Here is a 72089-nt window from a genome sequence, read left to right on the forward strand (position 1 = left end):
ATGGCGATTCGTAGCACCTTTTTCCTGCACAGCCTCCCGTATCGTTACACCTGGAGATCACCACAACAACGGAATCGCAAATCGACCACGTTCTGATTGATGGACGGCACTTCTCCGACATTATCGACGTCAGGACCTATCGTGGCGCTAATATCGACTCTGATCACTACCTGGTGACGGTTAAACGGCGCCCAAAACTCTCCGTTATTACCAAGGTACAGTACCGGCGGACGCCCCGGTACGATCTAGAGCGACTGAAGAAACCGGATGTCGCCACCGCATACGCGCAGAATCTCGAGGCAGCGTTGCCTGACGAGGGTGTGCTCGATGTGGCCCCTCTAGAGGACTGCTGGAGTACAGTCAAAGCAGCCATCAACAACGCAGCCGAGAGCACTATCGGGTACGTAGAACGGAGTCGACGAAACGATTGGTTCAACGAGGAGTGCAGAGCGGTTCTGGAGGAGAAGGATGCAGCGCGGGCGGTAATGCTGGGCCCAAGTTGGCCATCTGTCTGCACCAGTTAGTAGTCAAGATCTGGGAAACCGAACAGCTACTGGAGGAGTGGAAGGAAGGGATAATCTGTCCCATCCACAAGAAAGGCGGCAAGTTAATGTGTGAGAACTTTCGAGCGATCACCATTTTGAATGCCGCCTAAAAGGGCTATACTGCTATCCCAGATCATCTTCCGTCGTCTTTCACCTAAAGTAAAAGAGTTCGTGGGAAGTTACCAAGCCGGTTTCATCGACGGCCGGTCCACAACGGACCAGATCTTCACCGTACGGCAAATCCTCCAGAAATGCCGTGAATACCAGGTCCAAACGCACCACCTGTTCATCGACTTCAAAGCGGCATACGACAGTATCGACCGCACAGAGCTATGGAAAATTATGGACGAGAACAGCTTTCCCGGGAAGCTTACCAGACTGATAAGAGCAACGATGGACGGTGTGCAGAACAGCGTAAGGATTTCGGGTGAACTATCCAGTTCATTCGAATCTCGGCGGGGACTACGACATGATGATGGACTTTCCTGCCTACTATTCAACATCGCCCTGTAAGGTGTTATGCGACGAGCCGGGCTCAACAGCCGGGGTACGATCTTCACGAAATCCGGCCAATTTGTCTGTTTTGCGGATTACATGGATATCATTGCTAGAACATTTGGAACGGTGGCAGAACTGTACACCCGCCTGAAACGCGAAGCAGCAAAGGTCGGACTGGTGGTGAACGCGGCTAGGACAAAGTACATGCTGGTAGGTGGGACTGAGCGAGACAGGACATGCCATGGCAGCAATGTTACGATAGACGGGGATACTTTCGAGGTGGTAGAAGAATTCGTCTACCTTGGTTCCTTGCTTACGGCTGACAATAACGTGAGCCGTGAAATACGAAGGCGCATCATCAGTGGAAGCCGTGCCTACTATGGGCTCCAGAAGAAACTGCGGTCAAAAAAGATTCACCCCCGCACCAAATGTACCATGTACAAGACGTTAATAAGACTGGTGGTTCTCTACGGACACGAGACATGGACGAGGAGGACCTGCAAGCACTCGTATTTTTCGAGCGACGCGTGCTAAGGGCGACTTTCGGTGGCGTGCAGGAGAACGGTGTGTGGCGGAGAAGGATGAACCACGAGCTCGCTGCACTTTACGGCGAACCCAGCATCCAGAAAGTGGCCAAAGCCGGAAGGATACGATGGACAGGGCATGTTACAAGAATTCCGGACAACAACCCTGCAAAGTTGATGTTTGCTTACCATCCGGTTGGTACAAGAAGGCGTGGAGCGCAGAGAGCATGATGGGCGGACCAGGTGGAGCGTGATCTGGCAAGTGTTGGGCGTGACCGAGGTTGGAGACCTGCAGCTGCAAATCGAGTATTATGGCGGCAAATTATGGATTCAGTATTATCATGAATTTGATGTTAACTAAATAAATGAATGAAATGAAGGGAGATTCATTTACGCCTCTCTTTTTGCTCGCCCTCCTTTACACTCTTTTGAAGGGCGAAAAATACTGACAACTAGTTTGAAATTAAATCTTATAAGGTAGAATTACGTGTTTTGATCTGTAATTCTACTTCAAATGAGTGTAATTAGTGTTATCCACAGTTCAAAATTGTTACATCGTGTTCGCTGTAACAAAATGATTTCTATTGCTTTCAACACAACTCTCCATTGGATTGTAAAATTACAGGTTGTCTGCAATATGGAGCTTGCCTTCAAATTTACGTCAAGTGTAGTTTTCAGAATATTTTTCTGTGTACCTTTTTATTCCGGTCTGCAAAGCTTATCATTTGACAGAATGCTATTACCGATTGTCCCTATGTCGTTGAGCACCACGCTTATTATTCTTTTAACTTCAATAGCAGCCCAACGTACGTTATCGTCGCTCCGACGCAGAAACAATGACACTCTGTGCTACATGCTGTGTTAGTTGGTTCAACATTATGAGCATGGCGCTTCTAATACAAATTAAGCAAGCCATATAAATGTAAATGTAAGGCGTAAAATGAAAAGTGATATTGCTGTCAAATTAAGGCATATAGGTTTTTGCAAGACTATTTTTTGAACGTCTATTAAGAACTCATACAATTGTAATCTTACGCCTTTTGAATTTCGAGTTATCCTTATTCTTCGACAAAACTCTTCACAAGAGATATAATGCTCAATGCAATGCATCTAAATTGAAGTTGATGGACTATTTACGCCTAGAAAATGAAATTTACGTTTTCGGATAAAATGTACAATAAAATTTTCTTTTCAATTAGAAAGTTTCATGTTTATCCGATGCATTTTCTATAATGTATGGGACATTTTCAATAATTAATTGGTTCATTCTTTATGGAGCGCTTTTTGATTTTCTAGGGAACGTTTCTAGTTTCTGCTGGGTACAATAAATAGGCTACCGTATCAAGACGGGCTTGGTGGTCTAGTGACTACAGCTTCTGATTCGTATGCAGAAGGTCATGGGTTCAATCCCTGGCCCGTCCCTTTCATCCTACTTTGTATCTTTCTATCCACTTTCTCTCTGTCTCTCTCTTCTCTACATATACAACTCTTGTATATTTATATGTTCATAGCCATCGTTTGAATCAGAAACGAATTGCAAAAATTCGTTTCCCTTCCTTCCAACTTCTACAGCACAGCGTATATAACGCCTACAAGTTATGCAACCAAAGCTAACTGTGCCGCTTGTCCTTCATATTCACCACACAAGGGCTTGTTCACAAATGTCATAACGCTGGAGGGGGTGGGTGGGTGTCCTTCATGGTGTTACAGCTCGAACAAAATAAAATTTTTCCCATATAAACAGTGTTGCGAAGGGGTGGGTGGGTGTTGAAAGCGACCAATTTTAGCGTTATGACATTTGTGAATGAACCCCAATCTATCACCTTACGAACACTATAAATATCCCCTATCCATGGATCGCATCACCGACCCAACGGTGACTCCCAGATCACCCATCCTTTCCGTCTAACAAATACCCCAGTCCGTGTTGCAACCAGCACACTCTAACGTTCCTTTCCCCTCCCAACTGACTGTAAGGACGTGGCAGGCGCCGTTATTGATCAAAAATGTATGAGCTGCTTAAATTGCACTTTGAGAATAAGTGAAGTGTCCGAGCCCTTATTCATTTGAATCTCAGTGCAATTTGTACCAGCTCAGATCAATTACGGAGGAGCAACCATTGACCATTGGCGAAATCACAAACTAGTTGTTGAAAAACCAGATTGCTCTTGACTTCCTGAAGAACTTTGCCGAAGACGGCACTTTTCTATCTGCCCTGGATCTCGAGATAGCGGAGTTTGAAACTTTACTTGATAACTAGCGCCACCTAGCGGCGAAATCACAAACTAATTGTTGAATCACCAGATTGTTTTTGACCTACTGAACAACTTTGTCAACGACAGCATTGTTCCAAATATAGTAGATCTCGAGATATCGCATGTGATAACTTATGAGTGCTTCTACTGACGAGTGAAGATAGCAACCATCTACATAGCGCCTTTATCGGCCAAATTGCCAACTAATTGGATGATAGTTGGCATTGTGTGGTAGATCTATTCTAGTACTACAACTTTGCCAAAGAAAGTATGGTGCTATCTTGTAATACGCCTGAGATATTCGCACACACCCCCTATTAGGCGAAATCTCATAAACTCTGTGACTCCCACAACACGGACTGCCGTGTAATAGGAATCCGTGTAATAGGTGACCGTGTAGACGAAAGCCGTGTAGTAGGAGTCTAGACTGTAGTCAGATTTTATCGTTGATCGTGATCGGTACAATAAATGGGCTACCGTATCATTTCTTTGTTTGTAAGTATTCTCAGGTATCATGAATGTACCATTAGTGATGACTTTCTGTAGGAAGTACACAATGTATTTGATTTCCTTTTCAATCATGCAAACATGACCTCAGAGACGTCATGTTCATGTAACATTATTTAACGAAGGTACCGTGATTTCGGGTGAAATTGATCGACACGAGATCCAGTTTTATTTGCCAAAAATTATGCTTTAAACTTAAATTTAGATGGGAAAAACACCATCATCTGGCTCAAGGGTTATTGAATGATGAGTTAAAGAATTTTACAGCAAATTTATTAAATATTTCTATGAAAATTTAACATTTTCTCAAACAATGTGTTTTGCGATTGTGTAAGACACCTTCAAACTTCCATTGCCATAAAGTATCGCACATACAATAAACATTCGAATCATTTTTTCTAGCTCTAAAGTCAACGTTAAACCCGATTTAGTGATCAAAATGTATATAAACATTAACATTTATGCAGAAAAGTGATTTTTTTTCGAAACTAAAAGCAATAATTATCAAAACTTTAAACTTGAATAATAAAACATTTAGTGAACTTGTAAGAGTTTTGCGATTCTTTTCGCATTCTGGGATCTCAAATTCAATTGGAAAAAATAAGTTGAGCTCTTACAGAGCCACTTCACTGACTGATCAATTTCACCCCGAAAGCAAAATTATTGACTACATTATTTATTACACTAAAATGATTCGCTGTAAAAGTTTCAACCTCTTTGGCTGATGAACTCCATGGTAGTACTTGTTTTGAAGCATTGAGTTTGATATTATCGTAAACTGTTTAAAAATTGAATGCCAAAAACTGTGAAAAGTGATCAATTTCACCCGAAATCACGGTAATGTAGTAAAAAGATGACAAAATAAACTTCTTTAAGAAAAACATATGGAAAAGTAAAAAAATCTGGTCAGTGGTAACTTAAATCTAAAATGTCTGGTAACTTTATGAAACAGGGAAAGGTTGGAGTAGTTCCAAGAAAAACACGTCCGAATAGTGCGAGGTTTTTTTTCGGGGCCGAATTCAATTTGCTAATAAATATAGCTATACGTTGCCAATTTAATTATAACTAAATCTAATGGCCTCCACTCCAAGCGACCGAACCCAGACAAACGCCGCCCGAACGGAAGCATTCGGTCAGTTCGCAGAAATGTCTGCGTTGTGTTGGCTAGTTCGATTGGTGGGTTATCCCCTCCCGTCATCGTCGTCACAGGCGATTAAGAGTGCATAACACAAATCCGCCCTTTATGACTACATACATCTATGCTGTTGCTTGGCCCTGGCCTCTCAGTATAGCCGGAATGTGAAAGCACTTTGCTACATGGTGATCCCCGTGCACAAAACAACAGTGTGGCGCACAGTGCAAATCAGCAATCATAGTAATTATCTTTTAATTCTATTAAATCTAGATTTTCCGCACTTGGCTGCGTCGTCGTCGTCATCGGCCTCAGTCGACTCATGCTCGTTTGAGGCCACCGCGATCCGCGGCGGCATCTGCAACGCAGGCAAAAATGCTATTAAGGCCATGATCACGGCGGCATCTGGCGCTTCTTCCTCGCCGCCGTCATGGGAGCTCTTTACCGGGAATGATTGTTTTATCAGAAAATTATACATTCTTTCAAACGGGCGATATGGGGCGACCTCTTCGCGAGCTATAGCAGACCCCCGAAGGAAGATTGATTATCAAGACCGTCATCCGTCCGTCCGTCCATCCACGCCGGTTCGAGTATGTGCGACCATAGATGATGTTCATGACACCCTTTGGTCGTTGGCACGGTCCGGACCGCTCCAGCCTTATCCAATGAGTACAAAGTGCATATTTCTTTAGTAAAAGCGTGAAATGGCCCATCGTCTTGGAACAAACGGGGGTCTGGGTCTGTTTCACGACCAGCAGCAGCGCCCAGTAGAGAGGGTGTCATAATCAGATATTAATCCTATAGAGTTCATTAATTTACTTGTTCTCCTTCTGACACTTTTGAAGGCGTGCAACTAGAACCGGCTAGAACAGAGTGTACAAGTACATATTGCTTACAAACACGAGGAAGTGTTGCGCTGCGGTGGATGGATGGAAGAAGCTTAGATACGAAAAACCAACAACAGAGAGCTGGGTGTTAAACTAAAAGGGGGAACACACTGCCTGGCTGCTCTGGTCGTGCCGATGATATGAATTAATTAAGAACTGAATGTCATTAAACCAGGCGGAGTTCGTGGGGAAGACGGTTTTGGAGAATTCAGTGCAAAGAACTTGTAAGCATGGGCAACAACAGCAGCGCGACCATTACTAGCCAGCGCAGCGGGTCGTCCCGGTCATCGGCCTCTTTGGAGAATCATGGTTGGAGTATTTGTGCACGCTACTCAGTGGGTTCAGTGAAGCTTAATTGTCTTGTTTTACAGTTTTAACAGCTTGTTTGACGTTGAGACTGGACTGGATGAGGATTCGTACAAAACATCGAATGAAGTTTTCTGCATGGAACGGGGGTACGTTTGGAATTTATTTCAATTAAAGGTTACCTACGAATGCTACTTGATATCTCCCCAAAACTACTTCAAAATTCAAAAAAAAAAATGGTTTGCCACTTCTATTTTCGGCGGTACATTAAACGTGCATAAATGTCCATTCACACTGCTTCAGAACACTGGTTTACTGAAACTTTCACGCCTCCCAATAGCTTCCAATCATTGATTTTCCCCCATTCGTAGAAACTTAGTTCCCACCGAATCTTCCACTGCGCCCTTCCCAAGACGTGTGATTGTTTCAAGTCACGCATGTTGTTTTCTAATCAGTCATTCTACACTGTTTTCTCGGAACATGCCATTAACAACTTGTTCTTGCTCTAGAACTCATCATCATCAGCAGCATCTGCCTTCGATTAGAGCAACCGAGCGCCGCCGCCGCCGCCGCCGCTCCGCAACCCTTCAGCCACCAGTCATCAGTTGGTCGGTGACAAGCTCCAAGTTGTAGCCAATCTCTTCCAGAGTGTGCAGTGCAGTCAACGTCAAGTTTACCAAACTAATTTCCCATTTATACAGCGTGTGCGAATGGGTTAATGATCCCATCGTTCGTGACATGTTTTTGAAGAGCTGTTAAAGAACACTTCCCACTGTTGTTGCCACGTGGGGGGGACTTGGGTTGATTTGATTCTTTGGAAGGTTTGATGGATGCAAAGTTGTTGCAATCTAAACTATACCGGTTGTGACAGTAATTAGGGGATAGATACACGTTGGATAAATGTGCAACTTGTGCTGAACAAATCAGTTCTTTGCAACTCATTGCACAAATAACTTTTCTTTCTCTTTATTAACGAAATTTTTATCCCGGGTCCATCTCGGGACCCACGCTTTACTTCCCTTCTGAAGAAAAAACTCACACTTCTTGAGTTTGTCGAAAGTGGGATTCGATCCCAGGTCCTCGGCTTGTCGGTCAAGTGATCTAACCATCACACCAGGTCCGCTCCACACAAATAACTATTATATTCATAACGAATAGTGGGGCTGTTCATAAACCACGTAGACCAAAATTTGGTCATCTCAGACCCCCCCTTCCCCCTCGTAGACTTTTGTCCATATAAAAATTTTGAAATTTGTATGGAGCGTAGACTTTGGCTAGAACACCCCCCCCCCCAAGTTTACGTGGTTAATGAACGGCCCCAGTACAGAGCTTCAAATTTCACATATCGTTACTTATCTGATGTTTAATCAGAGTTTCTGGAAAAAAGTAAAGTTTGTTCCATATTACCTCTACTGTTTCAACTGTGTACTTTGTGTTACAAAAATAGTTTCCAAAATCGAGAAGGATCATTTTTGGCACAAAATTAAAACAATTACTATTAAACATTTTTCTAGGATCCTGAAAATAAAAAAGTGAAGTAAATAAAATAATCTTCCGATCGAGTTTCATGAAAATTTCCGGAAATTATTTCTACTCACAAATTTTTCAAGATTTAGTTGGAATAATACTGCTGCAACTTTATTTATTACTATTATCTTTATTGAAGAGTTTTTTAGCCCAAGGCGGCAGTATGAAAATTATGATGTCAGTACTGAATGGCAGAAAAAAATGCGCATTGCCTGTTTTTCATACAAAATACTCATGTTTGCTTTTGTTTGTGCATTATTAGTAACTTAAAATTTGATCTATGAAAAGAAAAAAATATGTTCGTAGGAATTCAAAAAATATGAAGTGGAAAAAGTTTTCCACAAAATTTTCCACCGTTGAAAAAGTTTATAAAGAAAAACCGGAAAAACTATGCCCGAACTCGCGGTAAATTTCCAAAAACATATTTTTGAGAAGGTAATTTTATAAACTTTGATCGCTGAAATTTTTGGAATGTATTTTTTTTTGTATTGAGTTATAGCCAATTTTGTGAAAATGACCATGTAAGCCTATATTATATGGTCATTTTTCACAAAATTTTCCACAACTCAGAAACGAAAATTAAGGACATTTTTTAACAAAATTGGCCATAAATCAAAAACGAAAAAAAAGTGTATCTCAAAAAATTTCAGCGATTAAAGCTTATAAAATAACCTTCTCAAAAATATTTTTTAGAAAATTTTCCACGAGTTCAGATATAGTTTTTCCGGCTTTTTATTATGAATTTTCTCAACGGTGGAAAATTTCGTGGAAAACTTTCTCCAGTTCATATTTTTTTTTCATTCCTAAGAAAATTTGCTTTTATTTTCTAAAGAAAACTTTGTTTCTACGATGCTTCGTTCTTGAGTTATGATTTTTCAAAGTAAGTAGTATCAGGGGAAAACAAAAAAAAACACCTGAGTTGTTCCGGAAAATAGGCGACCCTGAATTTTTCTCAATTTTATTTTGTTCATATATCCATGAGCCCTACATCTGGAAAAAAACTTCATGATAATCTGAGACCCTTCGGCCCAAACCCGTACGGTAATAAAAAAATCCCCTATACATACAGGGTGTTAGGTTCCTGAGTGCAAACTTTTTAAAGGGTATTAGAGGACCATAAATGGAGCAAAAAAATCGACAATGATTTTTCATAAGGGCCGAACTGACTTGATCGATTTCTCTTCGTCGACTCTCTCTTCCGCTAATAACTTGATCAAAACAAACAAAATCATTATTCTTTTTGTTTCTATTGCAACATGTAGTCGTCTTCTTCGCATTTCAACCAAAAAATCTTTGGAAAACTCAATACATATTCTGTAATAACACAAAGAGAGGATCGATTCAGAGAACTCGAAAATGTCAGTTAGGCCCAAATGAAAAATCAGTGTCGAAATGTTCTACGCATATGGTCAAATCTTAACCGTTACGTAGTTATTGAACTTCCCATGTTTTTGACTCTTATTGCCTTAACTTGCTATATCATGAAAATGATTAAACTTATCGAAGTTTTTTGACCTATATTCGAAAGATTCTTGAACTTTCTATCAAATGACATCTTTGAATCGATTGGTTTAGTTAAATAACTAAGTTTTCTAAAGCAAATAGCTCAAAAGTAGTGTGTTTTAATTTATTTTTGTCAATTTTCTTTGAAAAATGCGTAATAATTTAAAATTCTTTCTTGAGCAAAGTTGTGGCCCCTATTCCACTCTACAATTCGTTCTTTGACATCAAACTTCTATCTCTTATCGTTTTGTTGCAATTTCGATTTTAACATCGCATTTCAGATCATAAATTTGCAACTGTCATGGAAAGCACTTTTTTGCGCATTGTGCAGCACATTTAAGTCAAAATTCCAAGAAAATGATAAGAGTTAGACGTTTGGTGTCAAAGAACGAATTGTAGAGTGTAACAGGGGCCACAACTTTGTTTAAGAAAGAATTTTAATTTATTATGCATGTTTCAAAGATAATTGACAAAAACCCAGATTAATCCACCTAGTGGTGATAGTGCCTTTCTCGTCGAACATGTACTCATGATCTTTCCTTGGTTGGGATACGACTGGGATGATTTTGCTTCACAATGTTGGCTTCAGCCTTTTGGGGGAATCGGAAATACTAGTTAATGATTTTTTCCGACGTTTCGGTCCGTATGGGGACTTTTCAAGGGTTCAATCGGTCAAGGTTTCCTAGTCAAGATGGCCTTGATTAACTTTAAAATGTCACACGGAAGTTTTGGTATTTATTGAGTCCGTTCGGTTTGAAACCGTCGTGATGCGGACAATCTCCTACCTATCGGGCGGTCTAGAATTCGGTTTTTGGAATCTTCGACTATTGCTTTGTTTAGCTAGTTTCTGTGCATGGGCCATCATTCCGAAGCATGATATTTCCGTCGACGTAATGCGAACTGTTCCTGAATCCTGAGAATACCTTATTTAGAAAAGCAATAATTTTAATAAAATTGGGAAACTTAATAATTGAACATATTCCGACGTTACGTTAAACGTAAGACAGAGCTGAAAAATATCAGAGTTTTCAGTTGACTGCTTGAGCACCTTCACTATCACTGAAGTCCAATCAACATCAAGACGATTATTACAAGCTAGGATATAACGTCTTTCACAATCACAGATGACTTTATGGTCTTCGACATAGTTTATTTCTTCACACTTTAGGCTATATTTTATTATCATAGGTTTCAAAATTCATGTAAAATTTGACAAAAAATTCAAGCAAGTGAAATTGCCCATCTAAATCCCATAAAAAAAATTCCCTGTAGTTTTAGACGCAAAAGAGGATTGAAAAAGCTTTAATGCGATAATTTTCATTTTCTCATATAACGTTGACCTATCCTACTGTATATTTTTACACCTCAGTGATTTGATGAGATTGCTTTAGTACAGAAAAAAAAGACATATCATTTGTAACATATTTCTATTATATTCATCGTTACAAAAAAATAATCGCCAAATGCTACACACCAAATTTTTTGAAACGCTTCCAGCACAAAAAAAATCAGCAAAATAAATTGCTGAATTTCAGCAAAATTTTTGCTGAAATTCAGCACAACGTTGCTGATCAACTGTCAAAATTGCTGGATGGTTCAACAAGTTGAAAAATAATTGCTGATATTCAGTAAATTCATAATGCTGAATGAAATCAGCACAAAAAAAAATCAGCGAAATTTGCTGAATACCAGCAAACAAAATTTGCAGTGTAATCAGGTTGCGTTTCACAAGCCGCTGCTGGCTTGATGTTGGTAGTGAGTAGACGTCAAACGAGCAAAAACGAATAATATTTGATTCAACCGTTGAAAACAAGGACGATGGAGAGCAGTCCTGCAAAATATCAGTGTCAGGGTGAAAACACTCAAATACAGAAAATTGAATGGAAATTTAGCCCGGTCAGCTCTCGCTTTCAGCACGCTGCATGTGAGTGTGAGTACCTATTTCATTTCGCTCCCGTGTTGCTGACAGGAAAGCAACATTGACAGGAAAAACAAAACGAAGAAAATGAAAAAAAGCAAAATATCGCTATCATAAAGGCCTGTCGAAAAATTGCAGCACTGATACTCGCTCTCCAATGGAGAGTGAGTAGAGTAAGACGTCTGTATGTATGTGGCCTTAGTTCAGTCAAGATTTTGTTCTCTTACACATATTTATCGCTTGCATTGACTTTGTTCATTTTTGTAGTTCCTGCGAAGCACCCTAGGAAGCACCCAATGCTGGTTTTACATCACTATCGGTAGCCTCTAATGTGGTCTGAGCCTATTTTCTTGCTAATCGTTCCTCATGGTTTAAAAAAGACCGCGGTTTGATGTGTCGCATGCTTCCGGCTGGACACCCTAGATCGGTCCCGGAACACTATCGGTAGCCTTTATAAAGATCTTCGTTGTGGTCTGAGCCTATTTTCTGGCTAATCGTTCATCACGTTATTCAAAAAGTCGCTGTTTAATGTGCCGCAGGCATGGGTTTTAATCTCTACTACATTTGACCACTTCCAGCGGGATACCCGGAACCGGTTCCGGAACTCTATCGGTTGTTCCAAACATGATCTGAAACTATTTTCTTTTATTAACCGTTTATCAGGTTGCCTGAAGAGCTTGCGATTTGATGCGTTGCATGTAAGGTTTTGGTTAACTTTTGTACTTGGCTACTTCCGGCGTGACATCTGGAACCGGTTCTGCAACACTACCGGTTCCGATATGGTCTAAGAATGTTTTCCTGCCTACTGTTCATCAGGCTATCGAAAAAGCCGCTGTTTGATGTCGCATGTATGGGTTTGGTTCACTTTCATATTTGACCACTTCCGGCGGAACACCCAGAACCGGTTCCGGCATACTACCGGTTCAGATATTGTCTGAAAATGTTTTCCTGCCTACTGTTTATCAGGTTATCGAAAAATCCGCTGTTTGATGTGTCGCATGCATGGGTTTGGTTCACTTTCATATTTGGCCACTTCCGGCGGGTCACTAGGAACCGGTTCCGGAACACTACCGGTTCATATATGGTCCGAGAATATTTTCCTACCTACTGTTCATCAGGCTATCGAAAAAGCCGCTGTTTGATGTATCGCATGCATGGGTTTGGTTCACTTTCATATTTAGCCACTTCCGGCGGAACACCCAGAACCGGTTCCAGAATACTACCGGTTCAAATATGGTCTGAGAATGTTTTCCTGCCTACTGTTTATCAGGTTATCGAAAAATCCGCTGTTTGATTTGTCGCTTGTATGGGTTTGGTTCACTTTCATATTTGGCCACTTCCGGCGGGTCACCCGGAACCGGTTCCGCAACACTACCGGTTCACATATGGTCCGAGACTATTTTCCTGTTTACCGTTCATCATGTTTTCGAAAGTGCCGCGGTTTGATGTGTCGCATGATTGGGTTTGTATCGTTTTCATATCTGGCCCCTTCCTGGGGTACCGATCCGGAACACCTAAATGGCCATAACTCCGGAACGGCTGGACCGATTTGAACCATTTTCAATAGGAAACAATGGGACCAGATTCCGCGTCGAATGAACCATGGGTCATTAAAATCGGTTGAGGTTTACTGCCAAAAAGTGATGTGAGTTTTTTTTGTACACACACATACACACACACATACATACACACACACACACATACATACACACACACAGACATCACCTCAATTCGTCGAGCTGAGTTGATTGGTATATGTGACTCGACCCTCCGGGCCTTCTATCAAAAAGTCATTTTTGGAGTGAACATATAGCCTTTCCAGTACACTTAGTGTACGAGAAAGGCAAAACCAATAAAAGACACTATTTTTAGCTATTTTGCTCTAGAAAACTTAGTTATTTTACTAAACCAATCGATTCAAAGATGCCGTTTGATAGAAAATTCAATAATCTTTCGAATAAGGGTAAAAAACTTCGATAAGTTTGACCATTTTCAAGTTATTGCCAGTTACGGCATTAAGAGTAAAAAACATGGGAAGTTCAATAACTACGTAACGGTTGCGTAGAACAATTTTTTTCACCATTTACGGTTCTCTATCACCCTTTAAAAAGTTTGCACTCAGGAACCTAACACCCTGTATAATTTGTTATCTCTTCGGGCACTATGAACTGTTTACCTCCTCAACCAACAATAAACTAATCACTACAGATTCAGAGGTAGATGCACCAGTGTTGCAGTTTCACATACATGCTAAATCATCACAACACTTCCAATATTATTATTTCATCCAGAAGTTGACATAATAACAGAAATTTCAGGAATAAGGTGTTACAAATACATCTTTGGGAGCAAGCTTAAGAGGCTCCAATCGACGTTTAAGAAATTTTGCTATGAGCCAGTGATTTCCATTTGTTGTTACCCGCATAATTCCATGAAAAATTGAAATTCAGCCAAAAACCATAGCCGAAATTCTCAAGTTTAAGACAGAAATTACTTCAAAGGAAACCAAACATCATCGTTTTTAAAAAAACCCAAAATCAATTCTCGGCTTTGAATTCAAGCAATTATCTTAAAAATTTAATGGTTCACTGTACTGACTATGTGTATCGCACAAAACACGAACTGCAAAACACGAAAACTGCAGAATCGGCACCTGCTGTTACAGCACTTACTTTTGCCTTCCTTCATTGAATTGACTAAACGTTGCATTTTTTAAGGCGAAACTGGAAGAATTTCCTCACTTTTTGGTTTTTGATTTTTTATTAAATAACGAAGCAATATTTTCAAAATCGGTTTTCGTACACATGTAGAATATGGATCAAGGTATCTTCTGATTTTTTTTGTAGTGGAAAATGTTTTTCGTTTTTACAGAAACCATTTTTGAACAAAATTTCACAAAAAAAATGGTTTCTGAAAAAATGGAAATTATTTTCCACCTCAAAAAATTCAGAAGATACCTTGATCCATACCCTACATGTGATTTTTCCGGAATTTTCTTTCGGGGTTCCTTTTGAGTTTTTCTTTTGTTCGGAATTACTCCAAGGATTCGTACTGGCATTTTATCTACATCTCTTCAAAAATTACTGCAACGATTTTTTTAGCGATAGCCCCAGGATTCCCAGGATTTCTGTCGGGAGTTCTTTCAGGGTTTCGTCGAAATTCCTTCAAGGGATTGCTACTAGAATACTTACTAAAGTTTTATCTTCAAAGCAGCTTTCGGTGCTTTTTTTGGTTTAATCCCTCTAAGGATTCCTATAAGAATCCTGTCAAGATTCCTCTCGAAATTTTTCCAAAGATGCCTTCTGGGATTCTTCCAGAGGTCGCTCGCATTTTTTTTCAGAATATTGTTTCTGGTAATGCACCCAAGTGTTCCTCCTGGTATTCTGCCAGGGTGCTTCCGGTGTAAAAAAAAAATCCTATGTTCTGAAGAAAACTTGTTTTTTCAAATCAATTTCTCATATGGTACATCTGGAAATTTTTAACAGCCATTACTCAAAAAAACACAAAAAGTACATACACTCCCGATCAAAAGTTAGGGGTCACCCCCTCAAAAACATGTCATTTTTCAGGCCCATATCTCCACCAATTTGCGTCCGAGTTGAAAACCCTGTCTCATTAAAAAAAAAAGGCTGATAAAAATTTAATTTTGACTTTCTGTCTCCTCCCCCTTCACACATTTTTGGCTGGATTCTGCATTTTGAGGGGACAGATAAAAAAATATTTATCAAAATATCGGGTCTTGGCAAACATTTTTTAACAAATACGAAGAGTTTTAATTATTTTCCAGATTAAATGATTTATTACTTTTATCCCCTCCCCTCGACCAGCCTAAGTCAAAGAAACTTTAAACATACGTTTTTCCAGCATTTTCGATAAATACACCCAGTTTTGTTTTGCACGGGTCGTTATTTTGCTATAACTCAGTCAATTTTGAACCGATTCTAATGAAATTTTGTTCACGGATAGTGCCTACATGTGTACAAAATTTCATGAGAATTGGTTAAAAATTGACTGAGTTATAGTAAAAATCAGACCCGTGCAAAAAAAAAGAATCGGGTGCAATGATGAAAATATAGTATATTCGCAGTTGTTCCAAGACAACGATGACAGAACATCAAAAAGTGTTACAGTTGGTGATACCAAAAGTGATCCCCGCTATCAGAGTATCTTCTTTGTATTCCTTCGTAAACCATGCGTCTCGAGGAGAGAACAAAGACAGGCCTGGCATTTTAAGCAGAACCAAGGGAAGAGAAGAAAAACTGCAGAGTGGTTCAGATATTAGTTCGGCTTCCAAACACTGACTGCAACAGCAGATCATGAAAAATGCATGATTTTCATAAATAGTATTTTAAATCCATTAAAAACATACTTCACGTATTTCTGAAACAACTTTTATATAGAATTTGCGATGTCAGTACTTTTTTTTAAAGAGTTTGTGAAACCTGAAGTATATTTCATGAAGTTTCTTGAAGGGTTGTCTTGGACTATGTCAAAATACTCTTCATATTCGGCCATTCCCTAGAAAAACGATACAGTGCAACTCCGATTGTCCTGAAACTTGCTGGGTTCGTAGTTCTTCGAAAATAATTAAACCCGTATTTTTTTATTTCGTCATTAGGGTAACCAATTTCCGGATAGGGTGGTCCTAAAAATGAAATTTCTTTAAAACTAAATGTTTTCAAAAAATCATAACTCTTGAACCAGTCGACCGATTTTTAACTTCTATTTTTGTTTAAAAGCTTTTCAATTGTTGTTTTAAAGAAAAATAAGTTGAAGGGGTCAAATTGTGTTTTGCTAAAACAAAAACACGAGAATCTCTCAAAAAAGCAAGACATAGTTTGATGAGAATTTACAATAACAGGCAATTTCAGAGCAGCTACACGCGAAAAAATCCGTTCTGATAAACGTGAACAAACAAATGCAAATATGAGAACAAACAAATATACACCGTGAATTGGAACTAGTTCCAGCTGTCAATATGGGCATTCTAGAAACCGTGATATCTAGTTCACGGTGTACATTTCTTATTGTTGTTATCGTTGCTATGCATAGTTCCCGTTTGTTCCCGTTGCCGAGTCTGAGAGTTCACGTATATCTGAACGGATTTTTTTGCGTGTAGTATTAAAATATGTGACTCTCTAACATTGTGCCAGTAACTCATTCAGAGATTTCTTACAGAACTCATCCTAGAATTACTCTGGGACTCATTTGGAGATTTTTTGTGATTCTTCCAGGTTTTTTGCCGGATGTGCTCCTGGGGTTTTCTTCGGAATGAGGTCAATAACTCCCCCAGGTTTTTTTTTTTCATAGATTCATCAAAAGTCAGATATTCCTTACAGATTGATTTCTCAAAGAGTGAGTGATATATAATTGGTACGAACATACGTCTACATCAAGCTTGGAAACTTTGATGACCCACATTATGGTGAAACTAGAAGCATTTCCTATTTTCTTTTGTTTTTTTTTTTCATTAAATAACGAAGAAATATGTTTAAAATCGGCCTTCGTACACATATAGATAGAGCATGCATCGAGGTATCTTAAGATTTTTTTTTCCTGGTGGAAAATGTATTCCATTTTTGCAGAAACTATTTTTTTTTTGCAAAATTTGGTTTTGAAATGGTTTTTGCCACAAAAAAAAGGAAAAACAGTTTCCACCAGGAAAAAAAACAAGAGGATACCTTGATCCATGCTCTACCTATGTATGAAACCCGATTTTGCAAATAAATATTGCTACGTTATTTAATAATAAAAAAATGAAAATCCAGAAAATGAGGAAATGCATCCAGTTTCACCTTAAGGGGTTATAAATACAGTATGACCCATAAAAAAATGCGAAAGTTTTCAAAGTCATCGTTCCCCTACTTCGAACTGATTAACCTTGCATGTATCTATTGGATAGTATAGTAGAGCCACTTATCTGATAATGGCAAAAGAACATAGACTGATTTCATGCACATACCTTTGGAAATATAACGTTGAACATATGGATGTCGAAATCGTCCACGCACCAGAGGCCGTTTTTTAAGGATATAATTTTCTTTCAATTGCTTTCAATCACATTCAATCAAATTTTATTTTCAAAATAGTACTTCTATGGCTGGATAAGGTCTTCAGGAGTTCGTTGGTTCGTCGGACAAGAACAAAAAAAATATTAACTTATAAATTAAGAGACATTTTCTGAAAATTGAATTATTTGACAAATGATAATTTTTAGAAAATATTATGTTTTAATCATTAAATTGTTTTTAAGTACTTAGTATTTGTACCCATCATAAAGGTAGGTTTATATGCCTTCATCGACAAAAAATTGTTTTGAAAAATGTTCAAACAGTGTTAAGTTTTTTATTAATTTATCTTAAATACGGTTTTTAATGTGTAGCACCTTTTTTAGTTTTTGTTTCCTAAACATTTGAAATTATTTTTAAAATATTGCTCAAACATGGGCGTATTAAAGAGTACATATTTCTTCATGGTTTTCATGTGTTTAAAAGTTTTAATCTTAGTTCATTTTGCTCTGAAAATTAGAGGAAAACTTGATTTTATTTAGAAATTGTTAACAATTATAAGGTATCCCATATACGTAACCAATGAATATTTTGACAAAAAATTTAAAGATCCTGTATGACAATGACCTCCTTATTGTATCCTAATCCAAAAAAGTTTGATTCATTATTTAATTATTTAATTATTTAATTTATTATTATTTATTATTTAATTAAAAATCATCAAATACCGCAAAAAAATGGAATTTCGCATTTTTTATGGGTCATACTGTACATATTGAGGTAGTGAAAAAAAATATCCAAGCAGTAGAAGCAAAGACATAGGGTTTTGTGCCTCGCTCCCTTATGACTGCGTATCAGTTCTCAACTGATTTCAACCAAATGTTTTAGAGTGTTCGCTATTTATGTGTTGTGTCCTTGAACGATCAATATTTTTCATTAAAAATTATATCAGTGTTATGATAATTTTTATTAATTTTTTTGGCTGAAAAAAAGTGTCTTTTTTGAAGAAAAATCATTCCCGTTTGCAAAATTTTTTTTTTTTTGTAATTTTGATCGTTCAAGGACACCACAAGGTCTTCTAGTAATGTTTTTGTTTTGTGTTTGCGATATCAGTTGAGCCGTTGGACTATATTCATAGTTACGGCAAGCCTCTGCAAAGAAAAACACACGGTATCTACAAAATCTGTATTATATGACTCGTCTATAAACTACATGCAGGATTAAAAAAGAGGATCTAATCAGCCTGGCTAAAAAATACGATCTATTTCATGTAACCAGCGTGTGAAAAATTTCCCAAGTTTCCCCTACAGATCGGCTGCATGCGTGCTGTGTACATTTTTTACGCGTTTATGACAGCAATAATTATGAGCGCTAATGATGGTGCTGGAAATTGTTCACTCTCTGGAGGATACATTAAACGGGTGATTTTAGGGAGATTGATTTACATCTGCGAGTGCGCCTGGCTGGGTAAAACGTTTCGGTAGGGCGGGTGTCCATGGGAAAATTCTGAGTGCACGATTTCCCTCTCGCTGTGGATATGAGAATTTGTGCATCCGCCGCGACTAGTTGAAACAAAGTTGCAGCTTCCAGTGGAATCCGCACTAAATTTGCATCCGACAAACCCCTAGGACCAGACCACCGGACCGGACCAGACTCTTATTTATTCAGTAACACACGAAGTGCCCATTTCTTGCAACCAGTCATGCCATTCTGCCCCATAGCCAAGGGTGTGACCAGCGGAGAGTCGTCCGTCCTGTGATCTTTATTTAAAGAGAGTTCCCCCATCACTTCACTCCCTACCCCCCAACCCCAGCCCAACTTGATTGTTTATGCCATCGTAGACAATCGACTGTTTATTTCAGTGCGCCTCAGTCCTCCGTCCGGGAGAAGGCGGAGACATGGTAATAATACCCTCTCAAAGTGCAAATACCGATGAACTTACTCTCTTCTTGAGCAATGGGGTAGTGTTGTTCTGCCCCAGACGGACCGCGCGAAAGCAAATACGCAAATCCTAGACTGCATCGCCGCTGATGCTGCTGCTGCTGCGCGTGATGGTGGTCGAGCAGAGGACTCTAAAACGGTCACCCAGAGCCTGCAGCTTTAGAGCTCTTTCGGACCGACGACCCGACCGACCGACCAGCGTGCAAACATTGTATGAAGAGAGCGCTGAAAAGTGCACTGGCAAACAGGTACTTTTACGTAGCCGCTTCTACCCGTAGCTGCATCCCCGATGCGATGTATCGTCCATCAAGTGGTGGAGCTTTTGCACTAAGTCTGCTAAACGATCCAGAGCAAATTGCATGTCACTGCATAATTTTGTTTAATTAGCACAAAACGGTGTGGACCGGCGCGTGTGAGGATGATTCCTACTTTGCCTTTGGATTATAGTGACACTTTGACCAGCAGATACCGGCCACTCTGTGAGTCCTTTCGGCTTCACCATGTGGTTTGAAAGTTTTTCAATAAAAAGCGAGATAAATTTAAAAAAAAATCCTTATTGAGGATTAAAATTACTTTATACTGATAACTATACCACAGTATTAGAAGCAATAAGCACATCTTGTAACCGACTTTTCGAACCTTCTAAGCAGAATTCCCTCTTCGAATAAAGGTAATCAGTTTTGTACCTTTTAATTCTGCCCTTTTTATGCTTATCCTTTGACAGATACGCGTATTTCGACGTATTAAATATTTGTTGATACCCGGACTGCACCGAGATCCCCAATTTCAGGAGGCTTCAAATGAACCCTCCTTTGGCATTAGGGTAATTTTTTACCCAAACCTGGCACTACGTCAGCGAGCTGCTACCAACGAGATGCAAAGAAAGGTTAAAAATTGGTTCAAAGACTAATTCGAATAAAGTACTTTTATGAGTGCACAAATGTGGTCAGCATAAATAATTATTAAACATTTTCAATACTTCCCAGATCTGCGATATCTGGGGGGGATCCCGTCGTTGTTATGTTGTTAAGTGTGAAGCACATAGTTGGCAATATAAAGCATAATTTTTACCATTTCTATTAAAACAATTGTAGATGTGTATATGTATACTACTTTTGAATAGTTAATTTTGAATTGGTGCGAAATAATACATTGGAAGTTGAAACCCATTTCATTTTAGATTTGTGAAAGATTTGTGTTTTATCGCTCTTAGTTTTGTTGTGTACAGTAGTTTTTTGGCTTTATCACGGTCAAACAAAATTTTAATAAATGAAACCGTCAATTTGGCGAAACGAGTAATAAATGTATTTTTTTATTCAAAATCGATCAACTGCAAAATTTATGAACCGTAGTTAACATTTTCTATCTGCTCTAGTGAACTGGACTATTTTATATTGATTTGAAATTCATTTCGGAATGCTTTAGAACAAATACGACAAAACGAAATAAAAATCGTGATAAAATTGAAATGAAAAACATTAATTGGGGCTAGTAGTGATTAAAACGACTAGTGATAAAATCGAAACGCCACTGTACTATCTTTTGAACCCTGCAAAGGCCCCAAATCTGGTCAGCCTATCGTGCTCTCTGTACTTCTTGTGCCAACAGGAACAGTTGCGAACACCAACTTTGCAGGGTTATTTTCCGGCATTCTTGCAACATGCCCTGCTCATCGTATTATTCCGGATTTGACCACCTTCTGGATGCTGGGTTCGCCGTAAAGTGCAGTAAGCTTATGGTTCATCCTTCTCCGCCACACACCCTACTCCTGCACACCGCCGAAGATCGTCCTTAGCACGCGTCGCTCAAAAACTCCGAGTGCTTGGAGGTCCTCCTCGAGCATGGTCCATGTTTCGTGTCCGTAGAGGACCTCTGGTCTTATCAGCGTCTTGTACATGGTGCACTTAGTGCGTGGGTGAATCTTTTTATACCGCAGCTTCTTCTGGAGCCCGTAGTAGGCCCGACTTCCGCTGATGATGCGCCTCCGAATTTCACGACTCATGTTGTTGTCAGCCGTCAGTAAGGATCCGAGGTAGATGAATTCCTCCACCACCTCGGAAGTATCTCCGTCTATCGTAACATTACTACCCAGACGAATCCGGTCGTGTTCGGTTCCGCCTACCAGCATGTACTTTGTTCTTGAGACATTCACCATCAGTCCGACCTTTGCTGCTTCACGTTTCAGGCGGGTGTGCAGCTCTACCACCATTCCAAATGTTCTGGCGATAATGTCCATGTCGTCTGCAAAGCACACAAATTGATCGGATTTTGTGAAAATCGTTCCCCGGCTGTTGAGCCCGGCTCGTCGCATCACACCTTCTAGAGCGATGTTGAAGAGTAGACATGAGAGTACGTCACCTTGTCGCAGTCCCCGGCGAGATTCGAATGAACTGAATAGTTCACCCGAAAACCTTACGCAGTTTTGCACACCGTCCATCGTTGCTTTAATCAGTCTAGTCAGCTTCTCAGGAAAGTCGTTTTCGTCCATGACTTTCCATAGCTCTGTGCGGTTGATAATGTCGTATGCCGCTTTGAAGTCGTGAACAGGTGATGCGTTAGGACCTGGTATTCATTGCATTTCTGGATGATTTACCGTACGGTGAAGATCTGGTCCATTGTCGACCGACCGTCGATGAAGCCGGCTTGATAACTTCCCACGAACTCATTCGTTTTAGGTAACAGACGACGGGGTCTCCAGTTAGCCTAGTGGTTAAGGCTATGAATCGCCAATCCGGAGACGGCGGGTTCGATTCCCGTTCCAGTCGGGAAAATTTTCTCGACTCCTTGGGCATATTGTATCATTGTGCTTGCCACACAATATACAAATTCATGCAATGGCAGGCAAAGAAAGCCCTTCAATTAATAACTGTTGAAGTGCGCAACGTTGAAGCGAGGCACCCAAAGTTCCAGTGCAGACGTAAAGCCAGAAAAAGAAGAAGAACGACGGAAGATGATCTGGGATAGCACTTTGTAGGCAGCATTCAAAATAGTGATTGCTCTGAAGTTCTCACATTCCAAATGGTCGCCTTTTTTTGTGAATGGCACAGATTACCTCTTCCTTCCACTCCTCCGGTAGCTGTTCGGTTTCCCAGATCCTGACTATCAGCCGGTGCAGACAGGTATCCAACTTTTCTGGGACTATCTTGATGAGTTCAGCTGCGATACCATTCTTACCAGCTGCTTTGTTGGTTTTGAGCTGATGAATGGCATCCGTAACTTCCCTCAGCGTGGGTGTTGGTTCATTTCCGTCCTCCGCTGCACTGGTGTCGTCGTTTCCTCCGTTGCCGTGGGCTCCCGTGCCTACATTCTTCACGCCGTTAAGGTGCTGATCGAAGTGCTGCTTCCACCTTTCGATCACCTCACGTCCGTCCGTCAAGAGGCCTCCGTCCATATCCCTGCATATTTCGGTTCGTGACACGAAGCCGTTGCGGGTTGCGTTCAGCTTCTGGTAGAACTTTCGTGTTTCTTGGGAACGGCACAGCAGTTCCATTTCTTCGCACTCCGTTTCTTCCAGGCGGCGCTTTTTCTCCCGAAAGAGGCGGGTCTGCTGTTTTCGCTTCTGTTGGGTTGCTGCAACATTGCCGCCCACGCTGCGTTCTTCTTCTCCTTCAAAAGAAGAGTACTTTTGTGTTTTTTTTTTTTTCAGAGTTTATCCTTAGGTGTTCCTCTTTGAATATAGGTATCCCGTTTGTTTTTTTTACTGGAGGTTTGGCCATAGTTTCTCTCCGGATTTTAGAGCCTCAGAGTCCTGGGGTTTCTTCAATAGTTCTTCCTGAGATTCTTTCCGGTGTTGCTCGTGGGGTTGCTTCGGGATTTCTTCCGATGTTTATTCCATACTTGAGGATTCGACTGTTTGTATTTATGTTTGGAGGTTATGGTTTTAAGTCTCGAGAGGAATAACTCAAAAACGGATTATTAAGTTTTCATCCGACGTTTCGGTCACATTTATTGTGACTTTCTCAAGGCATTAATTATGCTCGGTTTTATCGTAACATAGGCCCACATCCCTAAAAGTATCACATAAATCTCGGAAACGGGAGTAATTTGAAAAATCCCAAGGAGCGGACCTGGTCGGATGGTTACAGCACATGCCCGCATCACGCTGAGGATTTGGGTACGAGTCTCACTTCAAACTCACAGAACGTGGGTTCTCTTTTCGAAAAATAAGTAAAGCCATTTTTCTCAAGATGAACGCGAGATAAAAATGTTGTTAATAAGTATAAAACATATTTAGGAGAAATCTAAAGAGGGATTATTGTAATTATTTCATGGGGAGCTTCTAGAAGAACTCTTGGACGCGCTCTCGTAAAGATTACGGGATGCCGAAAAAATATCCTTGAAAAGAAGGATTAACGAAAAAAAAATCCGATAGGAACTTTGAGAAAATCCAGGAAATACCCCTGTAAAAACTTTGGGAAAAATTCATAAAAATATCAGTGAGAATCCTTCCAGAAATCACGGAAGGAATCGCAAGAGAAATCTTATGAAAAAAAAAAAAAACTCTTAAATAAATAACTTGAGGAACAAACGAGAAGAAATTCATGCCGGAATTTCAAGATTAAATCTAGAATAAATCACGGCAATACCTTTGGGAAATTAACCGTTGGAAACTTATGTAGGAAACTCTCAATAAATAAGGACTGCTCATTTAAGAAAGTGGACATCTGTTTACCAATAGTTTAGAGTTATAACTAAACAAAAAAATGAGAATTTTCGCTCAGTGTGTGAAAACATTGTTCACGATGGCAACACACTCAAAAAAAAAAACGGAAAAAAGTGAGAAATTTCGAGCGATGGGTCAGATTAGCTTAGTGACTAGCTTTTAATTCTGCACAAATGGTGTTCCAAAAAGTTGTCGTTTCGAGAATTGGCATACTAGTACACTTCCGGGACCGCAATTTTTCAACGCTGAGCAGGGGACAGATGTTCCGGATGATGTAGGGTACATCAGAACCGAAAAAATTTGGGAAAAAGTGTTTGTGTGACAAGCTAATCTTTCATGCGGCTGAAAGAGTTTTTCGTATTTCACAACGAGAACAATCAACGGTAAAAATAACAGAAAGGAATGCATCAAAAAACGACTTCTACCTATCTACCGAAAACATACGCATCCTCCATTGCATTATTTTGGCCAGATCTGGCATCCGCTAATTACGCTTCTTGTACACTAGAGATGCTCAAGACGGAAAAAGTCGATTTTGTCGAAAAATGGCAAAAACCACCAAACTTCCCTGAACTGCGTCCTGTGGAAAGATACTGGACAATAATTACGTGGCATCTCAAGAAAGATGACAGAGAAGCAATTTGGTCTGCGGCACAACGAAATGTTATAGAGAAAGTTGTGCAGAATCTAATGGGAGATATCAAGAGGAAAGTCCGAGCGTTCTTCAGAAATGCGAAATAAATGTTCAAACTCATGTGAATTCGGTCACATGGATGTTGATTGTCATGAAAAATAAACTTATGAATTTTTTCGAAAATAAATATTTTCTATTGAAAAACAGGTGTCTACTTTCTTTAATGAACAGTCCTTACTGGGAAAAATCCAGCGAAAAAGCCGACAGAAACCCCAAGACGAACACCGTAAGAACTCGGAAAGAAATTCCGAGAACGCCAAGATAAATCATAGAAGGGAACTCCAAGAGAAATTTCGCAAAAACTGCTGGAAAAAATCTCTCGAAAAACTGATGCAGGAAACCATGGAGAAAGTATGATATTATTTCCATGAAAAAATCACAGAACTAACTCTGGGGGAAATTCGGCTTATTCACATTGGCAGACAAACAATGTCTTTTAATTATTAATTTTAGTAGTGCAAAAAACACAAAGGTGAAGAAAGGAAGAGCAAGTTTCAAAGGGTAAGTAAAGAGATAAACTCCAAGAAGAATTTTAATGGGAATGGGAAGAAAAAACTGATATGAGGAAACCAGGATGAATTGGGCAGACAACTGATTCGAAGCAATCTAACAATGGTGTGCCTGAACGTTAACCAAGCGTATACTTTGAAGTTTACCCTTCCACTAACAACACCCAAATTTCCATGACACCTAGGCCTGAGAGATCGTAGAGTTGTCTACATTTTTCATAGGTGTCCAAAACCAACCATCATTTCCCATTCCTCAGCAGTCGCAAGGACGTGGCCAGGACAGTGCTCGACCATTGGAGGGTTGCGTCAGTCTTGTCTAAGAGTCAGAGATTAGTCCCAAATCTTTGTGCTTTGGTTCGGACGGGAAGGAGGCAACCCTCATAACAGCGGTCTAGGACTGTACCACCTACGAATTTGTGCGACTCGCTTAATGCTAATGCTAATGCTAACTCAAGAAAAGATCCCTTTCAGTATTACCGCACACATTCTTGTGAAGATGTTTCAGATTACCTGTTCAAAACACAAAACCATCCCTGTTGGGCCACCCATTAAGTACGTCATGGTCCTAGGGAGGAAGAAGGGGTTGTTAAAGTATGACAAGCAATGTATTATGTACAGTATGGCCCATAAAAAAATGCGACAGTTTTCAAAGTCATCGTTCCCCTACTTCGAACTGATTAACCTCGCATGTATCTATTGGATAGTATAGTAGAGCCACTAATCTTATAATGGCAAAGGAACATAGACTGATTCCATGCAAGTACCTTCGGAAATATAACGTTGAACATATGGATGTCGAAATCGTCCACGCGCCAGAGGCCGTTTTTTAAGGATATAATTTTCTTTCAATTGCTTTCAATCACATTCAATCAAATTTTATTTTCAAAATAGTACTTTTATGGCTGGATAAGGTCTTCAGGAGTTGGTTGGTTCGTCGGACAAGCACGAAAAAAATATTAACTTATAAATTAAGAGACATTTTGTGAAAATTGAATTATTTGACAAATGATAATTTTTAGAAAATATCATGTTTTAAACATGAAATTGTTTTTAAGTACATAGTACTTGTACCTATCATAAAGGTAGGTATATATGCCTTCATCGACAAAAAAATGTTTTGAAAAATGTTCTAACAGTGTTAAGTTTTTTATTAATTTATCTTAAATACGGTTTTTAATATGTAGCACATTTTTTAGTTTTTGTTTCCTAAACATTTGAAATTATTTTTAAAATATTTTTCAAACATGGGCGTATTAAAGAGTACATATTTCTTCATGGTTTCCATGTGTTTAAAAGTTTTTATCTTAGTTCATTTTGCTATGAAAATTATAGGGAAACTTGATTTTATTTAGAAATTGTTAACAATTATAAGGTACCCCATATACGTAACCAATGAATATTTTGACAAAAATTTTATAGATCCTGTATGACAATGACCTCCTTATTGTATCCTAATCCAAAAAAGTTTTTATTCATTGGGATTATTTAATTAAAAATAATCAAATACTGCAAAAAAATGGAATGTCGCATTTTTTTATGGGTCATACTGTAAGGAAAAACCCGCACGGAGGAGGCAGGCGAGGGGGTCGAAAATTCCCAATTTTAGCGTGACGTACTCAATGGATGCTCCCTTGGATGCTCCCTTAACCGATCGTAATGACCACTTTTTCTACTGTTTTATAATCATCCTAATGTTTGCTTCATCAAACATATGTATGTCGAATACAAAACAAACCTGAATTGATCAGATAACATTCCAGATCAAAATTCCTAGGAACTCTACACTGTGCTTAAACCAAACAAACCATGTTTATTTAGTTTTACAAAACTTCGCTTTCTACGAGATGGGGGCGTACCCCCATCAAACCACGCCACAACAGAGTGGGTACCACTCTTCCTGTTGTTGAACCATGATTTGATTAGTTATCTGATGAACCATTTTCATCGTTTTCTTCCTTCTCTTCTTCTCCTTTCCAGGTGAGTCAGCGTAGTCCAGTTCTACCAGATCATAAGACAAAAGCATGCTCCCCCCGCGATAACTGACAACTATCGAAATTGGCGGCTTCGCGACCAACAACGAAAGTGAAACTATTTCAATCCTAGTCCCCGGTGGGGGTCGGTCAATTTTGGTAGGTATAAGGTATCGCGTGCACGCGTGCTTTGATAGATGTGTTTAGTCAAATTTGTAGCGGTCATCATCATGATCGTCAACGGCTTGGGGTAGGTTCCAGCTGTTCCAACAAGTCAACTGATGGTTGCCTAGGTTGCCCTAGAAAGTGAAAGCCTTATCCAAACAACACCGAAGGCATACGCCTTTTGGCGCTCTGGGAGAACTAGATCATCAATCAGTGCGCGTGATTGTCAAATGGTGTTTTCAACGAGTTGGTGGCATTTATGTACAATTTGACCTCTTTGTTTCTAGTTTGTTAACTTGTTAGAGAACTCCGCCAAATGGTTGTTATAGCCGATCACGAAAACCACTTTTCATATAAAAACTTTACCTAATTGTATATCATTGAGTTTTTAACGTTGCCTCCACAATTCATTTCTCAAAAGAAAAATCAAAATCACCTGGATGACAGGTATTTTAGAAATTTAAGTTTGATGTTAGGTTGAGTTTGAATGTTGCTTGCCAGCAACATGGGCATAAGAAGTACGATTCGTTTGAAGGAAAATCGAACCGTTACCTACTTCACTACTGGAGGCTAGGTTGTTTGCCTGTAGAAAGGCTCTTCTTCTTTTTATACTTCTTCTTGGCGTAACGTCCCAACTGAGAGAGTGTTCTATGAGCACTTCCACAGTTATTAACTGAGAATGTCCTTTGTCTATGACCATTTTGCATGTGCATATCGTATGTACCGGCAGGCACGAATATACTCTATGCCCAAGGAGGTCAGGGAAATTTCCTTTACGAAAAAATCCTAGATCTGCTAGGAATCAAACCCGTCGAGACTAAGCATGTTCGGTCATGGTGTTTAACTGAAGATGCAGAGTTAGGTACGGGTACGATTGACGTTCCCATTCATCTGTGGGGCACGTGATTTCACAACTCTTTTACAGGCTGAACAAACCCAAGCTAGACTTGTTTTACCCCCGCAATGCAATGTGGAGCATTGGTATTGCCTTGTCAGATAGTAGGATTTCTATTTGAACTCTGCCGTGATTAAGAAAGAATCCCTAGCTAGTGTGTAGACGACTCCCAATAAACTTTAGTACATACGCCACTATAGACCCTTTACAGAGACATATTAGATTTGCAGCAAGATTCTTGGTATGCAATGTATAATAACTAACTAACTGGTGCTATATATAAAAACCCGAAGAAAAAATCTTCAGTGGAAGTAGAATGTATCATTAAAATCCATGGAATGGACAGCGAGAGAGTCGCATTGTAGACTATTGTACAGTTTGTAAAAGAATATCAATCAGCAGGTGGGCTTTCTTATATTTTACAACCTACTACTAAAACTTCAGGACAAAACACAAGGTAACAACCTGTTATTCCTTGTATATGGTTCCAATTACTACTGGTCTCCGCAGGCTCACCTTGCCAAGCCATTCCGATAAGAAAATAAAACGAAACCCCCGTCTTGAGAGTCATAGATCACTCGCCCGAAAGCAAACGCGACAGCCGCCCGGTTCCCGTCCAAGATGGGGCCCACTCTCGGGGTGTTACGCTTTGTTTTATTTTTCTGGTAGCACACATGCTGGGGCTCCTACCGCGCCGGCTGCTATCCACTCCACCACCGACCGGAACTGTGCAACCACACCGGTCCAACCGACGACTGAGTCATGAATCAACCCATGGCTCCTTTCAGCTTTCAGGGACCGCCAGCCAATTGCGGAGGGATTTCGTAAAACAAAAACCTCTGGCCCGGTCAGGCCCTTCTCAGCGGTGGTGTCGCGACTGGGTCCCGTCTTTCGTTGTCGTCCTCGCTATTTATGGCTAGGAGACAATAGGAAACCTCATATGGCACCCGAACGTGGCCAGGTTGGTGAGGTATGGTTCGCGTAACCCTACCAGCCGCATACTTATGTCGACTGCTGCGGTGGGTTTATGATGGGAAAATATATATTTGCGACAAATAAAAATAATAACGCCGGAGATTACAAGATGTGGAAATGGAAAGGAATGCGGCATGTATGGCGCTGGTTTTGGCGCTGGACCGCCGAGCTTGTAAATTCCGAAGATGTCGTGGGAGATCAAATCAAAAAGTCGGTTCGAATGAAATGAAAAGTTTGTGTTTGTTTCCAAGGAGTAATAGATTTTCTAATAAAACTGAATGCTCCTGGCTTACTGTTTTTTATGTTTTAAGACAGCTAGGCTTTCGAACACATAGCCGAATAACATTTGGGCTGAAGCATATTTGAGTCATTCTTCTGAACATAGGCTAGTATTTATAGGAATTCTGTAACATCCCGGGTAGAGGTGAATGGCAAACCAAAAACAAAACAATAACAAATTTTATTGTCATAACTTATTTTGTCATTCATGAGTTCTTCATGAAGAGCTTAAGGTGAAACATCAAGAAAGCCCATTGAAATTTCCCATACAAACTTTAGAGGCACAAATCTGACGAATGAAGAATCGTACCAAGTCGCACTTGATTATCCTGAGTTTGTTCACTTGCAAAAAGAGGCAGCTTTTCCAAATCGACCGCATTTGTTTACGAATTTTTAAGATTTGTGCTCTTGAAAACGTGAGTAGGGGTCCAAGTCGACCATTGTGGCAGCCATATTGGTACTCTCTGAAGTTCTCCTTAAAACAACATGTGAATAGCATAATATGATATCATATCAAAATATACAATTCGCTTGTTATTTATCAAATTTGGAAGAAAACCTACTGAATGTCTTTTTTGCTATCATAACAAATTTTGCAATTGGTGAGATATTGTTGACCTCTGACGAGTTTGATGAACCATCGCAGTTCGGCACTTATCAAGAACAACTTAATGACAAAATTAGAATTTTGGTTAGAAACTTTTGATAGTTTTTTTTAGTTGACAGACGAATAACTAATTTTGATATTGTTCTGTATTCAATAACACAATAATGGTATATTTTTCAATACTCAACCTTATTTATTTTTTGTTCTTGGTTTGCCATTGTAATGTCAAAATTTGACATTCTTCAGTTATTTCATAGAACAACGTCAGTTATTATTTTTGCCCTTTTGTCACTTATTTCAAACAAACCAATGGCAAATTTTACCATTTAGTAATTCTTTTTGAATGGTAAAACTTGCAATTGTTTTGTAATTCTTTTCGAGTCGAGTCAAGTACAAGACACTGAAGACGACCTTACAGTTGAGGTCGAAATACGTATGACGTATCTGTCAAAGGATGCAAATTCTTAGTGGAATTCAAAGGAACCGTACTTAACCCAATTTTTATTTACAGATATTCCCCTAACAAGCCCAGGTTAATCATCAATTCTTTTCTGCCCGGGATGTCTTTCGTCCTTCTGTTTTAACTGGCATTTATGATAAGACCAAACAAATTACCTATAATTTCTCTAAAAGTGGTCAATGTTATACATTTAAAGAATATTTTCCAATTTGGAGCTTGAGTTCCCTGATAAAAAATATTATAGAAATACGATAAATTTTATTGTTACAACACCATTTCTTTGACAATCATTCAACATTAAACGTATTGTAATTTACATGGCACACTCACCGTCACCCCTATTGTTCTATACCATTCGGCAAATGGTAAATGGCACTTTTATAATAAAAAATGGTGGTTGTTATGTAGGTATCTTATCCATAAAATTTTGAGAAAATTTTCATACATTTTTCCGCGAAAAACAATAGAATGTATTGTGTTTTTATGAGATATTTTTAGGGCAATTTAAAAAAAAAAACAATATATTCTAATGTTTTCCATTGTTCTTACAATACAAATACAATTAATTGAATGGCGTCAAATGAATCGTTGTTACAATAAAAATACAATAATATTTGTTGTTATTTGTAAGCAGTTTTCGCTTTTGAAAATCTATAGAATTTATATTTCCCGCTAACATTTATATCCAGCATTTACGAGCATTACGGGCTCCAGGATGATATGCGCATTTTATGATAAGTATCAAACACTCTGATTTCTGTCTAGTATGTATTGCTTGGCAGCTGTTGATAAGATCTATAATAAATCTTTTCAAATAACTGCCAAATATCACAAGTCAGACCTCAGGTCATATGATCCATACTATAAATCGTTCACAATTCATGTGGCCATTAGCACCTGTAAATGCTTGAGAAAAATGTTACCGAGAAATATGAATTCTATGGTTTTTCAAAAGCCATTCAAAAATCTGTTTACATAGCAACAAATATTATCGCATGTTTGTTTTAACATCGGTTCAATTGACCCCATTAAACTAATTGTATTTGTATTGTTATCAATGGTAGTTTACTATTTACTAGATTCCTTTAATTTATTTGGAAACAATAGAAAAATTGTTCATCTCTTTCGTGTCGTAACGTCCTCACTTGGATAAAACCTGCTTTTCAGCAAGTTTTCTATAAGTACTTCTTCAGTTATTAATTGAGAGATTCCTCTGCTAACACGGTTTGTCGTCTGTCAGTCATTGCAGTTTTGGCGAATAACATTCGATAACCGAAACATCTACTGTACTCAAATTTAAAACAAAAACTAGAAAAAATATGACAAGTGATTTTGTATTTGATTTTTACAGAGTAGAATAAAATTATCCAAGTTACAATAATATTTATTGTTAATTATTTGTTACAAGTTGTTTTTAAGTGTAATTTAGAAATAAATCCTTTTTTAATAAAAAGTCCATGAGAACTTTGCAGGCACTTTTCCAACTGTATGAAAACAACTTAAATTATTTTTTACTGATAGTGACTTTAAATTATTAAAGAACTATTTAAAAACAATCAACTCAATAAGTCACTAATAAAGCTAATGTTCACTTATTGTACGAACTATATGGGCTTGATTTCTATTGTAAAAAGTTACAATATATCTACTGAGTGTTTTGAACAATAAAACAAGTCATATATTTATAATATTTACCAAAAGTTAATTAATGGGGATTTTACACACTGTTCGACGTCCGGAATTTTGTTACGCTTTGAACCTTTTTCGGATGTTTCACCGTCGAAGAAAGGGAGATTACTAGAGCAAAGCCTGTCAGCAAGTAAAAACTAATTTTGAAGTTGTGATATTGCAAATCATGATAGCTCCGGTTGTTGTCGTTTTGGTCGTTTTACAGTTCATTTTTTGAGAAAGCAGAAAAATATTCCTGTGACAGTAGGTTGAAAACAATTAGTGGTATCCGTGATTGCAAATTGATAACTGTTTTTGCTATCAGTGCAAGAAAAATTGTAAATCCTAATATGAAGAGTAATATGAAAAGTTTATCCATTAATATCAGAACATATGTAGATGCAAGAATATAATTGCACTTATGCTATATCTTTAAAGTTATTATATAGTGTCCGACAAAACAATTGGACCACCGGCCCTATTTCATACAAAATGGCTAAGATTGACGATATGGTATTCGGTTTCTGGTAAACTGGTTTGGCTGAAATTTTGACAGCTGACATGGAATTACGAACATTTTTATTTGTATAAAATTGATTGAGTTCTTTTCACTATTTCCAAAGTTACAGAGCCGGGCAGATTAGAATATCTAAATCATAACTCAAATCGAACAATTTTTGCTGTCATAGCTCTTTGTGATTTTGATGTGTTATTCAAAAATTTATGAATCTTGCACGAATAGCTCAAAGTGATATGATATCAGTTTTTGTTCTTGTCGAAATATCTGAAAATTTCTACATAAGAACAAATTTAGCTCTTCTGCACGAAATGGTACACATTCCCATAGAGATGACTCAATGTTAGTGAAATGCAATGCACAGTCGGGAGCGGACATGGTGTAATGGTTAAAACACTTGACTATCACGCCGAGGACCTGGGATCGAATCCCACTCCCGACAAACTCGCAAACTGTGAGTTCTTCCTTCGGAAGGGAAGTAAAGCGTGGGTCCCGAGATGAACTAGCCTAGCCATTTTGATTTTTCTTTTCACATAAAGACACGAGTCACGTTAATCGTAGAACGAGTACAATTCCGATTTATTGGTTCTCTGTGCAACTTAGATTGTTCTGGTAAATGTGCAACTACGATGTACCTATATGGTTATCTTTGGGGTCTCCAGTTAGCCTAGTGGATAAGGATATGGATCGTCAATCCGGATACGGCGGGTTCGATTCCCGTTCCGGTCCGTTCTCCGTATATTTCTTTATTTTGGGATGCATGCAGAGGTAGAATATCCAGATATTTTTGTTGCTTCATGAGATTTGTGCGCCTGAAGTTCTGATGCACTGCTAAAGCGGGATTTTAAAACATTGATCCTTAATAGTACATACATTGAAAATACCCGCATATACAGAATAAAGATGTTTTCATAATGCGGTTCACTGCTAAATACTGTATTTTTTTCCTCAAAACTGAATCAACTGTCACTGCACCCCAATATCTAATCTCATCGCAATTGTAATCCAGTTCTAGCACCATGTGGGAAATGTCCAAGTAACTGCTATGTTTCTATTCCCACCTATAACATAGGTTGGGCGCCAATCCACCCCAAAAAGGTTATGTCTTTCCACCGGTTGGGCCCATTCCTCATCAATTCGGTCTGTCAGTTTAGCAGCTAGCTTTAGCGGCTGTATCTAGCGGCACGTGATCTCTAACAAGGTGTTTTCACGCAACGCAGCCAACATTCGTCTATGCAAATGGCAACTAATGTGCACTGTAAGCAAGCGAGCTCCTGGGAAGGGTCAAATGCAGCCTTCCTTATTTTAACTCCGTCATAAAGCATAAATCGTTAGAACGTTAGGAAAATAGCTTGTAGGTCCTACTCCGCCGTCCGAATGGATGGCGAAGCGTCATTTAGATTATTTATATTTTTCGGGGTTGAAATTATTGCTAAAATTGTTTGCATGTTTGTCTGTCATAACTCAGAGACAAGCACACGAGGAGATAGTTTCCGCGAAAAAAAAAAACTAAAACGCTGCATGAGAAATGGAAAACGGCGTTTTGGCGTCGTCGTTGCTGGAGGTTAGTGATTATGATGTGCGGCTTTATGGTTTTCTGGTGGATTCGTGTTGTTCATTTCGGGAAGTTGGGACTCTGGTTCGTTTAGGTTTACTTGCAACGTAGGTGCTTCCGCCTATCTTTAGGTTTGCACAATGTGCAACTCCAATTATGCATACATTAGATGGGAATACACATAGCGCATGTGTATAAGCAGTAACAGCTATCTTCCAAAACAATCGTTTCATATGTCTTACTGCCAACAGAATACCACACACTTTAAAGTAAGAGGGGGTTAAGCTTCAAGTAGTCTCCTTTCATACATTTTGCATTCGGTTTAAAAATGTCATTCTGATATTTGTAGAGATGTCTCAAAGCATTTCAAGAAGGATGTTCCATATGTTTTGTCAAAAGCCATAGGAACACGAAAAATGTCTGAAAATGTTAAGGACAAACGTCTTGACATCCCGCTTCAACAGTGCATCAAAACTTCAAACGCACAAATCTCAAGAAGCAAGCTTCACATAACAGTGCATTTTATTATTCTGTTCTTGCTCACTTGCAATAAGCTTAAAATAAGAAGATCAGATGCATTGGTTTTGTTTACGTTGAGATTTGTGCCCTCGAAATCGTGAGTAGGTGTCAAAGTCGGTAATTGTGGCGGCCATGTTGGGATTCTAACAAGTCTGTCCTTAAGATTACAACCAAAGAGGATTATCCTTATTAGCAGTGATATAGTGGCTTTTAATGAAACATCAATTTTTTGTCACTACACTTAATCATCAACCATTTCATACTTTCTTGTACATACAACATGTTACGAAATGCAGTGGCAATGCAACCAACAACCACATGCTACAAAAAAAACCAACATGTTTACTCCCAAAACTCCTCTTTCGTGCTTGACTTCGTACCTACTCTCGCGGGTGCTTTTCGATTCAAATTCAAAGGCTTATCTACCGCGCTCCGTCAGTGCCAACATTTTCCGGACCAGATAAGCGCAAATCGAAACAACACCATACAACAACGGCAGCAACAGCAAGGGTGCCGAACAGATTTTCCATCGCCTTTTGCCTCCATTATTCAGAGGTTTTCTTCGGCGGCGGTGCGGTGGAGTAGGGTGGCGGCAGGAGTGCCCAGATGATCAACAATCGAGCACCAGCAGGAAGAATCGTGACAATTGCTGGGTCTTCCTGAACTCACCATACAAAACAAAACCCCCAGGCCAGAAGAAAAGGGATTTTGCTTTCGTACAACTTCTGTGGAAGCCCTGGTACGGTAGCTACCATAGGAAGGCGTCGCGTCGGTGGCGGCGAACTCCAAACAATAAGAATTTCGCTTTCAAAGGTCTTCCTGGTCGAGCAGAAAACTTTCCCATAGAACTCGATCGATTACATCACAACCGGCGGCTGCGGCAGCAGCAACCACCCTCACCAGGCTTCTGAATCACGCAGTTGACTTTTATTTGCCGATTTGCCGCTGCCTGATGTTTGCTTACTGCAGGTCCTGACGTCCAAATCGGACGAAGTTCAGGACACTTTCCGTAGGAGCGCGGTATGCGGGTGGACGACGAGACCTATTTCAACATTTGCATAAAAACCTGCAACCAATCTTGGTATAGTTTGAGCCGACCGACGACAACGACGACGATTGCTCAAGCAGCTGACTTGTTGCTGAACGAACGGTCACACAGACAGCTGAGCTGGAGAAATGAGATCTGTTTGGTTGGGCGCATAATAAACAAAGCTCAGTCACCACGAATTATGCTAATTTTCGGCTGATGTCGATAGCCATTGGCTGTCTTTTACCTCTTTTGAGCAAAACTAAAATTGCCGACACTACACGTCGTCATAAAGCGATTACGATGCGATATTCTCAAGGTATTGAGTTACGAAATGGTGTGCTCTAATAGGGGCTGTTCAAAATTTGGCAATCTCAGACCCCCTTCCCCCCTCGTAGACTTTTGTCCATACAAAAATTTTGAAATTTGTATGGAGCGTAGACTTTGGCCAGACCCCCCCCCCCCCCCCTTCCCACCATAAAGTCTACGTGGTTTATGAACGGACCCATACAGATAAAATGTCAGCAATATTGCCTGAATTAGGGCTGAATCAGATAATAAACTCCATGAACACTCTTGATTTGAAGTAATTTTCATCTTTTTTTCAATCCAGCCTATTTTTGTTTCTTCTAAAATGCTTCCACATGTTTTGAAATTTACTCAAGCCAACTTGTCATGGCCAATCTTATGAAAATATTTTATATTTTATTCCTTACTTTAGGCCGTTACAAATATTTATTTCACTTTTTGTCCTACCACTCTTTGACTGGTCGAGGAGGGGGGATAAAAATAATAAAGCATTCTATTTGAAAAATAATAAAAACTCATCGAATTCGTTTAAAAAAATTGAGTAAGACTCGAAATTTTGATAAATATTTTTTTATCTGACCTCTCAAAAAGCAAAATCCAGCCAAAAATGGTTGAAGGGAGGAGCCTAAAAGTCAAAATGAAATTTGTATCAGCCTCATGAAAATCTATCATTAAGTTTTTTTTCTGTAATTTCGCTGAAACAAATTCCATGTTATGACGAAAATTGTGGTCTCAAAATTCCACCAGAAATTGCGTTCATAATGTCGACAGATTTTTTTTTTTTGCAGTAGAACCAAGAAATAGAGTAAAAATTTACTTCGTCATATGCGCTAATATCCGTCACATCAGATAAAAAATAGTCAATCATTTCAGGTATTCCGACTTCCTTTGCCTCATCAGATGGAAGCAAAAAGATGTAGGCTTTCGATAACCAACCTCTTTAGTACTGGTAATCGAATAAGTACACAAAATTTCATGTTTCATTCTCACACCTCTTACGCCTTCAGAATTTGCCGAAGCCAACCGCACCAAAGCTATAGGAATCGTTCTTCATTACCATTCAATTTTCACTTTGCTAGATTCACTTGTTACAGGGTGTCCATCCATCCGGAAAATGCGGAAAAACCGGGAAAAACCCGGGAATTCGAAGCCACCGGGAAAAACACGGGAAATTGTAAAGGCACCGGGAAAAATCTTTATGGTGTCTATCTGTATTTCATTAGTGTCAAGCATGTCTTGAATAGAATGATAGCAACATTAACAGAGTTGCCGGTTGAATATGTTTTTTAGAAAGGCAGCCTCTCAGGAATTTTAGTAGTTTCTGTTGGATCTTAATAAATTCGTGTAAAAGAAATCAAAATATACTTCTTAGGCGAAATTTTCAGATTTTTGCAACCCGCATAAATCCAAACCACACCAAAACATCACGGAATATGGTTTATAGTCGCTTCTAAACCATAATCATTATGGTAATCTCAACCATAAGATAACCATTACTGGGTAAAGTTTCGACCATAAAAAATAAAGTTTTTGAAGACTCGACCATATGAGCAACGGGTCGTTAAGAATGTTTACCGTATCAAAATACTACTTTATGTGAACAAATTTCGCCCGACGACAGTAATGTAAACATATCCAATAAGGTTGAGAAATCTACTACCGGAAAGTTGGAACTATGGTTGGGCCACAATCGTACAATAACAGGAAACAGTTGGTGGTGTGGTTCAAATAGGACGTTCTTTTTGTATTTATTTCTAAACTTAATTGAGGGAAAATTCAAAACGCAAACATTTCTAATCATTTTATATTCATGTACAATAAAAAAAATCTCTTAATATGTCTTTAAATCACAACAACTGATATCTGGTTGAATTCCCGACGAGTACTGCAGCAGCTCAGACGAATGAGCGGATGGATCCACTTCCACGAATAAATTGCATTTCGGCATATTCAGACGAAACACAACCCGAGCAGAAGAGAATTTCAAAATAATAGCTACAAAATAACATAACCTGTTTTTATATCTTGTTTTGTTATTATTAACTTATCAAGAAATTACTTTTACATAACATAATTTGTTCGACAATCTTATTTTATTATTATCCAGCAATTGATATGCACCCATTAAACAACATTTAAATAACATGTTTTGTTATGGAGCAAACTAAGTTATTATTGTGATATTCAGTGTGTACAAATATTTGATAAACAGTTTCACAACAACAACAAGTCTTTAAATTGTAACTACAACATTGGAGATTTACGTTCTTTACTGCATTCCGTACATATTAGCTAAGTATTTTAATTATTATTCTTGTCAGCTTATTATTTTATGAACACTTCGACAATTATGTCCTGTTTTATTTATCATTTTTTGTATCCAGTTACATATAGTCATATCAATTCCATAGAACATCTCAGAATGTTGTAATACTTGGTTGATTAGTAGTTGCTCTGAAATAGTTAGACTCATATGTTATAATTCGCAATTAGCATAACTCTATCTAAAGGTTTTACTTGGATGCTTTCGGCTGCTGGGAGTTTGTACCGGGAAACTTTCTCGGCTTTCAGTCTTTGAAGCGGTCAGTACTAGATCATGTTCTTTACGCCCGACGTTTCTATCTAAAGGGTGGTCCAAAAAATTTTGCTTTTGGTTTGTTATCAATAACTTTTGTAGATCAAAGTTTGTAATTGAAATATTTTCCAAATTCATTGTTGTTATTGACACAAACAAAACATGTTATTAAATTTGTCCTCCAGGAACATTTTTTTGTTATGATATTTGTTATTTTGCCGCTTATGACACGCAAGTTTATAACATAATATGTTATGTTAATAACATCAAAATAACTGACTTCATTACTCAGTTATTTTGTCAAAATAACACATTTTGTTATGCGATTGTTATTCTCTTCTGCTCGGGAACAACGAATTTCTCGAACAGCAGCCTTGTAGACACATCAGGAGGCACAGTTAGTGCTCGTGTTGGCTCCGTATCCGCAGCTGCGTTTGATGTTAACAATTGTTGACGCAATGCTTCGGCTCTACGAATGTAAAAAAAAAACTGTTTAAAAATACATATTTTCAGGTATAACACAACTTACCTCCATTTCCACGTCCAGTGCAGATATTACAGCTCCCTATTAAGCGGCACGAATAGGATAATAGCAAACTACCGAGCAAAATAAAAACAAATATAAACGAAAACATTCTTTCATCTAATTTTCTGCAAATTGAAAGATGGCTGCCAATTTTTCGAGTTGCGATCCAGCCCAGCAAGTGAACCACAGATGGTGCGGTTCGAAAATGTTCTCATATGGTAGATGCGAATGCGGTCGAATCGCAACATTATCAGACAATTTATGAACAATAACGGCTAATGTTCCAGTAGTAGTTGCAGTCCTGGTATAATTTTACCGTAATCGGCTGAACATACATCAACTATAATCAAAATAGGTTACCATTCACACTGCGTTCACGATACGGTTTGTCTTGTTTAGAGAATGGTTAATTTCTATGCGGGAAGATTTCACGATGGACTTTTTGAGTCTTGTTAGGAAAATCGGAATTCCTGGCGAACTCAGTAAACCTGCAGAAGTTACTTGCGGCGAAGAGATTTTAACGTTTGAAAAAAATGTGTCAGTGTCTGGAGGGATTCTGGTGACATGCTTAGTGGAAACTCTTCATATATTTCTGCCAGATCCCTCAACTTTGATACCTTTGACAGAAGTCAAGAAGAAAATTATTGAAAAACAGTGATATTGTGCCTATCCGCTTCTGTACAGAATTTTGGAGGAGCTTTAGGTAAAATTCAAAAAAAAATCTGAAGAGTAAATTACAGCGAATTTAAAAAAAAGCTGCTCATGAAAGACTCTCTGATGGGATCCCATAAGAAATTTCCTACAGTTTTCCTTAGTATAGTAGTAAATTCCACAGAAGAATCTTCTATGGAATCTGTGAAGAAATGTTTCAAAATGTTACTTCCTGGAAGCATCACTCGGATCCCCGGAAGAGTATACAATAGAATCCCTGATATGTTTACGGCAATATTAGCCAAACGAAGCATTTTAAAAGAAGTTGTAGGTACAACTTTCATGATTTTTTTTTTGGCAGAACTCATGGAGTACTTCCTAAAGGAAGAAATGTTGAATGTCCTCAAGATATTATTTAACCCCTTCCCGCCCACGACTTTTTTCAAACTTTTGAATTCTAAAAAATAATATGAACAAAAAGTGCTCGAACAAAAGTTGTTAGGGATCACTTAAATTTATCGAAATCGTAAAAAAAAGTTTTTAATTGTTTATCAATAGTTATTGATTGTTTATCAATAGTTTCACTTTTGAACCAATAATTAGAGTGTACAAGTGCTCTTATAAGCTTATAACCTCTTCCCAAACGCTTTTATAACAGATTGAAGTAAACTGGTTTAGGTCGGATTCGCCAAAAAGTGATGGTGCTCTACAGACACCATGAGCGTTAAAGGGTTAATATTGGAGAAGAACTCAAACGTTTTACTTCAAAATTCGGAGAAAATCGGTGTCAAAAGATTTTGGATTCAGCAAGTAAATTCTTTAAAATGACGATGCAAGCAGAACAAAAAGTTAGATGAAGATTTTTACAAAATGTAGCAAATAATTGATACATTAGTTTCTAAAGACCAGGTTTACCAAAAGTGTTTCGATTTTTTTCTTCCGATTTTTTTATGATATTAAACAAAATTTTCGTGAAAAAACAGACACAGTGACATCAGTTTTAATAATATTTTCATATAGATTCCATGTCCTTGTTACAGAAAGGACCTTTTCAACTAACTCTATTCCTAAATTTCGTGTAAGAAGGGGAAATTAACAGCAATGATTGTAGAGTTAGTAAGTTTTTTTTTTAAATCATAATTTATGAAATCAGCAAATCTATAAGATACGTATCAAATTAAAACAGTATATAAAAAATACACTGAGGAGCGTCCTACTACAACAATAATTTGCGTTCGTACATACTCGGGAAGTTAGTCCATACCCGGGAAAAATCCGGGAATCGGAAAACTGAATTTGAATGGACACCCTGTTGTTAAACCAACCTTGAAACCTACAACCCTCAAAAGCTCTGTGGCACTTGAAAGCTTCAAAGCTGGATTTAACTGCTGCAATTCAATTCAATAAATCAATCATTTTTTCTCCTCCGTAAAATGTAAACAACATGTTGTCTCCATCTAGGGAGGATGCAAACAAATGTGTGCGAGGATTGTCTGCATATGGTCGGGGTTCTGCTAAACCGAACCAAAGACCATTTTTTTTAAAAATTGAGTTTTCTTAACCACCGACATAACTGAAGAATTATTTAAGGATCTCTGATGGATTCTCTACAATATATCTTCAGGGATTCCTTAAAGATTAAATATTTTTTCATGAAATTCCTCCAGCCAACTCCTGGAGATGGCTTTGGAAATTCCGAGCAATTATTCTTAAAAGTTTTGTTGGAGGAATTCATGGATGAACATTTCGGAAGCAATTTCTGAAGTTGTCTGTTTGTTTGTCCATGAAAGTAGGAGAGGATAATACCTTGGAGAATGCCTGAAGAAACACTTTTACATACCTTTTTACTTCTCAGGAAAAATATAAAAACAACTTCTGGAGGAATTCGGCAAGTAATTTGCAGACAAAGATTGAGTAGTTTCTGCAGTAATTGGTGAGAGAATCTTTGGAAAAATCGATGAAGAAAGGTCTGAATAAATCCAAACCCAAGTAACACACTCCGTTGATCCTTTCCTCCTCTTTCATTCTTCTTTTTTTGTGTTTATTAAGGATAGTGAGTTAGAAAAAAAGAGTTGGCTCAGACTAAGTCTAAGCTTATTTGTCTGAGATAATTTACTCATAATTATCAATACAAAGAACAACAAAACCTTAATAAGATGAGCATGAAATCAAAAAAGTATTTCATTCATTTTTCATTTATTTAGTTCACATCAAATTCATGATAATACTGAATCAACAATTTGCCGCCATAATACTCGATTTGCAGCTGCAGCTCTCCATCCTCGGTCACGCCCAACACTCGCCAGATCACGCTCCACCTGGTCCGCCCATCGTGCTCTCTGCGCTCCACGCCTTCTTGTACCAACCGGATGGTTAGCAAACACCAACTTTGCAGGGTTGTTGTCCGGCATTCTTGCAACATGCCCTGCCCACCGTATCCTTCCAGCTTTGGCCACTTTCTGGATACTGTGTTCGCCGTAAAGTGCAGCGAGCTCGTGGTTCATCCTTCTCCGCCACACACCGTTTTCCTGCACACCGCCGAAGATCGTCCTTAGCACCCGTCGCTCGAAAACTCCGAGTGCTTGCAGGTCCTCCTCGAGCATCGTCCATGTCTCGTGTCCGTAGAGAACCACCGGTCTTATTAACGTCTTGTACATGGTACATTTGGTGCGGGGGTGAATCTTTTTTGACCGCAGTTTCTTCTGGAGCCCATAGTAGGCACGACTTCCACTGATGATGCGCCTTCGTATTTCACGGCTCACGTTATTGTCAGCCGTTAGCAAGGAACCGAGGTAGACGAATTCTTCTACCACCTCGAAAGTATCCCCGTCTATCGTAACATTGCTGCCAAGGCTTGTCCTGTCTCGCTCAGTCCCACCTACCAGCATGTACTTTGTCTTAGCCGCATTCGCCACCAGTCCGACCTTTGCTGCTTCACGTTTCAGGCGGGTGTACTGTTCTGCCACCGTTCCAAATGTTCTGGCAATAATATCCATGTCATCCGCAAAACAGACAAATTGGCTGGATTTCGTGAAGATCGTACCCCGGCTGTTGAGCCCGGCTCGTCGCATAACACCTTCCAGGGCGATGTTGAATAGTAGGCAGGAAAGTCCATCACCTTGTCGTAGTCCCCTTCGAGATTCAAATAAACTGGATAGTTCACCCGAAATCCTTACGCTGTTCTGCACACCGTCCATCGTTGCTCTTATCAGTCTAGTCAGCTTCCCGGGAAAGCTGTTCTCGTCCATAATTTTCCATAGCTCTGTGCGGTCGATACTGTCGTATGCCGCTTTGAAGTCGATGAACAGGTGGTGCGTTGGGACCTGGTATTCACGGCATTTCTGGAGGATTTGCCGTACGGTGAAGATCTGGTCCGTTGTCGACCGGCCGTCGATGAAACCGGCTTGGTAACTTCTCACGAACTCATTTACTTTAGGTGAGAGACGACGGAAGATGATCTGGGATAGCACTTTGTAGGCGGCGTTTAAAATGGTGATCGCTCGAAAGTTCTCACACATTAACTTGACGCCTTTCTTGTGGATGGGACAGATTATCCCTTCCTTCCACTCCTCCGGTAGCTGTTCGGTTTCCCAGATCTTGACTACTAACTGGTGCAGACAGGTGGCCAACTTTTCCGGGCCCATCTTGATGAGTTCTGCTGCGATACCGTCCTTACCAGCCGCTTTGTTGTTTTTGAGCTGGTGGATGGCATCCTTAACTTCCCTCAGCGTGGGAGTTGGTTCGTTCCCGTCCGCTGCTGCACCAACATAGTCATTTCCTCCGCTGCCTTGGTCCTCCGTGCCTACATTCTCTTCGCCATTCAGGTGCTCGTCGAAGTGCTGCTTCCACCTTTCGATCACCTCACGTTTGTCCGTCAGGAGGCTCCCTTCCTTATCCCTGCATATTTCGGCTTGCGGCACGTAGCCTTTGCGGGATGCGTTGAGCTTCTGGTAGAACTTGCGTGTTTCCTGTGAACGGCACAGCAGTTCCATTTCCTCGCACTCCGCTTCTTCCAGGCGGCGCTTTTTCTCCCGGAAGAGACGGGTCTGCTGCTTCCGCTTCTGTCTGTATCGCTCCACATTCTGTCGGGTTCCATGCTGCAGCATTACCGCCCGCGCTGCATCCTTCTCCTCCAGAACCGCTCTGCACTCCTCGTCGAACCAATCGTTTCGTCGACTCCGTTCTACGTACCCGATAGTGCTCTCGGCTGCGTTGTTGATGGCTGCTTTTATTGTACTCCAGCAGTCCTCTAGAGGGGCCACATCGAGCACACCCTCGTCCGGCAACGCTGCCTCGAGATTCTGCGCGTATCCGGTGGCGACATCCGGTTGCTTCAGTCGCTCTAGATCGTACCGGGGCGGCCGCCGGTAATACCATTGGTATCGGTTCGCATTCTTCTCTTGTTGATTTTCCGGTGCTAGTCTTTTTTACGGCTGGCTCGCAGGGCCTGACACCAACCCACTAACCCAGGGAGCTGGGCTTACCTTCCCGGAAGCTACGGGTTCTGCATTGGCATTTCCTCCAACTACAGTGCTTAATAGCTAGGCTCGAGCGCCAGTCTTCAAAAAAGTAATAATTCCTTTATTGACTTCAGAACTTTCTAAGCTTTCCATGTTTTTTCAAGTGAAATAAAACCTGCAGGTTTCTCAATTTTTTTCCAAGTAGTAGGCAACCCCTTTTCATATTTTGTCTTGTCTACTTATTACTAAAAAAATGTATTGAATCTCTTACACTGCTTAAAATAAATTCAGTTTTTGGAACTCTAAAACACACTTATGCTGAGGATCGTTGCTTTAGCACAATGTTAAAAGCTTAGGAACGCTATAATACCAGAATACCTACAAAGTCTTATTCGCCTAAGTAATGATTGACTATGATTTGAAGCACTCCTCCCACAGTTTTTAGAAAAGATTCTTCAGAAACAACCTAAACGCATAAATCGTGAACCAAACCACCCTGAAAAAGTGGAATGTCATGTACGTCTTCGACTCGCAAGGTCTCGCTAAACGTTTTGGTTGCGCTGAGAAACGGAAGATTAAAAATATTCCACATGGATATCCGAGGGGCACTTCCTACTGAAGCTACCACTCGCTGCGTGCATTAGGGGACCAAACACACAAATATGCTTTGATTGAACCATAAACATCAACGCCCAGACTCGATCGATAGTCACTAAATAGCTTCAGGACCCTAGATGTGGGGAAGTGATTCATCGCTCTATGATAAGTTTCACTAGGCAGCGGCTTCGTTTTGTTTAAGACTAGCTTTATGAGCACCGAGAATTTTAGGCGGACACGTGGTAGATAGTAATTTATGACCTTCCACTGTGAAGTCTATTGGCGCTAGCTGCTGTGTCAGCCCTATAACGACTAATGAGATGCAGTTCAGCTCGTTTGAGTGCAATACACTGTTCGACATGTTCCATAGAAACTGAGTGACAATTTTCTAGGGAAAGCTGAACGATTTTCGGCAAAACCAAACTCTATCGATGCGCCGCTGAATTAATTGGGTTCCGATATGGCAATGACCGTTTCCAAAGGTTGATCCCTTCGAGCGTCGTACAATAACCTGAAGTTCATAAATTTGTCGTCCAAAGTTTCACTTTCGATCAATATATTAAATCGGTTGACATTTTTTCGGGTTCATCGACCGACCTGGTCTCAGCTGCCCTAGGGAAGCTGCGCACACGCAACCCAAAACAACGAATTATGAAATTTTACTTCAAACGGTTGCGTGTCTAATGGAGTCGATCTGCCACTTGGCAGTAGAACAACACCCGGGCTCAGAAATTTCCCCAATCGCGGAACGGCAATCAGCTGATCACGGTTTCGCATCCGCCACCGTCTCAGCTGGTTCAACCGTCCCGTTCGTTGCCGGTTGACCTTACTCCAACGCAATTCCGAAGCCCCTTGCCCGTCACTACTTCTTGGAGCTCTTTTCGATGGATCGGATCGCAGCCACACCGCTAGCCAGCCACCTTCCAGTCGAGATAAGAAGCAGATTCAAGAGTAGGTTTAGCAAGTGACGGAGGAAGGAAGAAAGGAGGCGGTCAGCGTTCGAACGAAAGTGAAACGCATTTATGGAAAAATCATCAAATTTCATGCTTTTACTTCTTTTGTCTGGGTTTCCTTCTTCTGTTTCACCATCATACCACGATTCGGCTGGCCGCAGCGATCGCAAACAGTAACAACAATAGATGGATGCTGGCTGCCTCAAACGAAGCGAGGTGAGGTGTGGTGCGGCGAGGCAGTGCGAGAGTTGTTGCGTTCGTCATAGGTGATCGGGTGTGAAGTTATTATCGCGCCTCCGCCGTTCCGCAATTATATTGATCAGCCAAAATAACAATACAATATACGGTACGGGGTTGTTGTCATTAGCAGGGTGACGAATGCCAACAAAAGCAGATCAAATTGGTAGCTTTGAGAGATGATACGCGGATATCCGAATACGATTCACTGGGCTTGATAAATCAAAATTTGAACATCTAACAGGTGATAGACAAAATGATCGGGACAGACAAAATCTTCGCTTTTCAAAAAATTACCAGCTGTAACTTTTTGAAAAGGGTACCAAAAACTCCCAAGTTTAAACTGTAAGTTGGTCAAATAGTGGGGGTCTCCAGATAGCCTAGTGGTTAAGGCTATGGATCGCCAATCCGAAGACGGCGGGTTCGATTCCCGTTCCGGTCGGGAAAATTTTCTCGACTCCCTGGGCATATGGCGTATCATTGTACTTGCCACACAATGTACAAATTCATGCAATGGCAGACGAAGAAAGCCCTTCAATTAATAACTGTGGAAGTGCCCTAAGAACACTAAGTTGAAGAGGCCAAGTCCCAGTGAGGACGTAGAGCCATAAAGAAAAGAAAGAAGAAGAAGAAGTTGGTCAAATAGTTGTCTATCAAAGGTTCAAATTTGGGAAAGATCGAGCTACATGAAGTTCAGATATTCTAGAAAAAGGCAGAATTATCCAATAGCCAACTTTGGACTGTTATATCCGGATTCCATGATTCGAATGTAATAAAATTTTGAGCATTAATGACTTATATAATGAGATTTGAAAACATTGTACTAAACTAAAATCATTCATAAGAAAAAAAAATAGCGATCAAATTTATTATATGGTTGCTTTTAGATTTAAAATCCTTAAGAGCTCGGGACGAGCATTAACTGATTTAATTGGTTCGTTACCAGTATTTAAGGCATGAAATAGCAATTCGTTTCAAGCTACTTCAAGGGGAAGAGTTATACTAATTGGTGGTACATCGGGGAACCCCTCTTGACCTAACCCTTTTTTGTGCGGGGTGGATACAGTTGTACATATTTTTCACGAAGATCGATTATATCGACATAATAACAAACAATGATTGCACTTTATTTTTAAAATTTGAAAAAATAAGTTCAAGGGAGGACTGCTGAAAGTCTTTTGGCGACGTTTGCCACTTCCTAGGATGTTCCGGGAACCTGGTTTTCCCGGGGAAGTGACCTCTATACGATTGGCTCTGAAACACAGGTTTCGACACACCAGTCTTCATGATTTGCCAAAACAGTACTTTCCGACAACTTTTGGAGAATTTGGCCGTTTCCTGGAACATACCGGAAATTTGTTTCTCTATGTGACAGGTGACAACTGTTTTGAATAATTCGGAAACCCAGCTTACGACACACTAATCTTCATGATTGGCAAAAACAAGTTAAATACAGTACAGTTTGATTTTTGGAGAAGTGATCACCCAGGATATTCTGGAGTCGCCGTTGGGATACTTTATAACATATATAGCTTGCAGCATACCAAACTTTGAGATTTTTCCAGGCCAGCACATTAGAGTACAATTAAACCATTTTTAGTTGCCTTGACCAACTCCCGAGACATTCCGAGAACCTGGTTCCTGGAGTAAAAAGGGCAACATTTCTAGCTATGTTGAAAGCTAGCTTGTAACACGCCAATCTTTTTTCACGGTTTGCTAACACAAGTTTATTAGAGCATATTTTTACGATTTTTGGTGGCCTTGATCCCTTTCCTGGATATTCTGGAGCTCTGATTTTCGAAGGATAAATTGCCAGCACTACCAAGAGAGTGATAACTTTTTGAGTGACTTTGAAACCAAATATGCAACACATCAAACTTCATGTTTTCTTAACCCTTTGGAGCCGGAGAACATAGAAACGGCTGTATAAATTCCATAAAACAGAGTACAGTCCTCGGCAAAGTTGTTGCAAATTGAGTTCTCTATTAGGGAAAAATGAGCATATGTATTTGTATTTGGGGCTTCATTGACAACCTAGAACATCCTGAACGCCATGAAATTTGAAAAAATGAAATAATTGACATACCAGTTGATCTAAAATCTGAACTTGGATGTGGGTTACGTTTATATGTATTCATTAAACATTTGCCAAGAATATCAAAATGTGTTTTATATTCTGGGCTGTTCTAGAGGTGTTCCATACTGTCCTATAGTGATGTCCTTTAAATCTACAAGAATAATTACATGTATTTTCGCCACAAATAATAACATTGCATAACCAAATGGGATCCGGAAGCTCTTGACATCTACAGTGTCATTTATAGACACTGTGGGGATATTCCAGGTTAGCCAAACTACCTTGGAGTTCAGAACTTCAGGTCTACACTCGTAACAAGAGCCATATATGTTATACTGAGTAACGTTGCATAATCAACCGCAATTACTGGAGTAATCTAAAGTCAATTAGCTTATTACAAACCTTTGGGACATTCAGATGCGTCCAAACTTTTCTATAATGAAGTCCTTCAAATCTACAAGAATAACTTTATGTGTTTTCGTCATAAATAATAAAAATTGCATAATCTGTTGGTATACGCGAAGCTCTTGAAATCTCAAATGTCATTAAAAGACACTACAGGGATATTCCAGGTCATCCAAACTACCTCGGAGTTCAGGACTTCAGATCTACGCTCGTAACAAGAGCCATATCTGTTATACTGAGTAACATTGCACATTCAACCGCAATTACTGGAGCAATCTGAAGTCTACTATCTTATTACAAACCTTTATAATGAAGTTCTCCAAATGTACAAGAATAACTTTATGTGTTATGTGCCATGAATAATAATATTACATAATCTGCTGCAATCCGCTGGAAAAAATTTGAAATTTGTATGGAGCATAGACTTTGGTCAGACCCCCCCTCCCTTCCCCCAAAAACGCTACGTGGTTTATGAACAGCCCCTCTTGAAATCTGAAATGTCATTTAGACACACTACAGGGATATTCCTGATCAGCCAAACTACCTTGGAGTTCAGGACTTCAGGTCTACACTCGTAACACCAGTCGTATCTGTTATACTGAGTAACGATGCATATTTATCCGTGGTTACTGGAGCAATCTGAAGTCTACTTGTTTGTTATAAACCAGTGGGACATTCAGGTTCGTTCAAACTGTTCTATAATGAAGCCCTTCAAATCTACAAGAAAAACTATGTGTTTTACCATAAATAATAGAATAGCATAACCTGCTGAGATCTGTGAAGCTCTTGAAATCTCAAATGCCATTTAAAGACACTATGGGAATGTACAAGGTCAGCCAAACTATCTTGGAGTTCAGAACTTCAGGTCTACACTCGTAACATCAGCTATATCTGACATACTGAGTAACGTTTCATAATCAATCGCGGTGACTGGACCAACCTGAAGTCTACTACATATATATATTATTATGAACCTTTGGGACATTGAGGGTCGTCTAAACTAATCTGAAGTTTAGCTCTTGATAGTAAGTTATTCTCACAATGAACTTTAAACTGAAATCTGTTAACCTCCTGAGTCATTTCAAGATAGTTTTGAGATATTTCATATTAACAACACTACTGCGAAGACCATAGCTTCAGGTCTACACTTGTGATGATAACTTTTGCAAAAATTCAAAATTAAATTTGTATCAGTCTTAGGAGAACATCCTAAAGAAATTTTCATGTGAGAAGTTCCCTGAGGAATTTCTGAAGAAATGTCTCTCTCTCTGTCTGTTGTAAGCAATAAAAAATATCTTAAATTTGTTTTTAAATACCTTCAGAAGTTTCCAATGTTATCCCTGGAGAAATTTCTGTTCAGTTTCTGAAGAAAGTCTCGGATTTCTTTTTCTACAAAAACAGAAAATTCATTGAAGAAATCTCTAAAGGAACTTCTCAATGAATTCCTGGAAACATTCTAAAGGAATTCTTGAAAGAGTTTCCTAAGAGATCCACCATAGACTTTTTTAGAAGATTCCATTAAGGTGGAATTTCTTAATGAATTCATGGAATAATTTTTGAAGGGACTGCTAGAGGAAATTCTAAAGGATTTCTGGGGTGCTGAAAAGGAATTCCAATTGTTATTTCTATAGAAATCCATGGATTTTCATCGAAATCTTTGGAAAATCCTGAAATAAAATTTGAAGAAATTTCTAAATGTACAATTTTGGATTTAGGCTCAGGCAGTCTTTGGTTTTAGCGTTGATTTTTTCTTATCTTCGCTGACGTTTCGGTCCTGGGATCGGACCTTCTTCAGGGTTCGATAATAATCATTATTATCGAGCCCTGAAGAAGGTCCGATCCGAGGTCCGAAACGTCGGCGAAGATAAGAAACAATCAACGTTAAAACCAAAGACTGACTAGCCCAAATCCGGAATTATAAATTACTACAAAAAGTCGTTACACACAAACCTATCAAAAATTTTCTAAAGAATATTTATGTTATTTTAATTTTTTCAAGTGTCAATGGAGGAATTTTAGAAAAAAAAAACATGAAAGATCTTCCGAAAGAATCTCTTTGGAACCCAAGGAAGATTTTCCACCTTGGAGAAATTTCTGGAGAAATTCCTGAAGGAAGTTTTGTTGAAATTTCTGAGAAAAAAATCGATTAATTCCAGAAGTATCCCAAGTAAAATTTTCCAAAAGATTTCCTGAAGTTATCTCTGGAGGAAATTTCCGAACGAATTGCAGAAGGTTCTATGACAGAATCCACAAAAGAAGTTTTCTAGGAGTCCATAGAAGATTTTCCAATGGAATCCTTGAAAAACAAAACTCTGGAGAAACCATTTGATTAAATTCTGAAGAAATCCCTGAAGAATTTCCTGAATGCCTCTCTGGATAAATTTCTAACAAAAATAATCTATTGAAGGTTTTCTAGAAAAGTCCTTTGGTAAGTTTTTCAGTATTCTCTAAAGGAATTTCTGAAGGAATTCCTGGAGGAACTTCCAAAGAGGAATTTCCGAAACAATAAAAGCAACATTTTCCAAACGGATTCGTTGAGAAATTTCTGGTAAAGCTTTACAATAATTTCTGAATAAATCCTTGGAGGAAATATCCCAATGAGTTCAATGATTTTCCTAAGAAATCTCTGGAACAATCCTTGAAAAGCTGTTAGGCAATTTCTATAGGAATTCTAAATTTCTGATTGGGTGTGAAGAAAAAAAAAAGAAATTAAAAAAAAGTGAATTTCTGGTATTCGATTCCTTCAGGAGTTTTCCGAAGCATTTCTGAAATAATCCGTGGAAGATTTTTCGAAAGGATTTCTTGAAGAATCCATGTAGAAATTTCTAATAGAGAAGATGACTAGAAAGCTTCCTAGGTAAATCCTTGACGAAATTTAATATTTTTCTCAAAGCGGTTCCCGGATGAGATCTTGAAGGATCTATACAACCGTTCTGGAACCAATCCATGGAAGATTTTCTGAAATAAGCTTTCAAAAAGTATTTTTTAAATCTGTGGAAGAATCTCCAAAGGAAGCTCTGAAGGAATTTCTAAAAAAATGCATGAAGGAAATTTCTAAATAAAATGTTGTATGAAATCGTGAAGAAAATTCAGGGGGAAGTTCCACGAAGAATTTCTGAAGACGTTTTTGGAAGTGTTTTTGATGAACCGTCGAAAGAATTTGAGGATGAATTTGAAAGTTTTTTAAAGAAATTCGTTGTGAATTTCTGAATAAATATCAAGAGATTTTTTTTAAAGAATCTTTGGACGAATTGCTAAAAAAATAATTTATAAGCAGAACACAAAATTCTTTAAAAATGTTTTTCTTTAAGAATCCTTGTAGTAATGAAGAAATCCCTTAAGAACGATTACAGTAATTCCAATTCATTGGAATAATTTCAAAAGGAATCCCCCAAAAAATAACTCTGTAGTAATTTTTGAAATACTTCCTGACAATAATTTGAATAACTTTTCTGAAGGAAATGCTAAAGGAATTTCTCGTTGAATTTCTGGACATTTTTTTAATTTCTATCGGAGGAATTATGGAAAACTCTAGAGACGATTTTTTTAATAGAATCCTTGGACGAATTATTTGATTGAGTAATTTCTGAACACATGCAATATTCCACAAAATTAATATTCTTCAAGTTTTTGGTGAAATCGCTGGTGAAACTTCCAAAGAAATTCGTGGAAGAATTTCTTTGGTAAACCTTAAAGGAAATTTCCGAATATATCCTTGAACGAAAAGAATCTGTAATAGAATTTCCTGGGGGAATTTCGGAAGGAACTTTTTGGATAAATTTCCAAAGGAATCCGTTCGGGCCTTTCTGAACCTTGAGCAATCCCCTAGAAATTTATGAAGAAACGCCAAAAGAATTTACAATGGAATCCATGGACAAACAATCTTTAGCGTGTTTAAAAAAAACATGGAGAAATTTCCGAAGTAATCAATGCAATAAATGAAATTTTCGTAAACGTCGTAAGCGCGTCGTAATTTATGGACGTTCCCTTACAAATAATTAGAGACTTTTTCCAACTATTGACGATTCCGATAAAGTAGGTTTTTGTTTTTGGAGTCGATCAAACAGCACAGAATGATAACCAATATTTGAGAGGCACAGATGCAAAGGGGCCTAAGTGATTGTTTGGCGATTTTGAGTTGAGCATATCAAAACATTCTGCAAATTTGAAGCTTTTATGAACTTTTTCAAGATTATTTTTACGATGATAAGAAAAATTACAAGAAGTCGGAGAAAATTGGGCCGATTTTAAACCTCCATACATTTTGTATGGGATGAAACATTGGTGAAAACTTCAATCCTCATTTACTCAAAGGTGAGTTTTTGTCACTTTGCTTCTAACCCTTTCAATTATAATAAAATCTGCTTAGAACAGGGATGCCCAACGTACGGCCCGCGGGCCGGATCCGGCCCACGAGGACATTTTGTGCGGCCCGCGGCACGATTGGACAAAAAATGATAGAATTTAGCCCGAGATATTATTATTCTGAATATTTTCCTTTTTCAATGGAAATGCATTTTAATAATTAAAAAAAAATAAAATGACTTTTTAGAGTATATTTTGTAAAATTTTTAAAAGATTTGAAAATATGCAAGCATTTGGTTTGAGTGTCCTACAGAATTAAAGTAAAGGATTCTTAACCCTCGAGCGATCGCGCTGTTGTATTTTAAAATAAAAATCTCGCTTTTTATACTCAGCATTAGCGTGTGCTGACGCAGGTAGTCAACCGCGCGAGTTACGGAAGGTTAACAATAAAATAATGTGTAATGTGAAAATTCGCTTGTTAAGATTGTAAAACAAAATAGAAAGATTACGTCATAAACTTAATTTAGGAAAAACATGAAAAATTTAATCACAATTTTTGAACCTTTCAGAGATTTTTTTGTGCCATTCAATAGCTCTCTCTGGTACTACATTGGAACATGCTATTGAAACTTCCTAAATTGTTTGTCAAGCTCCAATATTCTGCAAAAAATAAAAATAAACCTTTCAAATTTCATTGGAAACAGTAAACTGCAAAAAAGTATTTTCTATTATCTAGCCATGCTCAGAAAAGATAAAAAAAATGTATTATTACCGTATTTTTATTTCCGGCCGGTCGACTGGTAGGCAGTTTCACCAGTGGCCCGCGGCCGAAAAAGGTTGGGCAGGCCTGGCTTAGAAGAAGCTTATTTCTTTTTGATTACACAAAAGAGAGATGTATCTATACGTTTGATTCAAGAAAGATTGACCATAGATCACTTAGCTAAGAAGCATTTCTAAGTTTCTTGTGACGAAATTCAAATAAAGACAGTTGCTATGTTAGATCGACACGGTCTGCTTACAATAGGAATACGATTCGCAGAACACCGGAAATTGAAATGGGCTTACTGCAGTCGCAACAGTCTCGATACTCGACCGAACGTTTCTGGTTTAGGTGCCTCTCAGTTCAGGCGTGGAAATCGAACGCCGCCGTCTGGTTGGCGATGCAACTCGATGAAAACGGCTCCAATTCTATCTCCAACAAACAGATGTCCCATGGTCGATAGCGAACGGAAAGAGGAAACGACGTTCATTGTTTATTATTAATAAACGTGACAGCTGGACAGTGAACATGATCGCGCTCCGTTTGGTGGCACACAATCGGGTACCTTCTATGAAAGCATATTTTTTTCTCACACTCTGCTCCAGATTTTACGAAGCGAGCCCTAACTGAGACATTAGAGAAATTAATGACCGAACACTCCGTTTATCACAGTAACTAATTCGGACATTATTCAAATTAAGCCACCTAATCATGCTTTAATTAGGTTACAGTGCGGTGCGTGACTCCTCCCTTTGGGGAGGAAACCATCACCTTCTCCGAGCGGACAGCAATCTGCTGTCCCATCAGTCTCAATTATTGGTGGAAACAAAACCTGGAGATTGATCAAAGGCTAGATGCAACGTACAAAACCTAGCTATCATTAAGGGCGGTTGTGAACCGTTTAACTAACTTGGGGTCCACCTCGGAAGGTTACGATGGTTTCGTCGTATTTCACGGTGAGTAGTCAGGCAATTAAATCATCTGCATGGCAACTGTGGTTTCATTAGGTCAGGATTGTTTCTGTGCAGCTGAACGGGTGTAGGATCGAAACATAGTTTTCTAGGACTGTTCCAATGCACGCTAACTAACACCGACACAGCGGCTGTGTTGGTCACTCTCAAATCGACCCTCTTTACATGCCGCACAATTCATGTGTTGCATGGGTCGTACACATTCATGTGTTCGGGTGCATGAAGTCTTGTCATGTGTGGAAAACACACATTCTGTGGAACGTCTGGAATATGGAATCCGCTTCCATATTAGTTTTTGTTTAGGAAATTTAGAAAAAAAAAGATTCAATTTTCATGAATTTCAGAGATTTTCTCCATCGAATAGCTGAAGCAGTTGGAAATGCGTCAAAACATTTCCATTTCCATCTGCTTTCCAGCTTTTCGATGGAAAAAATCCCTAAAATCCAGCTCATGTTTACATGCTGCAAACTGTTTGGCCGCGGCTCGGGAGACGTTTGACTGTTCCGTTTCCACTGAGCCGCACAAAAATGAGTATGAGGCCGGGAACACATGGAATGTGTGTGGCGCGCACACATTTTAAACACATTCGGTCATTTGTGCATGTGTTGCAGCGCTCTGTGCGTTGTCAACACAGTGGATGAGCGAGAAAAAAATAGCGTGTGGACCATGCTCGACGCTGCCTAAGGACGATCTTTGGCGGTGTGCAGGAGAACGGTGCGAGGTGGACGAGGGTGAACCACGAGTTCGCTGCACTCTACGAACCCGAGCAGAAGAAAATAACAAGTGAATAACATATCAAGGTATTTATCTTAAATACTACCATACCTTAATATGCCCTTTCTTAGGTGGTAATAAGAGGCAAAATAACAAAAATGAATACCAAAATTTTGTATAAATAACACCTAGAAAATAACAAGTCTTGTTTTTTCAATAATGAATGCATACCTAAGATTTCAAGTGCTATATTTGTTATTCCAAAGTTATTGAATAACAAACTAATAACATTTCTTGTTATTGAATGTTTCATTTGTTCGATGACTTCATGATGAAATAGCAAATCTTGTTCTTCGGTTATTTTCACTGCTAAACCAACAAATACTACATCAATACCAAACTCTGCTCAAATACCTCCAACTGTTATTGTGATGTTCTTATAACATTTCGTAGAATAACGCAGCAATAACAATTTTAGGTATTAGAGCACATGTTGCTCTTCGCATGGTATTTTTAAGGTATGCCCTTCTGCTCGGGAAGAACCCACCATCCAGGAGGTAACCAAAGCCGGAAGGATACGGTGGGCAGGGCATGTTGAAAGAATGTCGGACAACAACCCTGCAAAGTTGGTGTTCGATATTGATCCGCTACTGATGGACTGACCAGGTAAAACGTCATCTGGCAAGCACTAGGCGTCATCGAGTATTGAGTGTGGTAGTCATAAACCGAATTGTAACGTACAATAATGGTTGATTGTGTTAGAACTAGAATTAGATAGCTTCGCTCGTAACTAAAACACATTGTAACAGAATTTCTCAATATCATACTCATGTTGGATTTTCGCGTGACTTGAACTGTGTCCACCCGCAAGGCTGCCTTGGCAGCGGCGATCATTAAAAGTTGCAACCTGCAAGTTTCCTTCCCAGTCAACGCTCCACCACCATGATCAGCAGCCACCCATTGCATACCCGAGCAGAAGGGCATACCTTACAAATACCATGCGAAGAGCAACATGTGCTCTAATACCTAAAATTGTTATTGCTGCGTTATTCTACGAAATGTTATGAGAACATCACAATAACAGTTGGAGGTATTTGAGCAGAGTTTGGTATTGATGTAGTATTTGTTAGTTTGGCAGCGAAAATAACCGAAGAACAAGATTTGCTATTACATCATGAAGCCATCAATCATAAAACACATTAAATAACAATAAATGTTATTAGTTTGTTATTCAATAACTTTGCAATAACAAATACAGCTCTTGAAATTTTAGGTATGCATTCATTATTGGAATAACAAGACTTGTTATTTTCTAGGTGTTATTTATACAATATTTTGGTATTCGGTTTTGTTATTTTGCCTCTTATTCCCACCTAATGAAGGGCATACCAAGGTATGGTAGTATTTAGAATAAATACCTTGATATGATATTCACTTGTTATTTTCTTCTGCTTGGGTAGCGATCCAAACACATTTGCGGCCGTTAGCACCGCGGTAGATCTTCGTCTCCACCTAAGCGCAAAGCGTTTCGCGCCGGATCAACCGCCTCCACCACCGTCCCAACAACAACGGCTTGCACCAGACGACGACGGCGACCGGTCGCTCCGTTCCGTTGATTGTTATTAATTTATTGATTACATATTGATACGGATGAAAATGGGGGGAAGCGAAAAAATAATGAAAGGAAAACCTCCCCCGTTTTCGGATGCACTGGCTGCGCTGAGAGTGGCCACTGCCGCACGGCGACCGGCCGCAGTATCTAGTGGAGCCGATGCTGCGATCGGGTCAATCCGATACGTAGTGTATGGTGTGCGCGGCCGGCACCAAGTACTCATATTTGGGAGAAGATCGCGCGTGAAAGCGAAAGTTTCTTATGAAATCTGGCCACCGACCTCGGTCGTCAGTCAGCTAGCTAACCGGCCGGGCCAGGGAGGGAAGGCCGTAAAACGCGAAAGAATCAAGACTTTTTGGCACCTCTATCGGTCTTTGTGTGCGGCCTTCGATGCCGCCATCGCCGTCCGACATTGCTGACTGCATTGCATTGGGGAGACGCTGTAAACGACGTAGATTAGCGATTGCGGGAGTTTTAAATGCGGTAACGTGATCCCTAACCAGCTAGTAGCGTGAGTGTGGGCTTCTTTCCATCGGAAAGCGGGAGCTAATTTGGTGAAACCCTATATTTTGCGGGAATCTTCTCCCGACCGCGGCCACCACCGGCGCAGCAGTGCAGATTAGATACCCCCACATTCGGTCGTAAAATATAGACGGTGCTACCCGCGCTTCTTCTGTTGTCCGACCACCACACCGTGCTCCCACGTTGCGCCTTTGGGGTTAGGTAATCGATTATTGAATGTGAAGGTTGTTTCAGGGTGATTATGATCTTCGAAGAGGTTAAGCGATTGGATTGGAAGGTTGGTAGTTCGATCAAGATCGGACGTGTTGGGATGTGCTATTATGTGTGGTTGGACGATTGCATCTTCGGCAGGACAATGGGATTTTGAACAATGCCGAAGGGTGTTGTTACGTAATGGAGCGATTCGAGATCTTGAAATGGTGATCAACTATTAATTTAACAGGAGTGGTGGATGTATACCAAGGATTCAGGGTAGATGAGTGATAAAAAATTATAGTTGACTCAGAAAATGACCATGACAAACTTTATGGGAGACTAAGAAATTAAAATTTTCCTCGATAACTGTCACTGAGGAAGATTACAAGATGTTGTCGAAATACGCAATATAGGGCGAAATTAAAAGGTACAAAACTGATTACACTCATTCAAAGAGGGTATTCTGCTTAATGGGTTCGAAAAGTCGGTACAAGTCGTTACTTTCTAAGGTGGAACCCCAGTGTGTTAAATGATTCCTGGTATTCGCGGCATTTGTGGAGGATTTGCCGTGCGTTGAAAATCTGAATAGTTGAATGAACGACTGTTGACGAAACCGGGCTGTTAACTTCTCAAGAACTTATTCGTTTTAGGTGACGGACGACGGACGATGATACGGAATAGCACTTTTTGGGTGGCATTCGAATTGGCGATCGCTCTGAAATTATCACATTCCAAATGGTCACCTTTCTTGTGAATGGGACAGATAACCCGTTCCGATAGATGTTCGGTTTCCCAGATCATGACTATCAATCGGTGTAGGTAGCTGGTCATCCGGGTTCATCTTGACAAGTTTAGCTGAGATATCAACCCTGGCTTTGAGCTGATCGATGGCATCCTCAACCCTCCTTTGGCATAAGGGTAATTTTTTACCCAAACTGCACACTACGTCCGTCAGCGAGCTGCTGCCAACGTGATGCAAAAGCAAGGTCAAGGCTAACTGGGAGCGCGTTCTGGTGTAATTTTGACTAGCATTCAAAAAACTTATTAATCCGAAAATACAACCCAGTGTTTACTACTAGTGAGCAAGACTTGCGTTTCCTTTCAGCTTTCGGTATTTACAAGGCTGCCATTTTGATTATAATGGTAATTACCATCTTTGGATTCACTCATTTATGTCTTTAAATTTACTCAACGTGGGAGTTGATTCGTTCTCTCCATTACCTTGCTCATCAAAGTGCTGCTTCCACCTTTCAATTATCTCGCGTCGATCCGTCAAGAGGCTGCCGCCCCTTTCTTTGCACATGCGGCACGGAGCTTTTGCTGGATGTGACAGTAGTCTACTGTTTCCGATTTTGTTTGTATCGTTTCACTTTCTTCCGGCTTCCATGCTACAGCATTACCACCCACGCTGCATTTTTTTTTTTTATTTCAGAATTGCTCTGCACTCCTTGTTTAACCATTCTTTTCATTGATTCCGTTCCATGCACCCGATTGTGCTAAATATCAGCAGTGTCTTCTAAGGCTTTTATTACTGTACTTCAACAGTCTTCTAGACATCGAGCTCGCCCTCGTTTGTCAACGCTGCCTCCTCGTGGTCCTGCGTGTATGTTGCAGATCAGCAGGTAGTTGATAGAGTTGATGTAAGCATTACGATAGGTCTTGACGTTGAAGAAGTACCGTCCAACAAACAGAATGTGGCGATTTGCAATTCCGTCAGCTGTGGTGATCTCAGGGTTGGAACGATAATGAAGGCTGTGCTGGAAGGAAGTATTACTAATCTATGAAAGCTGCGAATGACCACACGCAAGAAATAATTTGTAAATCCAATTACATTCTAGTTTAAACCATCCTATTTTTTGGTTTACTATAGCGAGAAACTGATTTCTAGTTTAAACTGAACTGTTCCATTGTTTGATAATACAAATATTTTTATTTGTCGGAAGTTTTGGACAATTTGTTAGAACAAACAGAGATTTGGTAATTTCAACATAAAAAAATGATTGTTTTAAATGACTGCACTTTTGCCGTTAACAAAGCTGTGATGATGTTGAGGTACGAATTTAAAAAATGTGTGAGTGTTTCTGGGCCATGTTTGTGGTTCGCATTTTGTAGAAACAAATGAAGTTTCAAACGTTATATGGAATGATGGTATACATACATTTTGGATCAATACCGGTGTCGGCCAAGTCCTTACAATCAGTTGGGAAGAAAAAGGAATGTTAGAGTGTGATGGATGTTGCTACTTGAGACCGTTCTGCCAAGTACTGTATGGTATTCAGAGAAGTTATAGCAATAAGTGCATTTGCCAATTTGTCTTGAAGAATTAGTTCCTGGTAATTTTTTGTTTGGTTATGGTTTTTAAAAGTTCCAATATACTTATATGTAATATGAACACTTAATTGCTTTAGTATACCGTCGTTCGGGGTGACATTGGGCCCAGAGGTAGATGTGACATTGGTTTATCGATTTCACGGATTCAATATAATTATGTATTCTAGTAGTTTAGCAAACAATATGGTTTCGCCGCCTCCAAAAATATGGCCATACGTAGCAAGTTTTTCCAACACAGCCTCCCTTATCGTTACACCTGGAGATCACCACAGCAGACGGAATCTCAAATCGACCACGTTCTGATTGACGAACGGCACTTCTCCGACATTATGGACGTCAGGACCTATCGTGGCGCCAACATCGACTCCGACCACTATCTGGTGATGGTCAAACTGTACCCAAAACTCTCCGTCATCAACAATGTACGGTACCGGCGACCGCCACGGTACAACCTAGAGCGACTGAAGCAACCGGATGTCGCCTCAGCATACGCGCAGAATCTCGAAGCCGCGTTGCCAAACGATGAGGCCCCTCTAGAGGACTGCTGGAGTATAGTGAAAGCAGCCATCAACGACGCAGCCGAGAGCACCATCGGGTACGTGGAACGGAATCGACGGAACGAATGGTTCGACGAAGAGTGCAGAACGGTTTTGGAGGAGAAGAACGCAGCGAGGGCGGTAATGCTGCAGCAAGGGACTCGACAGAACGTGGAACGTTATAAACAGAAGCGAAGACAGCAGGAACTGCTGTGCCGTTCCCAAGAAACACGAAAATTCTATCAGAAGCTCAACGCATCCCGCAACGGCTTCGTGCCGCGAGCCGAAATATGCAGGGATAAAGACGGAGGGCTTTTGACGGACGGACGTGAGGCGATCGAAAGGTGGAAGCAGCATTCCGGTCAGCACCTGAACGGCGTGGAGAACGTAGGCACGGGAGCCCACGGCAACGGAGGAAACGACGATGCCAGTGCAGCGGAGGACGTAAATGAACCAACTCCCACGCTGAGGGAAGTTAAGGATGCCATTCACCAGCTCAAAACCAACAAAGCAGCTGGTAAGGATGGTATCGCAGCTGAACTCATCAAGATGGGCCCAGAAAAGTTGGCCACCTGTTTGCATCGGCTGATAGTCAGGATCTGGGAAACCGAACAGCTACCGGAGGAGTAGAAAGGAAGGGGTAAATCTGCCCCATTCACAAGAAAGGCGACCATTTGGAATGTGAGAACGTCAGGGCGATCACTATTTTGAATGCTGCCTACAAAGTGCTATTGCAGATCATCTTCCGTCGTCTATCACCTAAAACGAATGAGTTCGTGGGAAGTTATCAAGCCGACTTCATCGACGGCCGGCCGACAACGGACCAGATCTTTACGGTACGGCAAATCCTCCAGAAATGCCGTGAATACCAGGTCCCAACGCATCACCTGTTCATCGACTTCAACGCGGCATACGACAGTACGCAGTGTGCAACCCCTACTCTATTCGACAAAGTTTTAGACCAAACCACAAGGCAAAAGTCGTACATACATTGTTTCTTGATTGCATGCTTCTGAGCTGAGAAAATAGCAAGTGAGTGTAACTCTTTGCAAGTGAGTGTTCCCATCCCTGCCTCCATGTTGTTCCGGCAAAAATTTCTTTAGGTTTTTTTTAAGGATTGTATATAGAATTTCTAGCAGAAATTCTTCCAGAGATTTCTACAGGATTTCCTTCACAGACTCTTTCAGAGATTCATACAATAATTGCTCTATAGTTGCGTTAAATTATCAAGAGATTCTTCTGAAAGACCTTGCAGTGATTTTACCAGAAGTTTCTCCCAGAAATCCCTAGTTCTTAAAAAAATATTTTAGGATTTTTATCTGACTTTTCTTTAGGATTTTTTTTTTAAATTTTTCAGAAATTATTTAGGATTTTTTCCAGAGCTTTATTTCTTGACAATTCTCAAGAATGTATTCCAGGAATAATTTTTTGGAGTACCTGGTTCAGTTTTTTCAAGTATTTCCTTAGTGATTCATAGAAAAGTTTCTTCTCAGGGATTACTTAAGGCATTGCACCAAGGATGCCATCAAAACTCAGACATCTCTTCAGGAATTTCCTGACACTACTTCTGAAATATCTTATCAAATTTCTCCTGAAATTCTTCAGAAATTCCTTCAGGAGCTTTGCTTCAAATTATTTCTAGAAATTCTGGAGAAAATGTTGGAGGAATGCATGGGAAAATAAACGGAGTAATACCACTAGAACTTCAAAAAAAAAAAATCACTGTACGAATCAAGAAATTCTTACTATATTCACTTTTTTTTTATTTTTTTTCCTCCCATGTTGGGGAAATTAAGCCACAGCGTCGCATAAGTTGAACTTCTGTGGCATTCACTTATAGGGAATCGCTCCACTTGGGCGGTGGCTTCTATATTCGTCTGTTTTCCACTATAACTCAGTCAAATTTGAACTAATTGAAACTTTTTAAATGTGGTGAGATAGGTAGAGTATCTACCCGTGTACAACATTTTAAGTCAATTGGTTCAAAATTGACTGAGTTATAGTGGAAAACAGACGAATATAGAAGCCACCGCCCAAGCGGCGCGATACCCTAGTTATAATGCAAGTATCCCTGGCGAAATTCTCTCTGGATTGACTGGATGTATCTCTGATTATTTTTTCTTCAAAACGTCCCTGCGGATGTTTCCAATGGAATTCCCGAATGAATTTTCAAGGAAATCTCTGGAGGAGTTCGTCCAGTGAAGGAATCATTGGAATACTTTCTATAAGATATTGCTGGCTGAAAAAATTTCTGAAACAATCATTGAAAGAACTTCTGGCTGCGGAGATGAATCAGCCAAGGGCTGAATATTAAAAAAAAAGAAATATGAATCATCTGGATCAGTCCCTTTTTGTTCCCTGGGGATGTTGCTGTTTGTTTCGGTTCGTATTATTATGTCGCTCAGTTACTGATGCAATTGATTTCTTGGCCTGACTCGCAAGGTTTGACACGAACCCCCTCCAACAGGATCACTTACACTCCCGTTCAAAAGTTTGGGGTCACCCCCTCAAAAACATGTCATTTTTTTAGGCCCATATCTCCGCCAATTTGCGTCCGATTTTAAAACCCTAGGTTTCATTCAAAAGATAATAAGTCAAAGAAACTTTGAACATGACATTAAACAAACTTTTTCAAAAAATTAGCTCTCAAATGCTTTTTACAGAACTTAGCTAAAAAATCTAGAAAAAAAGTTATTAAGTAAATTAATCCTTGATGTCATCGACCAAAAGTTTGGGGTCACCCCTCAGTATGATGTATCGGCCAAAAGTTTGGGATCACTTTCGTAAAACATGGAAAAGTGATTTGTTGATATCTTCGTCATCTATAGTTCAATTTTAATTATTTTTGGCTCATTTCAAAGATAATTAACTAAATTTACGTTTGATATCTTCAACTTAACGTATTTAACGATTTTTGTATATAAAAATGTTATGAAAAGTTAGCACATTTTACCACGCTTCAAAAAATGAGACAACTTTACGTTAAGTTTTAGTATGTAAATTTCAACAAATATGTGTGGTTCAATGTCTATGCAGTAAGTATCATTCATTTTGTTTCAAATAAGCCAAGAAGAATTAAAATTGAATGAAAGATGACAAAGATATCAACAAATCACTTTTCCATGTTTTACGATAGTGACCCCAAACTTTTGGCCGATACAGCATTTTGAGGGGTGACCCCAAACTTTTGGTCGATGACATCAAGGAATAATTTACTTAATAACTTTTTTTTCTAGATTTTTTAGCTAAGTTCTGTAAAAAGCATTTGAGAGCTAATAGAGAATGGGTCATATTACCGCTCTCATCTTAAAATTTGGTCGACCCAACATCCAGCGACACTGCCGTAAGTTTATATTCATTTTTTAGAAAATTTGGCAACTTTGGGTTAAGTTTACATTTACAGAAGAATGGTACAATTGGTACACAGTTAAAAATTGCCACATCTAGTTCGCTATAACAAAATGACCTCCATCGCAATCAACACATATTTCCATTGGATTGTAAAATTACAGGTCGTCTGCAGTATGGAGCTTGCTAAAAACTTTGCGTGCAAGAAATTCTTTCATGTAAAATCGAATAAAATGAAATGGAAATTTAAACGTTCCTATATTTACGTCACGTGTAAATTTCAAAATTTTTTTCTGTGTATGTGACGGCGCATGATGAACCACGAGGTTGCTGTACTCTAGAGTGCAATCGTCATCCTGGAGGATGCCAAAGCTGAAAGAATACGGTGATCCACAGTTATATGAAAAACAAAAATTTCGAAAAATGCCAGATCTTACCTCCCCAATCAGTTGTTTTAAACTCCCAGATGCTACGTTCAAAACTTGAGCAAAATCGATTAAGCCTAAGGGGGCGCTCAAAACGCTTAAAGTTTGTATGGGAAACGTGGCCAAATGTATGCAGAAATTTTAAGTTTTTGAATTCTGCCGCTAGGTGGCGCTGTAAGCGTTCAATAATCAAACCCTTTAGTATTACTATAGGTGACTATATGCCAAACAAGTTTGACCGCGAAGTGATTCGACGTCTGCGAAAAAAGTTATACCCAAGGTAAAGTGAGGCGAAGCATTATTGTTGTTTTTTCCAGTACATGTAAAGCAGGGGTTCTCAAACTTTTTCAGCTTGCGACTCATTTTTGATTATTGCAGTATTTGGCGATCCACCAGCATGTATTTCCATAACCATTGGAGTAAATAGGGGTAGGCCAGGGGGGGGGGGGGCCTGGGCCCCTCCAGAATAATCCATTTTGGAAGAAAAACCAGAGATTCAGGCGATAAGTATGTTTGTAATATAAAAAATCTATATCGACTGCCCCCCCCCCCCCTAGTCCTATGACCTAGTTTCGCTTATGTCCATAACGTGTCATTTTTTTGAAAATTCGGACTGCCTTTCTCAATAAATACATATTTGAGGCAAGCTTTTCTAATAAAAAAAAATTTAGTCTGGCACAACTACAGGACACCACAGATTTTAGTTGTTGGAAATATAGGGGCTATTACCTATGTGTATCTACAGCACTTAAAAAAATCCTTAAAAAAGATACGAAAATTGTTCGTTTTTTAGTTTTCACGTGTTTTTTTTTAATACATCAAAAAGATCGGCGTAAAAATCATGCAGAGATTTTAGAATAATAGTTCTGCTGGATGGTCTGATAAGTTCTGATTTCTGTAAAAGTTCAGATTATCGAAATTCAACAGAATTTTATCGCAGTTAAGCTGTGCCAAAGTTCGATTTAAATAAACAGATAACTTGATAAAGAACACCAAACATTCGTTGTTCTCCTGTCGAAACTTGTCTTTTTTTGTTGATTTTATGGTATTTTTTCTGATATTCTAACTACTGGACTGAAAATCTTATTGAAAATGCTAACTGCAAGCAACAACTTGAACTTATTTTTTCCAGGAAACAAAGAAAATCTATTTTTTCTGAATCTCAAACCTTTTGATAGAATCACAAAGCTTTAGGAACAATTTCAGAATCCAGAGAAGTTTCAATATTCAATTTAATCCAAAACCTAAATTCTAGAAATAATTTTGCTGATTCTTCAAGAGAGTGTTTGTAAATTGAAAAATGGATGACAATACCATTGGACATAAAATAATTGGGACAATCATTACTTTATCGCCAAAGTCTTCGCGACCAACCAAAAATTAACCCACGACCCACCAGTGGGTCGCGACCCATAGTTTGAGAAACGCTGATGTAAAGGAATAATATCAATAATGAAATCTCAATGCTTCGCCTCACTTTGCCTAGGGTATAACTTTTTTTCACAGACGTCGAATCACTTCGCGGTCTTCGACAAAGTTTTTTGGCATATAGTCACCTACAATAATACCAAAGGGTTTATTTATTGAACGCTTACAGCGCCACCTAGCGGCCAAATTCGAAAACTTAAAATTTCTGCATACATTTGGCCAAGTTTTCCCATACAAACTTCAAGCGTTTTGAGCGCCTCCTTAGGCTTAATCGATTTTGCTCAAATTTTGAACGTAGATTCTAGGAGTCCAAAACAACTGATTCAGGAGGTAAGAATTAGAATTTTTCAATTTTTTTGTTTTTCATAAAAGTGTGGACCACCCTAGTGATCCTGTATTACAACCTTGCAAACGTTGTGTTCACATCAAATCATGTTAACAGAAAACAAGGTAATTTTGCGACTGTTGAGCGTGGCCCAAATTTTGAAGTTTCAGCAGTGTCTGAATTTCGTCTTCGTTTGAAAACTATAAAACTGGCATGGAACCTTATTTGCAGTTGCAAGACACCCCTAATTACTTGCTTTTTAAGATTCACATATACTCTAAATTATCTTAGATAATCAAATATTTCAGTGCAACAATATTTGTCTTAGAAAGTCACAAAGTTCATCATGATCACAATCGATCATCCACCTAGCTGACCCTCGTTTGTTTACTGCAACTCATTCAAAACAAAACCGCGGTGGATTAGAAGCTTCACGCTCGTGCGCCACATTAGCCACCACAGAAGATCCAGAGTTCATGGGAACAGTATATAGTGCAACGTACCGCATGCCAGGGTGGCGAATCAAATCAAAACGACCGCCGCTACTTTCTGCATCTGAACTGTCGCAAATTGTTATTGTTATGGCTGCCGATTTGATTTCGCTTTGCTGACAACTTAATCCCCACCATTTCATGGGGCTACTTGAGGCATGGCCCATTTACAGTTTCGCAAACACTTGGAGAAGGTTCGCCCGACCCGGTGATGGTTGATTGGTCGGTCATGCATCTTTTAGCGAACGTCGCATATGCGTGCAATATTCAACCATTAATAACAGCGTTTAATCGCAAAAGTAAAGTAGGAATTTCTAGGCTATTGGGGCCTAGAGACGCTTTTGCTGTGTGGTTAGCCGCATGCCGCCGCCGCCATTGAGAAACCAAGTTTGGCCAGTTCCAGGCCAGGCGGTGGCGATGGACGAACGACCACCGGGGTGCACAAGGGCCGCCGTCGACAAATGCGTTTGTGGTCCTCTCGGAGCGCTCCATGAACGCACAGCGGAGGCGCAGTGCAGCGTAAGCACGTGTGTTGTTGGGAAATGCATTTTGACGTGTGACCCATTTTTTGATCCGACCAGTATGTACCGTACATATTACTCTCATGTGTGCGGTTTGTTGTTTTGTTTACTAACATGTACACTTTTGTTTTCCTTTTACTTTCAGGTAAGCGGGCGTTGCTCCATACGACGACGAACGACGGATACCTAGTGTTTACTTGCGAACATGTTTGGTCTGCTGACTGCCGGTAGGTTTACGAGAGGCTGAGTAACTATGCCATATGTGGACGAGTACGTACATAATTCATGAATGGATGGATTAAGGTGAAAAAGCTGCCAGATTGATTAGCTTAAACATTTTTAGGTTTCATATCCTATAAAGGTTTTGACATACAAAAAAAAATAGTTCTGCTTTCTTTTTCAAAATAGCTGTAAAAATAAGTTCTGACCCAGACAACCAGTAATCGTATAAAATGTTGCATAAGATGATAAAGTGGAGGTCATATGCATGCATGCCTCCATTTAGGCGCATGTAAAATGTACGCATATCGCCTCCACTTTAACATCTTATGCAACATCTTATACGATTACTGGTTGACTGGGGAAATAGTTTGCAGTTTTTAGTTCCTTGCACAATTTGTTCATTAATTGACAAAAAATGTGAAGCATTTTAAGATTCTATGTGTGTTGTTTTGACAAATTGAGGGATGGATTTGAGAAAATACCACTTGTTTATGGTAAGATTTGAACCCATGACTTCGCATCGTTAAATTCTGGCATTTCAGCCAACTTAGCCACAGAACGCCTATGCAGTATAGATCGTAAAACTGGATTCGAAAAGCCGCGTTTTGAGAAAGATATTCTGGGTAATTGTGACCAAGCGCCCTAGACTGAATTTTACACGTATTAGAAAGTCAACTAATCTGAGATGAATCAGCCTCGGACTGAAAATCTCATACATAAAAAATAAAATAAAGACAACTTATATTAAAAACTTCAAAAACCGTGTTTAAGTGTTAGATGAATCTCTCGTTTTTCCCATCAACCAACTACTTTATTCCAGGCGTTTTTGTCTCACACCGCACCTTTTCGTATTTGTTGAGTATTAAAAAGTTTTTTTTAAGTAAATCTGTAGAATAACCTTTCATTTTCAAGAAGTTATATGAGAAAATTTCAAACCACTTGTTCATAAGACAAGATGTGATAAAAAATGAGATAAATAACTCTGAACACTCGTAAGAATACCAGTTTCATGATTGCCTTAAACATTTCAAACGATAAGAAGCTTTCTATCCTGGTTCAACCGCCTTTGTGATTGAGGTGATTGATGTCACTTAAGCAGAATTATTCATCTAAATGACAAATTTTCTACCGGTCTTCAATCCCCAGTCTCTTACCTCCACCAATGCCAAACCGAAACCCATCCGCATCACTAACTGTAAATAACGCGCTATCATCGCTCGCGCCACAACCCCAGTCCCAGTCAGTTGGGTCACACAACAATACCATAAGCGCTCCGAAAGTGTGCATACGATATTATTATTATTGGCATGATGAAATGCACCTCGATATGGTTTATGATATTTCCTGATCTTTGTGCAATGACGACGACGAAGACTGGTGCGCTTACCGTTCGTTGTCTAACTGTCTACCATCACCAGGAGCAGCAGCAGCAGCAAACGACCAACCAACGACCGGTCGATCGACCGACACCGGCGCGCATATCAATTGTGTCGGGTTTGAACGAAAGGCGCGCTGCTCTGCTGTAATGCTGTTGGTGCTGCTTCTGCACCATCATTCATTCATTCATCGCAGTGCAAAACGGGCAGAAATAACGAAAATAAAAAGTGCAAATATCGTGATTCTTTCCATATTTTTCCACATTCAATTGCAGCAATAGAAGCCGGCGCGGCTTGGTCGAGGTTGGTAGTTCCAGTTGGGAAACTTTGGACGAGTCATCGTCGGGGAGGTTGGAACTTTCTAGCAGGTATTTTACTCTGAATCATCAATTGTGAGAGAGGTTACTGTGACTTATTACAGGCATTACAACTTCATCCAGGGAGGATCCTTTATAGGTGCTCTCAACATTTCTTCAAGGATGTTTAAAGAAGTTTGCCATATATTTTCACAGGAATTTCTCATACAATTTTTAGAATTCTTCTTCCAGAGATTCTTCTTGGATTTTTCAGGACTGCTAATGTAGGCGCCCGTTTCCGTCACATCAGACAGGATATTCCGATGGCTCTATTCCATTCCCAAGCAACACACTTGGACGTTAATAAGTTCCTGTAATTTAAATGCAACTACATTGAATGTTGTGCCCTTTATACCAATCGTCTTATTAACGACTAAATTGCAACGAAAAAAGCGCAAGAGGTGGAGCCAATATAAAACATCCATTCGTGTTATAAACGGTTTTAATTCGCAATCGATTTACAACCGAGATACAACTCATGGTCGACTTACAAATTGTGATCGATTCGACAACTAGTCAGCTAGTCATCACATTCGTCTCTGCCAGTGACTATGTGTCAACAGTTTCATCAATGTGATTAATAATTGTGTGGGTAAAATTAACCGCAAAAAAAGGCTGAACGAGAACGTAAATTTTTGTGCCGCTCCTGATTTATTGGAAAATCATGCATTCTGGCTCAGTATTTTCAACGCGCCTCAGTCTACTTATCATTTTGTGAGTGAAAATTTAGACATTTGTAGTAAAAATGTACGCGCCATATTGCTTTGACTAAGTTCATTTCAGCAGCTTATTAAATGCACCCGTAAAATGCTGAAAATTAGTTTAGAATTTTTACTTGCTAAATTATGTCTAGGAGAACATTGCTTCACACGGTAGGCCATAAACAACCAAAAAATGTAAACACTTGGACGTTTACTTCTCGTCGACAATTAAGGGGATATCCATTTATAACGTAAAGGAATTTGATCATTTTTTGGACATCCCTTCCTTTATTTTTTTGTTTGTAGGAAACCCCAAATATTTTAGTACGGAGCATAAGAATTCTCAATCCCCCTCTCACCTCATACTATTACGTAATTTATGGATAGCCCCCAAATACCTTATGACTATTTCTCAATTTGCAGCATACAGATAGCAAATGGGGCCCATATAGCCGAGGCGGTAAACGCACGGGTATTCAGCATGACCATGCTGAGGGTGACGGGTTCGATTCCCGGTCGGTCCAGGATCTTTTCGTAAAGGAAATTTCCTTGACTTCCTTGGGCATAGAGTATCTTCGTGCCTGCCACACGATATACACATGCAAAATGGTCATTGGCAGAGGAAGCTCTCAGTTAATAACTGTGGAAGTGCTCATAGAACACTAAGCTGAGAAGCCGGCTTTGTCCCAGTGAGGACGTTACGCCAAGAAGAGGAGAGGAGATAGCAACTGTGGAAGTGCTAGTAGAACTCCTGTTTCGTTGTAATGATCAAAAGAAGATGATAAAACTTCCGTACCATATATTTAAAAAACGGAATGCTGTGTCTGACATTTTGCCTGATTAGGAATCAAAATTGGTTCGATAAAATGTCAAAATTTATGCTAACGGAATGCTGCATCTTTTCACCAGATATTTTTAAGAAGCTTCAAAGCACCACTATCTAGTTCGAATGTAACATGTATTCAAACCCTTCCAGTGGTACCAGTCGTCCTGTACTATGTAAATAGTGCATAATTTAACAACAAATGGAGCATTTACCAGTGCTTATATATTCTTCTTGGTTTGAAGAAGGAATGGTATAATGTATGAATTCTTTATTGAACAATTTACTGATGTTTATAACAGGGTTCCTGATTTCCACTTTTCATCTTCTTTCACACTCGAATACAGTCAGCAGCGAACGGTTGTCGCTTTAGTTTGTGTGTTTGCCTGTCAGCGACGACAGCAAACACCGGCGAGCCATACATGGAATTAAAACATTCATCCACATTCGCATCGCAAGCGATGGAGAGGAGAGGCGCCATCCACAAATTACGTAACGCTCTAGGGGGAGGGGGGAGTATGGCCAAGCGTTACGGCCCATACAAAAAATTTAGGATTTCCATACAAAAAAGCGTTACGGAGGGGGGAGGGAGAGGTAAAAAAATGTCGATTTTTGCGTTACGTAATAAATGTATGCTGCCTGATGCGATTCGTGAGTGATATTGCGCGTACGAATATTTGAAGTTTTCAAAAAATGTTTATTATTTTCTTTGCTAATCTAGACGAACATTTGAAAATGGCCTTTCTGCTTTTCGTAAACAAACAAGGTTCTGTCTCTGCAGGGCTTCTCTGCATCCACCCACGCACATCAACACCCTTAATAGATAGCTTGAAGAACACTCTTTCTGATAAGGGTGTTGTTGTGCGTGGGTGGATGCAGATGGGCCCTACAGAGACAAAAACATGTTTGTTTACGCAAAGCAGATAGGCCCTTTTCAAATGTTCGTCTAGTAATCTAGCATTTCAACAACAATACACTAAAACGTATGCATTACATGCAGAAATTCTCTTCTAGTTATGATAATAGCCGCTTCGATCGCTCACCAGCATTCGTCACCATTCGCCATTCATTCATTCGCTTGCGATCCAAACTGCGACGATCGGCCACGAATATCCATGTCAACCAGCTTGCGCATCGCTTCCCACTGGTGATGGGGTTGCGTGTTTGATCACGACTATCCGTTTGCTGCATCTCGATTCTCGATTGGCTTCAGCAAAGAGGAGTGAATATGAATGGAGTGAGGCGAATTTACCGATCCTTGGTTTATAATGTTATTTTAATTT

The sequence above is a fragment of the Aedes albopictus genome, chromosome 2 (assembly GCF_035046485.1).
Source record: "Aedes albopictus strain Foshan chromosome 2, AalbF5, whole genome shotgun sequence".
NCBI lineage: Eukaryota > Metazoa > Arthropoda > Insecta > Diptera > Culicidae > Aedes > Aedes albopictus.